General features: G+C 45.4%; 3 protein-coding genes across 7 annotated transcripts; 1 reads left to right on the forward strand and 2 right to left on the reverse strand.

Annotated features, from left to right (window-relative positions):
* Positions 1–2,356: 2,356 nt before the first annotated feature.
* ZYX (zyxin) lies at positions 2,357–14,604 on the forward strand. 2 transcript variants are annotated; one of them, XM_072879403.1, is made up of 10 exons: positions 2,357–2,445; positions 6,065–6,325; positions 9,473–9,657; positions 10,630–10,722; positions 11,019–11,525; positions 11,851–11,992; positions 12,075–12,244; positions 12,402–12,580; positions 12,862–12,982; positions 13,401–14,604. In XM_072879403.1, the coding sequence occupies exons 2-10, from the start codon at positions 6,076–6,078 to the stop codon at positions 13,509–13,511; spliced, it is 1,758 nt and encodes a 585-aa protein (XP_072735504.1). In that variant the 5' UTR covers positions 2,357–2,445; positions 6,065–6,075; the 3' UTR covers positions 13,512–14,604. The 2 variants fall into 2 exon arrangements, with proteins under 2 accessions (XP_072735504.1, XP_072735512.1); XM_072879411.1 differs by lacking the exon at positions 2,357–2,445 and adding an exon at positions 2,501–2,679.
* Positions 14,605–18,150: 3,546 nt separating this feature from the next.
* Positions 18,151–55,951, reverse strand: EPHA1 (EPH receptor A1). Of its 4 annotated transcripts, XM_072879443.1 has the most exons (19): positions 55,755–55,951; positions 52,147–52,214; positions 49,369–49,484; positions 40,463–40,738; positions 38,374–38,764; positions 32,992–33,147; positions 31,732–32,064; positions 30,370–30,494; positions 30,107–30,266; positions 27,441–27,537; positions 26,584–26,639; positions 26,185–26,307; positions 25,900–26,085; positions 25,393–25,454; positions 24,794–25,003; positions 21,395–21,544; positions 20,508–20,701; positions 20,036–20,191; positions 18,151–19,165 (listed from the first exon to the last, which is right to left on the reverse strand). In XM_072879443.1, exons 4-19 carry the CDS (start codon positions 40,718–40,720, stop codon positions 19,087–19,089), a joined length of 2,736 nt encoding a protein of 911 aa, XP_072735544.1. In that variant the 5' UTR covers positions 40,721–40,738; positions 49,369–49,484; positions 52,147–52,214; positions 55,755–55,951; the 3' UTR covers positions 18,151–19,086. The 4 variants fall into 4 exon arrangements, with proteins under 4 accessions (XP_072735544.1, XP_072735536.1, XP_072735525.1 ...); XM_072879435.1 differs by lacking the exon at positions 49,369–49,484 and having other exon boundaries at positions 55,755–55,950; XM_072879424.1 differs by lacking the exons at positions 49,369–49,484; positions 55,755–55,951 and adding an exon at positions 55,409–55,725.
* A 10,203-nt stretch (positions 55,952–66,154) lies between these two features.
* LOC140646758 (olfactory receptor 10AC1-like) lies at positions 66,155–67,165 on the reverse strand. Its single transcript, XM_072851124.1, has one exon. It carries the CDS (start codon positions 67,163–67,165, stop codon positions 66,155–66,157), a length of 1,011 nt encoding a protein of 336 aa, XP_072707225.1.
* Positions 67,166–70,470: the final 3,305 nt, after the last annotated feature.

Genomic DNA, 70,470 nt, shown 5'->3' on the forward strand with positions numbered 1-70,470 from the left:
AAAGGCACTAATTTCAACTTGCAGCAGAAAAATGTCTGCTCTTCCAAGCGAAGAATTGCATGAAGGAAGGTTACTGGCATAAGGAGATTCTTATTTTCTTTCCAGAGGAATCAGAAGTTAGGGAATTTAGTTCATCTTCATTACCAATTACAAAAGCACAAACTTTAAGTTTACTGTATGGCAAGCACAAAATCAGATTAAAGTTTTCCCCTGTGTATTCTGATGTATTCCATTTTGAGAATTCTAGCTTTTACATGTCCAACCTGCTAAACACTTCTCTGTTTCATACTTGTTTCCTCATAGTGAGGAGTTAATACAAAATGTCTAAGAGGGTCTGCTTTTCTTTTTCTTATTCCCGCTTTGTTTGATCTGCCTTCATGAGCTTTTAACATCACCACATTGGTGAAACAAACGTGCAAGCATCTGAATTTATGGGGATGTGACCAGAAAGTATGGGAGAGCAGATTTTTTTCATATTCTCTCAGCATTTTTTTAATCTCAGTCTGAGACATTCTTTGTTTTCTCTGGAGTCAGGGCTAGCCCAGGGAACAGCGGCAGAGTACTCTGAGGTCAGGCTGACTGTGTAAGGTGTGCTGTGAAGTTCCAGAATTTGGTTAGCAATTCCACAATTAAATCTTTTTAGCTCTGCACTGACATCTTTACGTGAACAAGAGGGAGAAAGATTGTCTGCACTAGAAAAGTGACAGCGTTAGAAGACCCAGCACAGCACAGCAATACCTTCCTTATCCTATATAATTACTTCGTGCATTAGTCATGGGAGGTAACGGGGCTGATCCTATGCCTACAAAAGCAGCAGTAACTTCGGGATTATTTAGCACCCATACAAGAGCTGTATTTCCCTAAGCAATTTACAGCTATAGATCAGCAGTTCAACAGCTGCAGCTATGTAAGGAGCGACACGCTCAGTGCTATGCATTGCTATAGGTGACATTTTCATATGGTATGTAAAAATGAAAAATCTCACAGAGGGCCCTATTTTTCCACCTGTGTCAGCTGGTTAAATAAAAGATGTTACCTCTTTGTACAAACCTTGCTTGTAAAATTAAATATTTGTTTACACTGGATTTCTTAAGCCTTGATGAACCTCTTTGCATAGCCCTCTGTGAACATTTTGCAGTAGTGCACACTGGGAGTCTAACTGGTGTGGTTTGTGGCTTACTCACCCACCTGTGAGTAAACTACCCGTACTGAAAGGTACCTATGTTGATAGGTAAGTCTTAGGAGCGGACAAGCCCCAGATCTCCTGAGCATTATCAAATACAGTAATTCTCCAGGGAATTTGCAACAGTAGGGGTATTAACCCCAATATTAAGGCCAAATTCCAAGGACAAAGTACATCGATTGCACAAAGCACATGAATTCTCTCTTTATTGGTATCCCTCCTCCCTGAGAGGCTTAGAAGCAAGGAGAAGAAAAGATTGGGGTTGAAAATTACATGCTCTGTTGTCCTGGGTCAGGCTGTCCCTGGTCTAGAGCAAGGCTGAACCCTCAGCCAGCACTGGGATAAAAATAAAACCAATGTGCAGCACAGGCAATCCAACAAAGCAAATCAAGTGGCTAGTGTTTGATATAAAACAGTTTAGTGTTTGCCTTGCAGCCAGTACAAGGAGAACAAGTCGCTTTTTTGCACGGTGGAGTCATCTGATGTTTGCTTTAATTTCTGGAAGACTGGGGAGCATTAGTCGGATGCTCTTGCAGCTGGTTCGTGCAAGGAAGAGGCCAGCAGGGATCCTGACTCACTAGAGCTGCTAAATTTCTTCCTAACGTCCAACTCAGCGACTGGAAGTGAAATCACGGGCTGGGGGCAGCTCTACAGTTAGGGAAGGCAGGAGGAGCAGGGCTCTGTGAGGCAGTGAGCCCGGCCCGGGGTGGGCGCCTGAGGGGGCCAGGCCGGGCGCTGGACGAGGGACCACGCTGCGAGGCCCCGGTAAGGCGGCGGAAGAGGATTGGGGAGAAACCCCAACAAACATTTCTTCTTCGTGACCACTGGCAGGTAGAGAAATAACCCCCCTTCCCCGTAAAGCTGGAGGGGGCGCACACAAGATGCCAGCCCAGGGCTCCCGCCGCCACTGCCCCAACAAGCCCCATCCCCCGGCGGTGCGCGCCTTCCCCCCTTACCTCATTGCCACATTCCCCAGCGAGTGAGCTCAGCTGTTCGCGCAGCCTCTCTCCTTTTATGGTCAAACAACTTTGCCTGGGCGAGGCTTTTTTCGCGAGTTGGTAGGAAGCATTTGGGCTCAGCAGCTCCCCTACCTTTCATTTCTGCTGCCTTTCCCGGCAAGCAGGCAGGCAGGCGGGCCGGCCAGTCGGCCGTGCGGGGGCAGAGGAGCCTAGCCCTAGCCCTAGCCCTAGCCCTAGCCCTAGCCCCAGGATCTCCAGTCCCGGGGGCGGCATTTCCCGCTCCCCCGAGCCCTGTGCCTAGAGGTGAGTCTCTTCTCTTGGCCTAGCGAAAAGCCTTTTTGTCTGCAGCAATGGGGCTGGTGTTGAGCCAGTAGGGGTGTGCGCCTGCGTCGGGGTGTGCGGATTTCCTGCCGCTCCCGCCGGGAGGGTTGCTCCCTTCGTACAAAGTCTTGGTCTCTTTGGGATTGACCTACGGTCGTGGCTCCTGGGGTTTTTTTGCCCTTCCGCAGAAGAGAGGTTCGCGTGTGTGTGAATCTGGTGAGTTTTATTCCCTCCCGGTGAAATGGAGGCAGCTAAACGCTCGTGTGTAGCTCCAGCAGCGGGGAAGAGGGAGGGGGTGTTGCCTGGTTTTACTCGGGACAAGCTCTCTTTTGTGTGCGTACGGATGAGTGAGACACCTATGGAGCCTTTTTCCAGATGTGCTTGAGAGAGAGGAATCTGGGGGTCTTTGTGTATGAAATGTGTTTAATTTATGAGTTTCTGTCTCTCTAGGGGTGCCCTGAGACAGTGAAGGCGCAAGTCTTGCAAAGTCGTAGAACTTCCTAACGTTTTAAATATGTTTGCATAGCTTTTTGGAGTTTTTATCTCCCCCGCACAGGGAGGAGGCAAGCCCAGCATGTGTGGGACAAGTTTGTAACTCTGAATGCCCCTCTCCCCCAGCCTGGTTGTTTTAAGGCTCTACCTTGCGGCTTGCATAGCTGATAGGACTTTGCTCTCTTTGAAGCTTTGTAACTTTGGGCCAGGCTGGGAGAACTTTCTGGAATTAGTCTGTATGAGAGGATGAAAATAAGCATAACTCCTAAATCTGTTTAATCTGTTCACTTCATATTCTGTATTTTGTGCTATAGTTCTCCTTCTGACCCCCCTCAGTTGGGAGGAAGTTGGCAAATAGGGGAAGTACAGATGGGGTGTGTCAGACCACAGTGCTGGGCTAGCTTTTATGGGGGCTCCCTGTGTAGCAGGAGGCAAACTGCTTTCTACCAACAGAGGTGAAAAATAACACTCTGCTCTCTGCTTTCTCAGGTTCCTCCTCCTTTAGCTACCCCAGGAAAGGAGCTGAGCTTTGGAAGGGGGTGTCTTAGGGTCAAAGAACTGAAAGCTGTCTGGGTGCATAAGAGGTGGCAGACCCACCATGGGACCTTCTGGGAGGTGACCCTGCTGCTGAAGGAGGTGTCACTTGGTTCTGTGCTCCTACTTCTCCTTGCTATCGTTAGAGGGAAACAGCGTATGAGGCAACTAAGTATCCTGACTGTGTCCTTTGGGGATGTCTTTCTTCATAGCTCCACTTGAGTCATCTTAAGTGCTGTTACAGTAGGCAGAAAAAATCTCTCCCCCCAGGGAAAATGTGAGGACAAGAAGGAGATGAGGTCTGCTGGTGCGATACTCCCTCTCCAATAGCTTTTACAAACAGTGCCACAGGACTCGCATAAGCTGTGTGTTTCTGGTAAGGCTTAGATGGTATGGGCAACGCTGCAGGGCTGGGGGGGACGACTCTCTCCGCAAGGCCAGCCTTTCTCAGCCTGTTTGGTCTGTGTGGGGGTGGATCAATAAACAGAAGTGAGGATGAGCAGGGGCAGCTTCTCGATGGAGACAGCTATGAGCAGAAAGGGCCTTAAGTGTGGCACAGGATATCGGGAAATGGGCTGCTTTGAGTTAAGGGAAATAGCAGCTGCTGGTAGCAAAGCCAGCACTTTTTTGTGAAGCAGCCGATGTCCCACGACTGCCTCTATGTGGACTGACCCCAGTATGAATCATGACCAGAAGTGACGCTGTCACTGTGGTGTTCTGCTCATAATGCTGTCAGTTCTGGTAGAACTACTGCCAAGTGGTTCATTACACTATAGTGAAACGGTGGAGCACAAGGCAGAAGTCTCTCAAGAAAGGCTGGAGGTCTTTTTAATAGCTTCTGTAGCTCGGTGGAAAGCTGCAGACTGGAAGGACTTGGTCAGTCCCTTCTGACTTGCAAGTCTGTTGATGCCTACAAGTCTGAGGGATTGAGGACAGACCTTGCTAATTACTCTTCTGCCTTGGCCCTTTCCCATGCTGGATCATGTGGGACATGTTCAGCACAGTTTTTTGGCTGCTGCTTACTATTGCAGCCTCTTCCTCCTTTTGAAAAGCCCAGAAGAGTTTGCCAAAGTGCATGCAACTCATCAGCTCTGCCCAAAGGGAACAAAAAGTGCAGCAGCACGGACTTTTGTCTGTGTTGTCATAAGCTTGTGACCTGGAGAAGCTGTTACAGGTTACTATATCTTGCCATGTTGCACTGACTCATGGGAGTGCTTAGAACAAGGCATGTAGGCCTTAGCAGCAGCCATGGGTGAATTAGTGGTGGGCGGATGTTTGTGGCACCAGGGCTGTCTGTTCCAGCAGCTGTTATTGTCCGTGTGAGAGAGGCCAGCAGCGTGGAGGGGCACTGATTTGAACATGCCAACTTGAAATGCTGGCACAGAGCCCCTGAGCTGGCGGAAGCACTATTGTGCTGGGATGTTAGGACTATAGGCATGCCAGGCTTTACAACAAAGCATCTGGCTTCATGGAGATTTCTAGCATGGGTGAGATTTCTGGCCTGGATTGCAGGACTTGGGGAATCCTAGAAATGCGGCTCTCGTCATGAGACCTGTGGTTCCTGAAACAGCCGACTTGGCGGGGCCCTCCTCTGGCTGTTCGAGTCTGGTGGTGGAAGGGAGTGAGGGGAGAGGGTTGGTACGCCCGCATGCTGCAAGCAGAGCGCTTGCCCCCCGCCCACCCCACAGGCTGTCCTTGGCGCAGAGCAGGACCGCGGCTGCACTGCCTGGGGGACGGGAGCCCCGGCGGCAGCGGTACTGGCTGCGCCTCTCGCAGCCCAAGGGGGGCGGCGGACCGGCGGCCGGCATCCGAGGAGCGCTTCCTGGCGGGGGCGGAGCGGGCGCCGGCCCAGCCGGTGAGGGGTGGCGGGAGCCGCTGTCACCCTCGCCGGGGACAGGAAGGAGAGAAAGCGGAGGCGAGATCCGGAGAGCAGGGGGCTCCGCCTGGGCATGTGACACCCGGAAAATCCTCACCCGCCCTGTTGTTCTGCCTCTGCCGCAGCTGCCTGCGCTCCTCCGGCATGCAGGGGTCTGGGGGTAAAGGATGGAAGATGCAGGGAGTGTGCCAGGGTTGGGGGGGTGAAGGGGGACGTTATTGGGGCTGTCACAGGCTGAGGTCAAGAGGAACTGGCTGGCGTTATTGGGTAAGTGGGGGAGAGGAAATGCTAATTCCAGTTCTGGGAGAGCATGTATGGGGGCACCCTCCTTAGGGCGTGTGGGGCTTGGTGGATAACACTCGTTCTGGTGCCCTGCTGCTGTCCTCTCCAGCATGCGTGCATGCAGGGTTCTCATGCAGCAAAGAGCTTGGTTTTCTCCATGGCAAGAACCCCTTTGCAGCTAATGCCATACTGAGTTGAGATGGTGAAGTGTGCTGGCTCATTTGAGCTCTCTGCAGTTTCTGTTCCTCCTTTTTCCTGTGCTGATCCTGGAAGTGTTCTGGGCTCTGCTCAGGCATCTCAGCCTCTGGCTGGACTTAAACTCCTTTATTCCTCTGTGTCACGTGTTCCTCTCTGTTAATTTCCACTCTGGCCCAAGGCTGACTTCATATAGGTTTCCTCCCTCTTGTCTCCTGCCAGGTACTGAGAAGATGGCCTCCCCAGGTGCCTCAGGGACCCGCATGACATCAACAGTCAGTATCAACATTTCTACCCCTTCCTTCTACAACCCACAGAAGAAGTTTGCACCTGTGGTCGCCCCTAAACCCAAGGTGAACCCCTTCAAGGCTGGGGGTGCATCAGAGTCGTCGCTGCCCCCGCCTCCTGGAGCTGGCGCCCAGCGTGCTCAGATGGGGAAGGTGGGGGAGATTCCATCAGCGTCCATGTCCCTGCTGGCAGAAGGTAGGTGAGGGCTGGCATGTCAGGTGTGAATTCTCAGCTGTGAATTCTCCCTGAGAATTTCTAAATTCTCAGGGTGTGAGGTCTGTAACTGGGGCTTATATGAGAACAGGCCCGTAACTGCTATAAGTGAAGGATCCTCTTGCTATAGAGGCTGGCAGGTTCAGAATGAAATAAAAAGATTTTAAAGGGATCTCAAAATATGTAGTATCTCCATTAGGAAAGGAGCCAGGAAGGCAATCCTTCATTGCACTGATGCTGGAGGAATGCAGTGGATTTTTCATAGTATACCCTGAGTGCATAATTGTGTAACTCCAGTCAGTTTCTGGCCAGCCTGTCTGAGAGCAAATATGTTGCAGGGAAGTTGACCCTGATGGTGATGAATCATGCTGTTCTCCTTACTGATTCATCTCAGCTCAGGCTGATTGTCTCTGTATAGAGATCCTTCTTGTGGACTCTGCAATTGCCATCTTTGCCACTGGAGATGGGGAGGAAGGAATAATTACATGAAAAAATGGTGGAAGCTATCATAAACAGGAAGTGAGACTTAGAGTTTGTATGGCTTGTAGAGTTTTTATACTTTTTCTTAGTGGTTTGAGATGGGTGTGTTTTCCTGTTTGCTTTAGTGTGGTTTTCTTTTTTGTTCTTTTTTTTAATTTTTTTTATTAATTTCCTGTGGTGGTGGGGTGGTTTTTTGTTTCATTTTTTGTTGGTTGGTTGTTTTTATGTCCTCTAAGAAGCAGAAGGTTCCTGGTTATGGGGCGCTTTAGTTGGAATTGATCAGCCTAGGGCCACCAGAAATTTCCCTAGGCACCTCTTGCTAATGCTTGATGCTGCATGTTACCCCAAGACTCTATCAGGGTGCACCTCAGTTGGGACACACATGTTCAGATAATGCTAACTGCTGTTTTAAATTTCATTCCTTTCACTGTCTAGCATAGACTGTGCAACACTGATGTTTTCTAGGTTAGCATGCTAAGTTAGTGGGCAGCTGACCTGGTGGTAGGAAGGCTGGTCCTGTGCTCAGAGGAGACAAGTTACGAAGCCATTTTTTCCATTTCTCAAGTCACAGGGGCCTCAGCATGTTGGTGCTTCTATCTCCTAGAATTGTACCAGCTAACTCTGGTGACCTTTTTCTCATGTATTGTTGGCTGGAATCTTGTGTCTGTAATCCAAGGTCCCATCTTAGGTGTCCTCGTTTCGGCTGGGATAGGCTTTATGCTTTATGATTTTCATTAGGCTTTATGATTTTCTGCTATAGTTGTGTGGATTAGGGATGTGTCTGTCAGAAGGTCTGTCAGAAGGTCTCAAACTGACACAAATACATTACCTGAAGTACAAAAGTAGACAGATGGATGTTAGAAATTATTTTTCAATATACAGTGTGAGTGGAGGATTGGGTGTTGTTTTCTCCACTTCTCCTTTCCTTATAAAGCTTATTATGGAGGAACTAACTTGACAGAAAGGTTAGCAAAAGAACCATTTGGCTTAAACTGCTGTGTTGCCATCAGGTAATGGCTGCCAGCAAGATATCTGAAGTATAGATGAACCACCAAAGTGGTGGTTCAACAACCACCTCTCAGTCACGAGAGATATGCATCTGATTTGATCCTTCTCTGATGCATCTCTTCAATCCTTCTCTCCCTTTCTTACACGATCCCCAAACAAAAAGTAGTGTAACATAAAGCCATAGCAGTTGGTCTCTTTGTCTTAAATGACAGCATGGCTAAGTTAGTATTGCTGTAGGAATGTTACATTTAGTATTGATCATTCTATAAATCTGGTACAGTAACTTTGTGGGGAACTTTTTTGTTTGTGTGACTAATTCATAAAACAGGCTTTTAGTGCATCTGAAACAATGTGACAGCAGATCAGGGCTTCGTTTCTGCAATATTCTTTATCATGTCAATAAATCAAAAGGCAAGTGTATACAAACTTGATCCCAAACTGTAGTTTCAAAGAAAAAATACCAGCCTAGTATTACTTTCCCGCACACCAAGGAGAATTTCTGTAGCACAAGAAGGCTTGAAAGAGGTGCTGCATACCAGTGCAGTTTATGCGTTCCACTGGCTAATAAGATTTTGGCTTTCATTTTCTGAAAGGGCAGTATCATCTCCCTTAGGTTACAGATGAGAAGTCCTTATAAAGTCTGTTGACAACAGCTGGATATAAAGATGAGACGATTCGTTTACTGCTGTTAGAAGTTGCACATGGAGTAGCATGAGAGAAAACCGTGGTCTTCTACCCTACAGCTGGTTGGGGCTAGCTAGGAAGAGAGGTGGCTGTCCAGAAGAAGGGATGTGGAAGTTATGTCTCCTTGTCTTCAGTGTTCTTTGCTGCTTGGATAAGAGGATGACTTCTCCCATACATGGTGAAGGGAAGAGGATTCACGTTTATATTTGACTGCATTGTAGTAGCAAATGTCTCTTTTTGCCTGTTCCACATCTTTGGCAAGTATGAATAGTTGGAAGCAATGGGGTTTTCTTCCAGGAGATTGAAGCAGTCTGGTGCTTTTCAGCCTGCTTAAAAGGATTCTGGAAAATTTCTCATGTCCTAATCTGTATTGGGTATGGGGACATTTTAGCCTCCAAAAGGAAAGCTTTTTTCATCTCCCAGAAAAATAAAGCAGTTTCAAAGATTCCTCATATGCATAAGGGGGAGTTGGTCCAACTGGCCTTTTTTTCCCCCCACTTGTTTCTTGTACTGCTTAACTAGCCAGCTGTGAGGTGCCGGCTTATTTTCCTGTAATAACGCAGGCTCTTCAGGGTCCTGGGTTGTCTGCTGGCATTCTTTCTAATGCTGCTCTGTATTCAGCAATCTGAGCTAGTTACTGGCGAGAGAAGCATATGCTAGGGACCGAAGAATGAGAGGAGAAGTGGGAAAGGGCATAGTAAGAAGTTTCCCAGTTATACAATAACTTTTCCTAGTGATTAATTGCAGTAGCTACTGAGGAAGGTTTATATGATGGCAAATAGCTTTGGACAAGGTGAAAGCCAGGCTGTGGAGTTCAGTTGTCCTTTATGGGTGCTGGGGTCTGCTGAGTACTGGGGAACTACTTGCTGTAATACCCTCAAGACCTCTCCTGGGGTTTGTACTGGCTAAGAGTAAGAAATAATCCCAAATTGCTTTTATTCTCATTCTTCCCCGTAGATCTGCCGCTGCCACCTCCTCCCCCACCTGGAGAAGAGGCAAGTTTCTCCTCAAACTGTGCTTTTCCCCCACCCCCACCACCCTTTGAAGAGCCTTTTCCACCAGCTCCAGAAGAAGTTTTTATTTCTCCTCCTCCTCCGCTGATGTTTGATGAAGGGCCTGTGAGCAAGGTACCTGCCCCACAGGTGAGTGAGGTCAAGGGAAGTATAGTTTCTTGTGATGCTCTGTGAGTTGGGACAGCTTCTCACTACCCTCTGAACTCAGCAGCAGGAAGCCATGAGATCTCGGAAAGCAGAAAATACTACCACTCCATGGACCAGCATAGGTTAGGGTCAGCTGGCTGGGTTACAGCTCTGCAGATGAAGGACCCGGGGTTCCTGGTGGACAGTGAGTTGAATGTGAGCCAGCAATGCACCCTTGTGGCAATAAAGGCCAACCACATGCTGGACTGCATTTGTGAGAGTGTAGTCAGCAGGACAAGGACAGTGATTATTTGTGTCTCTTTGGTGCTAGTGAGGCTGCATCTTGGAGGAATGTTTCCAGTTGGGCTCATTGGGGGTTGGGGCACGTGATGTGGGAGCTGGGTCTGTTCAGCCTGCAGAAGAGGAGGCCAAGGCAGGAATCTAACTGCAGTCTGCAATACCTAAAGGAGGGCTGGAGGGAAGACAGATTCTTCTTACTGGGGCACAACAAGAGACAATGGACACAAGTTTCTGCAAGGGAAATTCCTGTTGAACAGAAGAAAAACCTGTTCCCCTCCAGGGGTGGCTCAACACTGGCACAGGTGCCCAGAGAGGCTGGGGAATCTGCGTCCTTGGGGATGTTCAGAAATCACCTGGACAAGGCCCTGAGCAACCTGGTCTAGCTTGGGAGTTAGCCCTGCTGTGAGCAGGGTGTTGGTCTAGGGACCTCTAGATGTCTTTTCCTACTTAAGTCTGTCTGTGAGTTTCTTTGGGCTGTGCATTTTCCCACTGTTTGTAGACCTTGGAGACTATGCCCTGTTCATCCTTACCAACTTGCTATCCACTCAAAGCAAGGAGTAGATCTGTACCACAGTCCAAAGTGTCGCAATCTGCTATTGTAAGGGGATACACCCGGCTCTCTGGCTGTTCCTGTAACGTGCTCTGCTCCCTCTTTCCTCATGGATGGTGGTATAGGTACGTGGCAAGATGAGCAGCATTGATCTTGAGATTGACTCACTGTCCGTAATGTTGGATGACATGGAGAAGAATGACCCCTTCAGATCCCGGGTGAGTTCTCCAGAATGTTGCAGGTAGAAGGAGAGATGACTGGTTTGCTGAACAGAGCTAGTAAGAAGGGTGCTACTGAAGATTAAAATGGCTGGATAAACCATAGCAAGAAAGTGTACGTGAAGGACCAGAAGGCGTAGCTCTTGCAACCTGTCAGGACTGCTAAATATGTAACAGCGTGGGAACTCTTAGCATTGTGGGTCTGGGATAGCTGCTGACTTACTGCTATAGACAGTGTATTTTCTCTTCCACCTTGCTGATTACTGCCTGTTTCTCTCCATTGCTTCCCTTTACAGATATCTCCAGGATCCACAGGTTCTCTGGAGAAGCCATCGGCCCCAAAAGCCCATGTGGAAATACCATCTGCACCCAGAGATACTCCTCATTCCTTTCCTTCCAAGTTCATTCCAAAGCCAAGTGGAAGCTTATCTTTCAAGCCCCCTGGAGTGGATTTGAACCCTGCCCCAACCCCGTGGGCAGCCCCACAGCAACGCAAGGAGCCCCTAGCACCAGTCCCTCCACCTTCGTCTCTCCCTCCTGTTCAGACTACCCCTAAATTCACCCCACCCCCTGTTGCTGGCTCTCCTAAGTCTGGATCCAAATCAGATGCCAATGTTCCCATGGCTCCCTCAAACTCTGCAAGATATCCTACTTCCCTTCAGACTCAGTTCACAGCCCCTTCACCTTCAGGTCCCTCCTCTCGGCCACAGCCTCCCAATTTCACCTATGCCCAGCAGAGGGAAAGACCCCAAGTGCAGGAGAAGCCGCGTCCCACAGAACAACCTGCTGCTGCAAAAGACATGGTAAGGGATAGAGCCATGGGACCAGTGTCTCTAGACAGGCACAGCATCACTGGGGGTCAAGTTGGAGGATGAGGAGGGAGGGTCTGTCCCAGGCTAGGGGAAGCTGTTGTCTGCCTGAAAGAGAGATGTGACTAGAGACAGTGGTGGAGAGGGACAGGACTTCATGTAAAGGTGGAAAGAGGCAAGCACAGTGGATGGCAAATTATTCCCTAGAGGGAGACAGAGAGGAGAAGTAAAGGTGAGAGAAGTAGGTTTATTAGGGACAGGGTGGGAGGGAGTCTGTCTATATGTGTCCTCTGGGATTGAATGTTTCCTCTTCCTGCAGCATAGACCCACAGGCTCCAGTACAGATCCACCTAGGGGAAATTCCTGTCTGACCATGAAGGAGGTGGAAGAGCTGGAGATGTTGACCCAGAAACTAATGAAGGATATGGAGCATCCGCCTGCTGCAGAGGCTGCTACTTCTGGTGCGTTCCCTCACTGGACAGCAGTAGGACTAAGACTGGTGGATCTTCCTCTCTCCTAATCCCTTTCTTCTTCCACTGACAGAGCTCTGCGGCTTCTGCCGGAAGCCCCTATCACGAACCCAGCCAGCTGTGAGGGCCCTGGACCGCCTTTTCCATGTGGAATGCTTCACCTGCTTCAAATGTGAGAAGCAGCTGCAGGGGCAGCAGTTCTATAATGTGGATGAGAAACCCTTCTGTGAGGACTGCTATGCTGTGAGTCACTGGGATGAAAGCTGCTGGAGAGAGCTGAGCTTGCTGTGCTTGCTCTCTCTTTCTTTCCCTTCCTCCTTCCATCTTGCCTGTCTGTGGTGTAGCCTCCCAGGGGTGGGAGACTGGATTAATGTGTCTTACTTTTTTCCTTTGGGCTTAGGGGACCTTGGAAAAGTGTAGTGTCTGCAAACAGACCATCACAGACCGGATGCTGAAGGCCACTGGTAACTCATACCATCCCCAGTGCTTCACCTGCGTGATGTGCCATACCCCTCTTGAGGGGGCCTCTTTTATTGTGGACCAGGCCAACCAGCCTCACTGTGTGGATGACTACCACAGGTATGGAGAGAGCACGTGCATGTGGTGTCTGAAAGAAGGCAGATTCCCTCACACCTGTTTAATTTTGCTGCAGTATGGGGTTGGGTTGCCCATGTGATCTGTTGGACATGAAGTTAAAAATGAGTCAGCAATGTACCTTGTAGCAATTAAAGTCTTTTCCCACCTGAACTTATTTGTGATTTATTATTCCTCTGCTGCTAATACTATTGTACAGCAGTGAGGAACCTGCATTCAATGCCACTATGGTGGTCATGGTCTCCTCCATATTTTTGTGGTTGCAGGAAGTATGCTCCACGCTGCTCAGTCTGTAGTGAGCCTATCATGCCAGAGCCTGGAAAGGATGAGACGGTGCGTGTGGTGGCATTGGAGAAGAATTTCCACATGAAATGTTACAAGTGTGAGGTAAGCCTGGTGGCCCCACTGCTGTCATCTTTCCCGTTCCCATCACCAGCAACTGGGCACCTTTGTTGTCTATCCTGACCAAACACTAAGATTGTTTTTAATTGATCTGGAGCATTTTGAAGCAGGTTTAGAAAAAGATTGGACATGCACAGACCACAGGTCCATGAACAAGGACTATGCAGGGCTGTAGTCTCTAACATCCCTAATACAGCCTGTGTATACCAGAGGAACATGCTGGGATCACAGAAGGGGCTTGCTCTTCCCTCAAAATAGTATCCCGTATTAGCACCATCAGAGACAGAGCAGTGGGCTGTGAGCCATTATCCTGATCCAGTAGGGCATTTCTTACATCCTTGAATACATTTACCCTGCTGTTGACTGTCATTGAGCTCCCTCCCTCTTTTCTTTCACTGTTTAGGACTGTGGGAAGCCCTTGTCCATTGAAGCAGATGAGAATGGGTGCTTTCCACTGGATGGGCACGTGCTGTGTATGAAGTGTCACACTGTTCGTGCCAAAACGGCACGCTGAGGAGCTTGGAGTGGGCATACCCTCAAGACCCCTGCACTCAATACTCTTCCCCTCCCCACCATTGTCCTGTCCCTCTGCCTGACAAGGCAGATTGCTACCAACAGAGACTATGCCAGTGCAGTTCTTTACTCATGTAGGATTCACTGCTCCTAGACTTCACTCTGCACACCCACCAAGAAAGGACCTCTTCTCCTGTAGCCACTTCCTGGCCACACTGTATTCCAGGCTGGGGGCTATGATCAAGGCGAGTGCAAAATCTGTTCGCTTAAGGCTCTGGAGGAGAAAGACCAGACCTCTACCACCGCCTGGTGGAAGTAGCAAGAACAACCTGGTGGCAGGTGCTGGGAAGGCTGAGCATTCTTCTGTTCGATGGAGCCAAGAATGATGACTTGACCTTAGAAGGTGGAAGCCTCTATCTCGGCACTACTTCTGTCTTTGGGGGTTGTTTTTGGGTTTTTTTGTTTTCCTTGTGCCACCTCATTATCAGGATGTCTTCCCCTGCCCTCTCCCTCACTCCTGGGTTAGAGTGTGGAGGCAGAACATACTGGGAATCTCTGTTATGGTTGCTGGAAAGAGCTAACCTACTATAGCTTTTCTGTCTCTAATGGATTTTACTGGCTAACTGTCTTGTCACTTTTTTTTCCTTAGCCAGATTAAACTGGCAATGTTTGGAATCCTACTCTGTTCCTGAGTTTGGAAACTTTCTTTTAAAATCTTTTCCTCCCCAAAATGAATTGTTTCCCAGTATGGTTTCCGGACAGCAAGGCTGGGCACCAGAGTAGCAAAGCAGCCCAAAGAATGCATGTTTACAAATAAAGACCATCATAAGGATGGGCAGCACATGGTGAGGAGACATCTCAGTGCGTGGATGAGGATTCAGCAGACTGAGGAACGTCTCCCTGTTCCAGTAGGGATTCTTTCACTGCTGTCAGTGAAAGCTGCAGTGTAATTGCAATGTACTGTCTGGCTTTAAGTGTTACTGCACTGAGCCCCATTTCCTGGACTAGAAACTCTCAAACTGAACAAACCTTTTGAATAAGTACACTGTCCAACCACTGTTTGCATTCAATAAAATGTGGGGTTTTTCCATTAACATGTGTCTGCTGTATTTGTTCAACTACCCATGAGAATTCCTGTCTTAAGCAGTAGAGAATGTATGTATAGCTGCTATTCCACCTAGCCTCCAGCGATGATGAGTCTGAAAATGGCCTTTCCCTCTCCACCTCTTAAAGAAACTGTTTAGTTTCTTACTTTTCTGTGCATGAAGAGTAGCTCTTATTCAAAGCAGTGGAAGACTGCATTTCAGTACAGCAAGATTGTAGTCTGCTTCATGGTGTCTCTGGGGGGCAAGTTATTGCAATCCACTTGCATCAGACTGGAATAAAGTGGTCAATTTGCTTTACTTAACTATTGCTACTGAGAAAGTGTTTGTGCTTTGATGTTTATGGTTTTAAGCATGGTACTGTCTTGGTCACTGCAGGTGAAACTCCTCTTTTTGGTAAGCATCAATGCTTCTACACTTCAAAGCCATGAAACCTACTCTTGTTCTCTTGCCAGTTTTGGGGAAATCTTCAGTGACTCCTTGCAAATTGATCTAGTAAATGCATTGAAGTTTCTTATAGGATGAGCAAAGAAGAAACAAATCGTACATTTGTTTTCTTTTCTTATCTGAGTTCTTGCTGGTTTTGTAGGCATTGTTTTGAGTGATTGTTTCTAGACTATGTGATTAAAAGCTCATGCCCACAACCACCAAGGAGCACAGAGGAGAGAAACAATGACAGGGGCAGGCAGGGGGGAGAAAAGCACTCTAATCTAATCTAGCTCCTCCCAGAGATACCAGAGGACTATAGCCCTGGTGTCTGGCTATGAAACCTGTCCAACGGAGTCAATGGGAAGGGCTGTCTGGATCCCTTTGCAGATTAAGGGGAGGTTAGTCCCTCTGAGGGGCATGGGGTGCAGGGGAAGAGCATTTGGGGACTACAACACTTGTTATGGGATGTGTAGGGGCAGGATCAAAGGCAGGAAAAGGGAGTGATCAAGGGGAGGAAAGCAGCATGGGAAAACTGGGCAGGGGGGGAAGGGCACAGAAGGGGCTGGCTGCATGTACACAGTACACTTGTCTGGCTGTGTCCTGTATGTCATCAGTGCAGTCTGTCCTGTCTTCTTACTAAACTCTTTTTTATTTATTTATTTTCCTGTGTGAAGGGACTCTGTTCAGTGCACTGGAAATACCTAAGTGCATGCATATTGTGTGGGTGTGTATGTCCATGTGTAATCACTAGCAAAAATCAAGTCAGAATAGCTGGTGAGTGAGTAGGGTAAGAGACTTGAGAGCCATGAATTGGCATGGCTGTGAGTTTGGCCAGATGCTGGAACAACCAGTCATGACAGTCAGCTGCTAGAGCTCCCAAGAGGTCCAAGCCAGCTACTCTCAGGTCTGGAAGTCAGCTACTGTTAAGCCTGGACCAGCTACCACAGAACAGTTTGCATCTGTGTGTGAGGTGACTGGGAGATCAGGGAATCCTGGAGCCAGCTGCTGGGTAGAGCCAATGTCTGAGGCTGTTTACTGGAGTGCTCCTGTGTGTGTGTGCATGCACATGAGGAGTCTGAGTGTCCACCACTGGCATGGGGCTGCAGGCCTCAAGGACTCGTATGTCCTGGTGCCAGCAACTTCTCAGGTGCCAGCAACTTCTCAGCAACTGCTCAGGTGCCAGCAGCTTCCAGATCATGGAGCTAGCTACTGGATAGCTGGTCCTAGACACTAGAGGGATCCATAGTATGTATGTATATATTTCTTGCTAACAGGTTCATCCTGATCAGCCAGAGAGGGGAATAGGATTAGGCTGTTTGTGCTGTGCTTGCATGACTGCTGTGTTTTCTGCCTCAGGCCAGTCATGTACAGTGTGTGTACATATATATATGCACATATTATATACATGTATATTTTGTGTGCGTGAATGCCTATTGGGGATACATGCTCAGGCTTGCTACTGGCTGTACCGAGGACATGGAACTGAGCAGCCTCTTCTCTATCAGGCCAGCTGATTCAGCAGCTCCTCACAGTTGAAGTTGGAAAGGACCTCCCTGCTTGGAGCAGGGTCAACCAGAGCAGGTGGCTCAGGAACGTACCCCATCAGTTTTTTAATACCTCCAAGGATGAGAATTCCCTGGGTAACCTGTTCCAGTGTTTAACAACTCTCACAGTTAAGTTTTTTTCTTACCTTCAAATGGAATTTATTCTATTTTGATGTGTTCCCACAGCTGCTTCTCCTTTCACTGGATACCACTGAGGAGAGTCTGGCTCCCTCTTCTTCACTCCCTCCCATCAGGTATTTATACACAATGATAAGAGCCACCCAAACCTTCTCATCTCAAGGCTGAACAGTCCCAGCTCTCTCAGCCTCTTCCTCATATGTCAGATGCTCTAATCCCTTCAAAATCATAGTGGCCTTTCACTGATCTTGCTCCAGTAAGTCCATGTCCTTCTTTGTACTGGGGAGCCCAAAATTGGACACAATGCTCCAGATGTCTGACCAATGCTGAACAGAGGGGAAGAATCGCCTCCCTCCCGCTACTGGTGATGCATTTGCTAACGCAGCCCAGATACTGTTGGCCTCCTTTGCTACAAGGGCACATTACTGGCTCAAGTGCAACTTGCCGTTCACTATGACCTGCGAGTCCTTTCCTGCGAAGCTACTTTTCAGCCAGTCAGCACCCAGCATGTACTGGTGCATGGGGCTATTCCTCCCCAGTTGCAGGGCTCTGCATTTCCCTTTGTTCAACTTCATGAGTCTCCTCTCTTCCCATTTCTCCCATCTATTAAGGTCCCTCTGAATGGCAGCACAACTACCTGATGTATCAACTACTCCCAATTTTCTATCATCTGCAAGGATAGGCTAACGTTTACATATGCATGACACAAGCTCATGATCTTGTGTCAGCCTCATCAGGGCTTATCTTCTAGCCTGAATATCTGCCATGTAGCAACTTTATTTATTATCTATACTTCATGTTAAAGACACCTATTACTAAGATTGAACTTAGTGATATACTAAAAAGACTCACAGTAACAGCTTATCTTGTCAGCTGTACCTCTTACTATAGTTGCAGTGACTTGCGTTCCTGAGGTACACGTATACTATGGTTCCTTGTGTATACTCTGCTGCTTAGAAACCAGCCTTCTTGCTTTAAGCTGCAGTTCTGTAGATCTCTGCTTCTTAACCCTTCTGTCATTTATGGTTAAACAAGACCTTCCCAGGAGCAAGAGTGTTAATTTATAGCCTTAAGAATTTGGAGCATTTACAATTATGGAAACACTGATAGCTATGTACAGCAAGTAACTGATTGCTGAATGGCTAGCACTCACCTTCTTCAGCAACCTAGACTTAGCTCAAGCGCTGAAAAATAAATCTTGAGGTGACTACTCTGAAGTGACCAGACACATATGTATCCTTATTGATTTAATATGGAATGCAACTGCATCTCCATATTAAATCTGCAGTTAAATGGACAAAGAACATTGGCCAAAACAACTAAACATGGATGTAAGGACCCTGCTGGAACTTATAATATATCTGCTAAAGTAAAGGTCCCAATCGTATTTGAAATAAGCCAAAGAACTCCAACACAGCCTGCTCTGCCACAGGTTTATTTACAAAATATTATTTACAGTCTATAACTGTCTTGAGCTCTGATAAATAATATTTCCTCCACAGAGAAGGAATAAGACAGACCACCTACACATTTTTCTGTTACAAATACCGTATCCAGCCAAACAAGACTATTCTCCCTTTTAAAAAGGGGCAGAGAAAAAAACCTAAAGGGTTTTCTTCCATGGCACAAGTAAAGGTATTAAGCAGGTTGGAGAGATGTAAATCTCCCTGCTGAAGTGTGCATGTGCACAACAGCAACATGCTGAGGTTACAGCAGGGTGTGCTGCTGCTCCCAACTTCTCCTCCAAAGAAAGAAGTACACCATGAGTTGGCATTTAAGCCAAGAACAGCTGAATTAAAAAAATATATCCCTTACCAGCAGCCTTGTGAAAGACTGAATAGTTTGTTCCTGTTGTGAAATAAGGAAGACAGAAGGCTGCTGAAGTGAGAAGGGATGTATGCCAGGGAGTGAATGGGCCCAATCTCTACATGTCTGTGTCCTTGTGTGTGTTCCCTGAATGTCCCAGTCTATCTGAACTCTCATCTCCAATCTTAAAACATTATCCACCGCCCCCAACCCACTTTGTATGTATCCTTATGTTTCATGTGATATACTGAGGGTCTGAAACTCCAGTACGTGGATTACAGCGATTACTTAGTGCTGCACAGAACGGCCTACAGAAGACAGGGCTGACAACAGTTTCTAAGACCAGTGCTCTGAAATGTACTGATGGCTGCTGTAGAGCTAAAGCAAGGGGGAACAGAAATGAGAGCAGGTGGTGTTGCCTCATGAGCCTTTTCAGTTCTGGTTGTTTTGCTTCGCTTGTCCCAGTCACTCATTTGGAAGCAATTGCCATAGGAATGATTCCAAGTGATATCTGGTAAGAATGGGCATTTAGCAAGCTTAAGAGAACAACGACCGATCACTCCTTAAAGCCTTGGATGCTACACAGGATCCTCTTCTGGTGGCCTGGAAGTGACACTCCCATCTGTTTCAAGTCCCTGAAGGAAATTGGAAAAGAAAAAATGAATTGCTGTTCTTGTTCCTTGGGGACTGGGATGTGGGTAAGGGCAGAAACAGTTACCAAGCATTAGTTCAGAAAGCTTCCTTTCCCTCAGTGCCTCCTACTACACCTACCTTTTCTCTAGAGGGAAGAAACTTCTAGATGTTCCTGCCCTTCCCTGGCTACCGCTGCCCACCCAGTCAGCTGGCTTTTCCCACTTTGTGACTAGGCACGTGCTCCAATTAAATCAGGACTGTGTCCACGTCAGTTTGTGATACGGGCCATGTATCAACCCTTTAGCACGTCTGTCCCTCCACTATGCCTGCTCATTTGTTTTATGTAACTGCCCTTGTTGGAGCTGGCAATACGTCCCCGACCCTACAACAGAACATGTCTGTGTTAGTAAAACCTCTGACCCGAGTCCTTCTAAGGAGCCCAGACGGACTTTGCTCTATGATAGAACAGTGCCTGGCTGATGTGGGAGGAATATCACTAGCCCATCTGGAGTTCAAGGCAAGAATATTCTCTTATGAAGTCCTACAAGGGTGGGGAGATGGTCAGGTTAGAGAACTGCCTGCCATCTATTGTTTCCCCTTTCTGTTTGTGTCTGATGTGAGTTCAGAGCAGCTCAGGCCCCTGAAGAGCCTCAAGCATGGACAGTTAGGGAATTAGTCTCACAGTTTGGGCTGATCCCAATTTTTCTGGGCTGATAGGGCAAGATGCCAGTCCACTTCCATTCAGCTACGTAGAGAAGGATGGAGAGAAGCCTTCCAAGTAAATATGAGCGCCTGTTCAGATAGCACAGGGACAGACACAGCTATTTGTAGCACAGCCAGGGGTGCCTTGTGGGATCTTAGCCTGCCCTTACTCAGCAGTGAGCTCCAGAATGGACTCCATGGTGTCGAGGCCAGCAGTGCGAAAGTTGGAGATGTAGCGCTTCATGCGAATGGATTCCAGCCACTCAGGGATGGATCGATAGGGGATCCCATCAGATCCACTGCAGCTGGGGAGCCGGAGTGTTACCCTAAAGACAGATAAAACCCTCATTAGCCAGGCAACTACCTTGAATGTCCAGTACTATGAGATAGTAGCTAAAGGGCAAGCACCCTCTGCCAGAGCTAGGCCAACTTATCTGCTCTCTGCACAGTGAGATAAGACTACCCAGGCCAATGGATATGCCCTCTGTCACCATGAGAGAGAGATGATTACTATCTTCTGCACAGAGTACTCAAGGTGCCTCTTGCCAGCCTTCATTGCTAGCACTACCTCTCCTCCTGCTGGAGACAGGGAGGTGAAAATCTCCCAGTTAACCTCTCCTCCTCCAATGACAGCCTGCTCACCTGGGATCAAAGTCTGCAACAGGCCGGAGGAGCTGGGGACTTGAGATGAAATGTTGCAGCTGTGCCTGGATTTCCTGAAAATGAGGCCTCCTCATCCGATCATGTGACCAACAGCTCTTCATGAGCTCATAGAGGATAGATGGGCAGTCCACAGGTGGGGGGAGCCGGCACCCATCCTCTAAGCTTTTCATCACCTGCACAGAGGAGAGAAATCTGGCCAAGAGCAGAGAATGCAAAAGAGGACCCAGAGACCTCTGTGGGGCTGGGAGCAGGCAGTTCACCATTTTGCACAGTGTGCAGTCAGGGAGGGGTTGAAGCAGATTACATCTGTATAAAGTAGGGTTTGGGCAGCACAGCAAAGGATCGGGACACCTAAGGGGTGTCAAAAAGTGAAGTGGCATATGCAGGCACTCTCAATCCTTTACTAGCCTAGCTCCCATTTGCCATTCAGGGCACGTGTTCATGAGAAGTGAGGACCAAATGACCCTGGTACAGGCCCAGTGAGAAAAGGGGAACCAGACTCTGAGGAATAATTTCAACAGCATGTGCTAACCTCACAGATGTGCTGAACCTAGAATGAGTACCAGACCAGACATAATACTCCAGAGCCAGAGGAAGGAACAACAGAAAACATCTCCAGACCCAAAGGCCATGGCTGATTTAACCAGTCTTTAATTCGGCTCATTGCTGTTGACACCCAAACATGGTTCAGAGGCCCAAACGCTTACTGCCCTTGACTTGGTTGCATTGATTTTTAGCAAGGAGGGAGACACAGTAGTTATGCATTCAAAAGAACGTCAAGACCGCAGGCCAAAGGAGCTCTACAAAAGCTGGGCCTACATGCCTTGTTTATTTTTTAAAATCAGCACTTGAGCTCAGTGTGTTACCTCTTGATTGGTCATGTTCCCATATGGCTTGTCACCAAATGACAGCACCTCCCACATGACAATTCCAAAGCTCCAGACATCACTGGCTGAGGTGAAAATCCGATGAGCAATGGCCTCTGGGGCTGTCCATCGGATGGGAATCTTACCACCCTGTGAAAGAACAGAGACATAGCGTATCCAGCGTGTATCATTGAGTTGTATTTCTCCAGTTCTTTTATACAAGGAGCTTACAAAGTGGTTCAAAGACTGGGCCCACTTCACTTGAAGTGATGTGTAACCACCCCTGGGGAAATTTCTCAAAACGACAGGAACATTCTTGGAAACTGAATGAGTTTAAGCCCATTGTTCAGTTGAATGCTACACAAAACCACTGCTGTGGGAGTAAGAGCCTGACACCAGTCACAGCCCTACTTTGAATGACACCAGACATTAGAATCACTGGAACTTTCATTGAAAGGGACCTGCAGATGTCTCTAGTCCAAACCCCTGATCACAGCAGGGCTATCTTCAAAGCTAGATTTAGTTAATTGAGTCCAAAAGATCAGACCTCTTATTTTGCTTCTCATTGCAAAACCACAATCCCTCTGAATCTCTTAGCAAACAAAATCAACACGGACTCCAGACAGAAAAGCACCACCTCCTGAATCATCCACACTGTGACTTTGTCCTGGTTTCAGCTGAGATTGAGTTAATTTTCTTTAGAGTGGCTGGTATGGGGCTATGTTTTGGATTTGTGCTGAAAACAGTGTTGATAATACAGAGATGTTTTAGTTGTTGCTGCACTAGCCAAGGACTTTTCAGCTTCCCATGCTCTGCCAGGTGCAGAAGAAGCTGGGAGGGGACACAGCCAGGATAGTTGATCCAAACTGCCCAAAGGGCTATTCCATACCACATGACGTCATGCTCAGTATATAAAGCTGGGGAAGAAGAAGGAAGGGGGGGACATTTGGAGTGATGGCGTTTGTCTTCCCAAGTAACCATTACGCATGATGGAGCCCTGCTTTCCTGGAGATGGCTGAACACCTGCCTGCCCATGGGAAGTAGTGAAGGAATTCCTTGCTTTGCTTTGCTTGCGTGCGCGGCTTTTGCTTTCCCTATTAAACTGTCTTTATCTCAACCCTCGAGTTTTCTTACTTTTGCTCTTCCGATTCTCTCCCCCATCCCACCAGGGGGGAGTGAGCGAGCGGCTGCGTGGTGCTTAGTTGCTGGCTGGGGCTAAACCACGACAGTCCTTTTTGGTGCCCAACGTGGGGCTCTAAGGGTTTGAGATAATGACGGATTTGATTGGAATGTGCTAGATAAAATTTATAGCTGTTATTGCTGTTAAGCTATTAATCGGCAGGCTTCTGTGCTTGCCATAGGGCTTGCCTGCCTTACTGTATGTTAGAGTCTAGGGCTTGGTAGTGGCTGCTTTTTGCTTTCACTGCTTGCCGTGCTGCTGTACTGCTGATCATCTTACTCTGCTGTGCCTGGGAACATTTTGATAACAGCAATAGCCTTGCGCCTGGGCTGGCAGATGGCCAGGACATCACTGCTGTTTCTGTGCTGCTGTACTGGACAGGCTGGAACTCCGGTGTGAACTCGAGTCAAAGGGACTGTGACCTGTGGATGAATCCACGTGGGAGCAGGACACCCCAGAGCGTCTGTGCCCATGGATTAGTCCATGCCAGAGCAGGTATATCTTGAAACGTCTGTGGCCATGGTTATGTCTGTGCCACAGCAGGTATCCCTCTGAAGGGATTGTGGCCCAAGGATAAGTCCACGCTGGATAAGGTGCACCTCGAAGCATCTGTGGCTGTGGATGAAGTCCATGCTGCAGCAGGTACACCTCGAAGCATCTGTGGCTGTGGATAAAGTCCATGCTGCAGCAGGTACACCTCGAAGCATCTGTGGCTGTGGATGAAGTCCATGCTGCAGCAGGTACACCTTGAACCATCTGTGGCTGTGCATAAGGCCATGTTGGAGCAAGTTTACTTCTGAAGGTACTACATTCTGTGGATAAGTCCAAGCTGGAGCAGGGGCAAGGGGAGGACTTCATTGCAATGTTAAACCTGATGGTCTGTCCAAAGGGACCAGAGGTGGAGATTGTAATGGAAATACCTTTAAATTGTTGTATCCCGGGATTTGAGTTGCATGTTGTGGGAATTACTATAGCAGGAACCCCTTGTTGCTAGCCAGGCTAGGAGCAAGGGGAGGAGTTCATTGCAATGTTAAACCCTATATCCTGGTCCAAAGGGACCAGGGGTGGAGATTGTAATGGATATACCTTTAAATTGTTGTAACCCATGATTTGAGTTGCATGTTATAGGAATTACTACAGCCGGAACCACCTGAACCAATGGAGGAGAAGCCTTACAAGAAGCAGTGCAAGTGCAGCAGTGACCTGACCTGAGCTGGCTTTGGTGCCCAACAACTCCAAGCAACACACCACCTCTCCTGTCCTGAGTAACAACCATAAGAGATGAAGCCCAAAGTCATGGACTAAATGAACTCAGTGGACATTTTGTGGACATTTTACAAATATTTTGTAGGGGTGGTCCATAGACTAAGGGAATGATATGTGTGTATTATATCAAAGGATGGGAAGGGTGACGGTGGGTAATGAGAATGTATTGGATAGTGTGAGACCTGAGCATGACGTAAATGGTATGGAATAAGGGGTGGATACTGTCCTGGTTTCAGCTGAGATTGAGTTAATTTTCTTTAGAGTGGCTGGTATGGGGCTATGTTTTGGATTTGTGCTGAAAACAGTGTTGATAATACAGAGATGTTTTAGTTGTTGCTGCACTAGCCAAGGACTTTTCAGCTTCCCATGCTCTGCCAGGTGCAGAAGAAGCTGGGAGGGGACACAGCCAGGATAGTTGATCCAAACTGCCCAAAGGGCTATTCCATACCACATGACGTCATGCTCAGTATATAAAGCTGGGGAAGAAGAAGGAAGGGGGGGACATTTGGAGTGATGGCGTTTGTCTTCCCAAGTAACCATTACGCATGATGGAGCCCTGCTTTCCTGGAGATGGCTGAACACCTGCCTGCCCATGGGAAGTAGTGAAGGAATTCCTTGCTTTGCTTTGCTTGCGTGCACGGCTTTTGCTTTCCCTATTAAACTGTCTTTATCTCAACCCTCGAGTTTTCTTACTTTTGCTCTTCCGATTCTCTCCCCCATCCCACCAGGGGGGAGTGAGCGAGCGGCTGCGTGGTGCTTAGTTGCTGGCTGGGGCTAAACCACGACAGACTTGCAGTTTTATTATGGGTTTTCCTCAGAGATTTTCCATCCAAATCTTCCCCTGGCCTGGTGTTTCCTATTGTGAAGAAATTCTGCCATTCTTATCTGGCAGAATCCAAATCCCCCTGAGACTACAGTTCATTTACAAGACTGAGAGATTGTTTTTGCATTACCTTGGTTTCATAGGTTCCCTCTGCATCGTTCTCCAATATTCGGGAGAGACCGAAGTCAGACACCTTGCATTGAAGACTGCGTGTTACAAGGATGTTGCGAGCGGCCAGATCCCGGTGCACATAGTTGTGTTCTGAAAGGTAGGTCATGCCAGAGGCTATTCCCTGCAGCATGCTCACAAGCTGTACAGGGCTAAATTTTTCCTCATTCTCCTGCATGGAAGAAGAAGTGAGAGAAGATCCTGGTCAAGTGACATCAATCTGCTTGGTTTCTAGTGACTGGCCTTATCAACTTGCAAAAGTGGGCACTGATGAACAAGCAAAAAGGCAATGCTGCAGCCCAAAGGACCCAACAGGTTCTCACTAAGGGACTGGTGGTGGTCTCCAGAGTCACCATTAGGCACCTGCACTTCAACTACCAAAGACAGCACTCTTGACACTGAGCAAACTGGACGGCATCAAGCTTCAACTGCTGAGACTGGAAATGTTAGTGACCAGAAAGTAAGTGGATGTCTGGGTCTTATTTCTAGTCTTCTTTTAGGGTCCTAAATCCAGGTCAAGTGCAAGTTCCAGCAGTACGCAAGCCTACTGGAGTCTCTCACCCGGAGGAAGGTATCCAGTGCTCCATTCTCCATATACTCAGTGATGATCATCATTGGCCTCCCTTGAGGAAGAAAAGAAGGTGTCAGACTTTTTGCAATTCTCCTACTCCTGCCTTTCAATGCTCTCCACATTGCCCCAACTCAGAGAACCGTATCCAACCCCAGCCAACATCCCCACTGCACTGGCATAGCTGTCTGACCCTTCTCCTTAGGCATCCCCCAATGATTTTGTATTCCTCCTTGTGTCACACATATAACCTTACAGCATCCCTTACACTATCCCAACTTCTCATCCACTCACCGAACCAAGAAGAACTCTCCTAACACTGCCTCATGACTATTGGAAATCCATACCTCTCCTCCCTTCCTCATTCTCTACCATAGGCTAACATGACAATGCCTGTCTTCTCCCAGCACAGCCTCTCTGACAGCATCCTCTCTAAGAAAGGCCTGAGAAATGTGCCAGTTTCTGCTCTCATTCCAGGACTCTCTCCCACACACTCTTACTTTTGGTGACAACTCCTTCCAGACGCACAATGTTTGGGTGATTGAATTGCCCCATAATTGTTGCCTCGCGCAGGAAGTTCCACCACTGTGAGTCTGAATATGTCGGCTTCAGGGTCTTGATGGCAACCACGATACGTTCTTTCCCCGGGAGCCGCAGGGACCCACGATAGACCTCCCCAAACTCCCCTGAGGACAACCAGAGGCAAAAGGTCACAGATGAACTCAGGAATAGGCAGCAAAATAATAGTGTGGGGGAACTGAAAGATGGGGAGAGCAGCAACTCACCCTCTCCAATTACATTCTCCATAGTGACACAAGAGACATCCAGTTCCTTAGTGAATTCCAGCACCCCTCTGCTGGGATCATCATACGGTTGCAGGTCTACATAGGGCTTCAACCAGACTTTCTCTATGGTAAAGGGAAACAAAAGAGCAAATTAACCCATCAACTCTTTGGACAAGCTTTGTAGGGCAAAGCTACAGAAGCAGAGGGGAATCCATAGGATTCTGACAATGGCAGTAAACAAATCTACCAAACATACATTGAAGACTAGAGCTGTTATGGGAAGAGGCAAATTATATCAGAATATCCATGCCAGTGTCTGGTTTGAAACTACTGTTTCTTTTCATTCCTTCCAGCCCATTCTAGGTTTCTCCCTGGTTCTACTACCCCTTTGAAGCTCACCTCGATCAAAGCCTGAAGTATTGTAATCTGGCCGTGCTTGTCTCCGATGAGCCTGCCTGGAACATAAGAAGCAGTCATGAAAATAAAATGGTCAGCAGATAGCGAAGAATAAAGCAAGACTTCCAGGGTGTCTGCCCTAGTTGGTCAGGGACAGAGTTCAAGGTAGTGCAAAGCAAATAGGAACCAGACACTGCACCTACTTGGTAGAGCACAGCTAGCAAGAAAATGTGATGCTTCATTTACATTTAGAAATGGAGCTTTGTTTTCATGCAGGTAGTTTTGTTCATCCTTCTGCTTGCTGAATTACAGATTAATTTCTATTTATTTTATGTTTTCTGTACACTTTCAGTACAATACCTGATCTTCTTAAAACAAAACAATAGCAGCCTTATAGACATTTAGAAAGGAAGTAGAATTTTGTATCTGGGTAGAGGACCACTAAAGTAATGGTATATGGAAAATGGTTTGAAATGACTGGATACATGTATTGCCCACTTAATTGATCAGCAGCTATAGAAATGACTGTACCATAACAATATTTTTATTCATCTGTCATGATAACAGTATGATAGTGCTGGATTATAACAAAACTGAGAAATCACCATATTTTCCTTTGTCCTCAGCAGCAAGCCCTACCTTACAGACATATCAATTCCTCCAGTCCTGCTAATTGAAATTACTTACTGAGACTCATTCCATCTTGCTGCAGCATACCAGTCTTGCTCTTTCTTCTCTTAACTAACCTCTACCTATCCAATATCCTGTGAGAAATCAGGGCCTCCCTCCCTTTCTCAAGCTCCCGTAGCTCAGCTATTTTTACATCTAAACCTTTTTCAATACCAAAAATCCACACTTACTTTCGCCGAAAGATGAGAAGTCCCAGTAGCAGCCCAGTAAATAGTAGAACTCCGAAGATAATAGAGACTATGACTCCACCAGACAGAGCTCCCATGTCTGCAGAAACAAAGAGAAAGGCCATGTAATTTAAAAGACCAAGAACTGTTTGTCTGGAATGTAGCAACCAGCTTCTACCAGCCAATGGTATTAGGTAAGCTATGGCCATTTGTCTTCCAGGCAGGAGAGCCACCGGATTTGAGTCCTGTCGTATTCTTATTTATGTGCATGGAGCACCTTCTGGTGGGTATCTGGTTGACTTTTATCTACAGTCTTGGTCTTCTAGTTGAGTAATTTATCCCTATGCCCAGTTTCCCACATAAATTCCATGACACTTTCAAAAACGAAGAACAGCTGTTCTTTCCCTCCCACTCCTCTCTGACTACTCTTTCAGATCAGACCCTTCTTCCTGCTCAGTAGCTGATTTAGACTATGGAACAGCAAACACATGATTTTCCCCGGCAGTCTAATTTGACTCTCTTCTTGTTTATGAAATTAATTTCCCCCTCCCATTCCATCAACATCTGGGGTTGGTCCTTTGCCTAATTACCCTGACACTAAGGTAATTAGGCAAAGTCCTACGGAGAAGCCACTGTCTGCTTAGGACTTTTGAAACAAGCAGGTACTGACTTACGAACTTGCAGTCTAACATCATATTCCTGCGTTCTCAAAACTAAGCGTCAGGTGGTTTCATTTTGTGATTGGATATCATTCAGATAGCATTCACATAACACAGGTTGTCTTATTCCATTTAGATTCTCAAGCTAAAGCCATCCATTTCCATACAGTATATTTGACTTCATCAGAGGAAATGCTAAATGACTTCTGTTGGTGAAGTATGTGTTTTTAAACCTTATTTCCCGTAACTTAAAAAACTATTTTTAAAAATTAAAAGCACATGAATGAAAAATATTAATATCCATATCTAATAAGAATCTACACTTTTTAATATTTTCCCTAAAGAGATTCAGGAAAACATCCAGAAGAAAGAAAATTCCTAAAGAAATTGTTTCAATAAATGAGCAGATTTTAAAGTAAGGAACAGCTTGTGTGACACAGACAACTGTGTCTGGAAGTGTTTCCTAACATGCAGCCCAATGGTCAGCATCCGTAAAGCCTAATTAACACTTGTTATTCTTGCTCAATTTGATGCTGACTCATCCCACTAAAATTAGTAAAAATCACCAGCTTAGTTAAGCAGAAATCAAGAGGCAGAGCTAATGTTCTTTCTTGTTAAAATCAAAAAGGCAAGATTTGGAAGGTGAAATAATATCTTTTATTAATAAAATGGACAAGCTTTTAGGTACATAGCACTTCTGCAGGAAACTAAGGGATCTAAATTCTCAAGTTCAGATTAAAAAAAAAAGCCTCTCCCTGCAAAGTTTGTTCCACCAATATCCCTAGACCATTACAGCTAAACAATGCTTCTGGTATTATCAAAGAATAACTCACACCAAATGAAACTGTGCTGGCACTTCTTTTTAATCCCTTCCATACTCAAAATACCTTTGTCTTGGCATGATGAGGTGATCAACTTTTATTTTAAAAAAAAGCATTATCTTGATGAAAAGTATTTTCTAACATGTCCTTTTATAATCAGAACCACCTCAGGTACATTGTTAACTTACATATTTTCCACAGAACCTTTGTGGTACGGTATTCTATTGGTTAAAGATCATTGGTTAAAGTCGCACTGCGACTTCATGAAAATTTTACCAAAAGCTCCTGGTGCAAAAAAAAGCCCAATCTTTAAATAATATTCCAATCATGATATCACAACTCCTTATCAGCTTTTAAACAGTTAACTTAACTATCTAGTTACATTAAGCCTTTGCTTTCTTCCATGTCCTTATTTCATTACAATAAAACTAGCCTTTCAAAGGCATCATTTCAACAGATATATTTCTAAAATTATCCATAGGGTCAATAGGACAATCTGTGAATGTGTGGAATGAAGAGAGAGCAAACTCCATTATAGACCTTTTTTTATAAAGGGGAAGTCTCTGGGTAGCCCAGGGAAAGAGGAGGTTGGACGTGAGGTTGTATGAGATGTTCTTTGACATAGGAGAAAGGTCTTCCTTGTGGCCTCAATAGCTTGGCCTTCTACACTTTGTGCTTTAGTGGAAAACTTTCAGTGGCACATACCATCTTTTTGGGTAGAGTTACATTCAGGGGCTGTTACATACAGTGGAAATGATAAAGCTGGAAAAAATTAGTGGTGAGGTCCTTTGAGTTCTCCTTTTCACTAGTAACTTTCACACAAAAGGAGGCATATGGTAATCATTTTGCTAATATTCAAACTTAGAAACATTAGCCAGAATCAAAATGTCTTTCAGGAGAACTAAATGAAGAGCTGGTAAGTAATTTGCCAGTACAACACACAAACCTGACACTGATATTTCTGAATGGGAAACTACAAGTGGATTTTATATGACAGCAAGGAAACAGGATAAATGTCTCCTTGTTCTACATTTTTACAAAGCAACAGGCTTAGCCCTGGTAACAAGAAACTCAGGAGTGTGGTGTCTGTACCTTACAGCTAGCAGAAGAGATACGTGTACCATGTGAATATACAATCTGATGGCGAAGTGAGTTTCTCCCAAATGAGATACCAGTGGTTGTCCTTTACCTGGTGGAAGGGTGCGGAATTCCTGCTCTGGGGAGTAGGGCCCAGGCCCGAGGGGTGTGATGGATCTCACACGAAGCAGGTAGGCTGTGTCTGGCTGCAGGTCTGTCAGCGTGACATTTGGCTCAAGAAGGTGCTTCACTGTGTAACGTGCCTCCTCTCCCTGCAGAAATCAAACAGGGTCAAGTAACAAATACACATTGAACAAAGAGGACACTTCCACCCCTTTGGGTGAAAGGCAGAAGAACAAATAAGGCAGGCCTCACCTTCTCAAAGAACATGACCTCATACTCCACTGAGGTCTGGCTGCGCTGCCGTGGGGCAAGCCAAGAAACAGAAAGACTACTGTCATCTCTTTGTGTCAGAATAAACTGGGATACTGTCACTGGAGCTGCAGGGGAGAGAACAGAGAACATCAGGAAGAAATACAAACATAATGCAAACTAGGCCATCTCTCCATCAGAAGCTCTCTTTCCTTCTCTGGTCATACCATGCAACTGGAATTGACTCTCATTGCCACTGGCCCTCCCTCATCTTTCTCTTCTGTGGTGAAAGGGAAATTAGGTCTCTGGTTGTAATTAATTGCTTTCCATGAATAGTATGCTTCTACCCCAACAATGGAAGCATAACTTTGGCCCTCAAAATAAAATCAGTGTTCCAAGAAATTACATTTAATCCAGCACTGCACTGAAACTGTTTAATCTGAAATAGAAATGTTAGGATTTTATGCTCTTACAGCAGCAGTAACACAACTATCCTATGTGATTTATGAATGCAGCTCCATTTCATAAGGGTACAGTGAAATTCAATGCTCAAAATCTCTCAGCTAACTGCAAATGCATGCTGTTCATGAATAATAAGATAATTCTCAACAGTCTGCAAGGACTGAAGAGTCAAGCCTGGTTCTCTCCTTGTCCTTCATCGCCAGGAAGTGATGAGGCAAGCCACAAGTAGCTCTGCTTTTCCAGCTCAGAGTTGTGCTGCCCCCGCATAGCGCCAGGGAGAAAAGTTGTATTTTGTCACTAAATCAGAACCTGGGGAAAGCACCAAGGGCTGCTGAGCACTGTGATGTCACTTTTCTATAATCACATTTCACAGCGCTCTGGAAAGTATTCACAGGACAGCCAAACTAGCCAACTTGAAGCTAAACTACAGAAATGTGTCAAGAACTTGCATGTTTTGAACATCCTCGTTTCTCCATGCTTTCAAAGCTTTTTTTTTTTTTCAGTTACAGCAGGGTTTCTGTTATGTTTAGTCAGATTTTTTGCAATATCTGAGTCATGGGAAATATTTCATGCCACAGTCCCTGTTCTTCCTGTCACACAAGCAACAGTACTTAGGCTGGACTACACTAGTGTATGACAGCGAGGGCTTTATCCTCCTCACCTCTGTTAAATCCTTGCTGGATTCATAGCTCTTGGTGGGTAATGATTACTGCTGCTTTGACTTGCAAGGAATATGACTGATGGACTTTACATGCCAGAGGCAGAGGTACCTTAGACTCCTTATCATACCATACCAATACACGTGGCAGACAGGAGGAGAAGATGGAGAAAGCCTAAACATTCACAGAGATTCCTCTTCCTTTTCCTGATTAGCAGGAAGAACTTCTCTCTGCTTCTGCTAACCTGCATGTCCAACTGCGACCCAGAGAGCTGGAGCAGTTCTCTGTGGAGCAGGTCCCATTCCTGAGACACCATTACGGGCTTCCACAGCAAATGTGTAGTTGGTGTAAGCTTCTAGGCCATCCACGTCCACAGCAGGTTTAGTGAGACCAGAAGCACTGGGGGAGAATACCACACCAGCCTCACACGGCTCACATGACAGGAAATGACAGCGCTGACAGAAGACTGTGTAAGTCAGGTCCTTTCGCCCACCGTGGTCGCTGGGTGGCTGCCACCACAGACTCAGCTGCGTGCCAATAAGGGAGAAGGTGACATTGCGGGGAGCTGAGGGGGGGCCTACAAGAAGCATGAAAGAAAGTATTAGATCCAGCTGTTAATACCCAAAGTATTGTGGCAGTTTCCCATCTGCTGATGCATTTCGAATGGAGCCCTCCGCCCCCCAGCCTCTCCCTCTCTGATCTCTCATCCCCATTTCCCAATGCTTTGTTTCCTCCCATCTCCTTGTTCATAGAATCGCAGAATGATTTGGGTTGGAAGGGACCTTTAAAGATCATTTAGTCCAACCGCCCTGCCATGGGCAGGGACATCTTTCACTAGATCAGGTTGCTCAAAGCCCCATCCAACCTGACCTTGAACACTACCAAACACGGGGCATCCACAACTTCTCTAGGCAACCTGCTCCAGCGTCTCACCACCTTCATCGTAAAAAAGTTCTTCCATATGTCCCACCTAAATTTCCTCTCTTTCAGTTTAAAACCATTGCCCCTTGTCCTGTCACTACAAACCCTGGTAAAAAGTCTTTCTCCATCTTTCGTATATGCCCCCTTTATTTATTGAAAGGCCGCAATAAGATCTCCCAAAGCCTTCTGTTCTCCAGGCTGAGCAACCCCAACTCTCTCAGCCTTTCTTCATTAGGAGAGGTGTTCCAGCCCTCTGATCATTTTTGTGTCCCTCTTCTGGACTCACTTTAACAGGTCCATGTCTCTTTTGTACTGGGGATCCCAGAGCTGGATGCAGTACTCCAGGTGGGTTCTCACCAGAGCAGAGTAGAGAGAGAGAATCACCTCCCTTGACCTGCTGGCCATGCTTCTTCTTATGCAGCCCAGGATACAACTGGCTTTCTGGGGTGCAAGTACACATGGCCAGTTCATGTCCAATTTTTTGCCCACCAGTATCCCTAAGTTCTTCTCTGTAGGGCTGCTCTCAACAAGTTCATCCCCCAGTCTGTATAGATATTGTTCTTTCTTTCTATCTGCCACTTACGGGTGCAAGCAATGTTCTGGCCCTCTGAAGGTGCTCGGTAGAAGCCTGCATTGCAGGAACAAGATGTAGACCCTGACTCATTGGACAAGCTGTTGGGGGGGCACTTCAGGCATTGTTTAGTCTCCAGGGAGTGACGGTAGAATCCTCGCTGGCAGGCTGTGAAGAGACAAACAAGTCAACATAAGATCAACAATAAACCCAGATCAACAAGAAACCACCCGCTAGTTTTGTTCAGCTTCTTGAACACTCCTTTATCTGCTTGCTTTTCTTCCATTTGCTTAGCTCACAGAAATATTTAGGTTGGAAGAGACCCCTGGAGGTCACCTAGACCAATCATCTTCTCAGAGCAGACAGAGAGGAGATGTAAACTCAAGGTAGGATCAATGTTATGATAGGACTTGTAGACTGAAGAAGGAGAATCTCATTCCTCATGGATGCTGTCTGAAAACAGAAGCTGGTCAACCTCAGAGACTTCTTTCAACATTATGCTGAAAGACCCAGACTGGTCCCCACCTTGCCCTTCAAGCTTTCTACACCATAAAGAAGAGCTGTAAATACTAGCTGCAAGTCCTTGTACTCCTCAGAGTCCTCTGCTTGCTGACTTCATTTGGGAAAGACAGTGGGCTTTTTAGCAGAAGCATCTTTTCTGATTTCAAGTCTTGTACCAGAGCATCACCTAGCAGGGCCCTGGGGAATATCCACATAACTACCAGTTTGCCTCACGGCATTGAGCGTAACTGCCTATGGAGCCAACACAGACTGCAAGAGAATAGGTGCCACATGCTTTCTATTTCCAGGTCTACAAAAATAAGCAGCCACATCTTTCTCTAAGTATAACATCTGACACTCTGTTTTTGCTGCATTACTATTAGTCTGATCTACAGGAGCACTGGTCTGTCTACCAGTTATGTCAAGGTCAGTTCTTCACCTCTATAGGTGTGTAGCAAGAAGAAAATGAGTGAGGGAAGTTGAAGTAACCTGTGAATTTAATGGTTTACCAGCCTGTGCTAAATGAATTCATCAAATGTTCTTAAACTAAAGAAACAAACAACCTATCACTAATCAGATGGTTGAGGAATGCATACACTAATTTTCTGCCACAGCTACCACCTTGCGTTTAACTTGAGCATTGAGGGAATGAGCCTTTTCATATTGCACTATAAAAGCAACAATGTGCTGTGTAATCCCTCAGGAGATCCCAACGGAGAACACTCCAAAGCCATCTGCTCAGGAGCCTGACACAAATGGCTTACTGTGGTGGAGCATAACATAGGAAATGATCCTTTATCCAGAAGACAAAAAACAATCCAGCTATTCTTACTATGTGACACAGAGGAACACTTGAGGGACCTAAAAAAATTTCCACTAACAAAGTCCAAACAAGACTCCTCACCATTAGTCTCAGGAGGAGTCATTATCCTCACTGTACGTTGAGATCTCTCTCTAGATTGTCATCAGAGAAGTGGCTTCATCTCATTCCTATTGGTCCCCCTTCTTGTCCCTGGGATGGCAGGCAGACTGTCCTGTTAACACTGGATGATGTGAACTGGCCTACCAGTTGCATAGTAATACCATCACACAACCATTTGGGGATACTATGACAGTACACAGGCCAAAAGGATTTGCAGCAGTTAAGCCTAAAGAGCACAGAAAGGAGAAATAATCACATGAAGCAGGAGCAACCAGCACCTTCCAATTTTGGGAGATAACAGAACCACTCGGGAACAAGTCTGTCATTCTGAACTACAATCATACAGTTATGTGGACAATGATTGCAAAGGCTGTTGAAAGAATTACAAGGCTCAAGCACTGACTGTCACCAGCCCAAAGAGATTCCATTTATATTCAAGATCAAATAATCTTCTTCAGGAACAGGCAAGAAGAAGAAAAGTTACTTTTATCGCTAGGCTGCTCATGACTGAGAGCACTTCTACATGCTGGAGTGAGGATGAAATTTTTGTGGCCTCCTGCCATTTTGCTCCAGCATAAGATTTCAAAATTCCTGACACTGGATCAGTTTGGGTCAGGAGAGCTTTGACAGCCACAGACTTGTATAACACAGAGGTTCTGATGTTCCCTAGACAATACTACCTGCCATAAATATGGGATGACATACACACTCTCTTATTATCAGGCTGAGACATTCAGCAAGTAAATTAGGGAAATTTGGGTTTGGGGACCTTTGCAAGAACAGTTAGCTCCGACCCCAAGAGAAGCCTCTGTTAGGCCTCTGTTCCTCCAGGCCTAAGCTCCAGTGCTGCTCCAGCGCAGTCCACATCTGCTGCCTCGTCCAGTCTCCGCTTTACTCACCAGTGGTGCTGAGACCCTTCAAGCAGGAGAGCTGCCTGGCAGGGAGTCAGCACACCTCATAGGGAGAGAGAGTGCAGGCAGAGAACTGCACGGGGGGCATCTAGGCAAAGGGACAAACCCAGGAGGTAACCGGGCAGGCACCAGCTGGCCGAATCAGATCACATCACCTACGGCTGTGTCTAGGCCAATAAACTAAAGGGGGTCAAGAGGTGCAGGCAGGAGAGGAGGCACCCTGCTGCCTGCAGGACCCAGACACCAGCACGGTCCCAGCCCCGGGCCCGGTGGGAGGGACGGGGCGCAGCACAGCGCGAGGGCAGCTCGCATGAGGCCATCCAGTCTCGGGCCGGCGGGCCACACAAGGCCAGGCCAGCCCCAACCGGCACCCTGGGAGCGGCGCACACAGCACAGCTCCGCAGCCAGGGAGAGCCCTCGGGGCCCAAAAGGGAGCGGCCGTCGCGCCTCATGGCGGAGCCCCCGGCCCCGGCCGCCACGACCTGCCCCGCTGCTCCCGGGCCGCGGCCTGACGAGGCGCTGCGGTGGCGGCACCCGGCGCCTCGGCTCCCCCGCCTCGGCAACTAGAGACCACGCACTCGCCGTATCGGCACCGGCCGGCAGGTGGCTGCACAGCACCGGCGAGGCGCCCTGGTGCGAAGCCTCCCCCGGAGCGCCCCGCGGGTCCGGGGGTGGGGACACCGGCAGCAGACGCCGGCGGGCCGCGGCACGGGCCTGCCACATGACGGGGTGAGGAGGCGCAGCCCGGCGGGCGGTAGGCCGGGGAACCCGGCTCCCATCACCGCCTGCCTCCCTTCCCTGGGGGCCTTGGGCTCTCTGGGCAGAAGCAGATGAGCAGCTGCCCTCGGCTCCCCCAGGAGCGCACCCGGCGGGGGAGGTGCACAGCTCGCAGCCTCAGCTCCCGCCCAGCCCCTCTGGCCCCTGGCACCTGGTTTCCCTGGCCCTTGGGCACCCGCTCCAGGCGACAAGATGGGAAAAACAGGCCTGGGAAAGGGCCTGTTCAGCATTGCTCGCCAGGCACCAGGGGGCAGAGAGGATGGCTGGGGCCCTCCCTTCATTCCTTATTCCTACAGGTGCTAATCGGGAGACTGTCAGCAAGCACTGGGCAGCCTGCAGATGCCAGACCTGAGCTGACAGGCAGCTCGGCTCACCCACCACCCCGCGGAGCCCATCAAGGAACCAGAACACAGGCCAGGGGCACAGCCAGGCTTTGTCAATTACATACTTGAGGAAGTTAATCATGCAGCTCTGGGTTTATCGGCAGCAAAGTCTGCAACGCTATGAGAGGCTGAGATGTAATGCTCTGGGGCAGGCACAGTTGTTCTGGCATCATGGGATGGCTGAGCCATTATGTACCCAGCAGAGCTTTATACGGCTGGGAATTCACTGAGAGGATGAGTGAACTAGTTCAGTACCTTGACCTCTGGCTTTCTGTTGCCTTCTGTCCTGTAACAGAGGTCAGGTTCTCCTCCTTGTTATGAGGCAAGGGTTGTAGTTCAGCTTTCCTTTTTTTTTTGGTTCTTACTTAAGGCAAAAGTCAGAACCAGAAGACACTGCCAAAAGGTCTTCCTCCATCCTGCCCCCTTTTTCATGTTTGAAGGAAAAGTCCTTCATCTTCTGAGGACAAAGTAGAAGCTGTGACCTCAGTCTTTACCCTGACCTGGATTGTTCCCAGTCCTTTGCACAATGCCTGGTCTTTTCCATTGAGGGAGAGGACCCCAAGATATTGCCCAGCAGGCAACCTACATTCACCTTCTCTGATCCTCCAATAAGACACCACTCTGAACATGAAGTACATCTCTCTACCCCTGCTAGGTTCTCCCCTCTTCCCTTCCTCTCCTGGGAGACCTCCCCAGTCCCTACTGATCCTACAAAAGACACTTCTGGCTGCAGCTGTACTTGGGCAGAGTGGGATAAAGCACAGATGTAGAATGAACCTGTGCTGTGATAGCAGTCAGGGCTTGTCCAGACATGACAGCTTCCCTGCCCCTTCCCGGGGGAGTGCTCTCGGGAGGGCGGGGAGAGCTCTGTAGCACCTAAGTGGAAAAACTGGCTGAGCTATGCAAGGAGAGGGGATTGCTGGAGAAGGGAAAACGATCTTGTGCTTCAACCTTCACCAGCTCCCCAAGTGAAACGAGCAGCAAGCAGTGGGGATTCATAGAGGCACTAGATCCTTGTAGCGGAACAAAGGCAGAACAAAGCAGAGAGACAGGGCACCCACTAACCCTGAGCCATGCATGGATTCCTTTTTCTATATGTCTTAGCCTTGTGCCATATGGCTCTGACAACAAGAGCAGAGATGTGCTGTCTTTTACCTCTCTCCCTGCAGTAATACATATCCCCCAAAACACCACACATAGCCTCTTCCCTGACAAACACACAAAGTTGCCCTAAGAAGCTGGATCTTGTCCCTTCTGTGGCAAAGGGAGAGCCCTGCACTGCTTGCCTCAACAACCCTGGCTCGCCCTGTGGCTCCAGTACCCCAGTGACCCCTATGCCTGCTAACTGCTCTTCCTCAGAAATGAGCCGGGCACGGACAATATTGTGCAGTGTGCTTTACATGGTTTCCCATGGCAGAAGAGCCACCCCAGTCCAAGCAGAAGGGGACACAGAGGAGAAACTTGCCTCCCTCCAGCTCTCAGCTTTCTAGTCACGGAACAAATACACTGTTCCATGCATCTGACCCATCTGCCCTGAGAGAACAAGGCTGCCATTTAAGGGTTGGGAACCAGTTGTTGAGTGAGTCAGTGTCAATCACACAGTTACAGCTCGCAGAAACTAGCTCCAGAGCTGAAGGCTCCTGGATGAAGCCCAAGAGGGAGTGGAGAGGTGTGTGCAGGTCTTACACCTGACACATGAGGAGAAAAATCACAATTGAAAAAGAGAAGCTAAGGAGGGGAGGAAAGGTATAAGATACACCTGGCAGGCACAGAGGGCAGGCAAGAGAGAAGTAGACCACACTAACTCCCCTAATCCCACTTTATGCTTACAGATGCTCTGATCTCTAGCTCCCTGGAACCTCTCCCATGGCCTACAGCCAGTGTCTGTCTGCATACTCACCTACGCAGCTCCCATCAACTTCCTCAAATCCCACAGCACAAAGGCATCGGCCCATTGGTACCAGCCACTCCCCATCAGTGCTGCAGTGCATCCTGGGGGGAGAGCCCACTTCTTCAGCTGCATACTCCACACAGACCCCAGGCACTTCTGTCAGCCCCTCTGAACCTGCTAGCGTCTCTGGAAAATGGGCCAGGCCCCGCACTGCCTCCGGGCAAGTCTTGTAATACACTCGTACAGACACCATCGCTACACAAGCCCCAGAGTTCTGGAAAGCCAAGTAGAAGCCCCGGCGAGACAGCTTCCCAATGGAGCACACTTCTGTGTTCAGCTGCATGGCACCCAATTCAATGTCTCTGCTTGTGAAACTTCGATCTGCTGCCACAGTGTTGAGCTAAGCAAAAGAGAAAAAGACAACAGTGTTAACAGCTGAGCATGCAGCAGCAGCTGAGATACCCATGCCTCTCAAACTTCTTTTACACTAAGGCCTTTTAGAGGCTGTATGGTCAACTGTTTCTAATGCCAGTGCACTGCATGCTTTCTTTGCACATGGAGGAAGTGTTAACAACGGGATCCACATCCTTTCTTGCCTCCATGCTTTTCCAGCATCTCCTTTCAATTCCTTGGCAGTCATTCACTGGTCTTATACAGTACACTGTGTTCTGGGTCTCTGATCTCAGAGGTCTTTAGGAACTGCCCCTAAAAGAGCAAATCTCTCTTCTGTGATATTCTTCTTTGCAAATTGTATGCAGTAAAATCACAACAGTGCTTAGAGTTGTGTTTTTAAATTGACCACTGAATTACAGCCACCTGTTTCTAGGCTGTACTTGATGCAGATCAGATCACCTACTGTAAGGTGCTTCTCATGCAGCACTCGACATACTTCAGCACTGTAGATACTCGGGTGAAAAATGCTCCCATGCTCTTATATTCCCACTGCCTCAGCAAACAAAGGATGAGAGAGAGAGAGATGCTTTCAATGCTTGGGCAAATGGGAAAGGCCTCCATGACATCATGTGATACAGAAAAGCTGGACTGCAGGTGGGGTGGCCTTTCTTCTCAGAGAGCCTGATGGTGGGGTGGCCTTTCTTCTCAGAGAGAGCACCTGATAACTGATCCTCTCCACCGCAGGCCCCTCCCCATTACGTGACACCACCCACTCTGTGTAGCTGGATGGCAGATGAAAGGATCTGCACAGCAGCTGCATCTGGCAGAGGGGTCCTAAGGCAGCTTTAGGAGTTGTGGAGGTATCGCACAAATTCACCTGGTAGGTCCCAGCTGCAGGGGAGGTGGAGGAGCACTGAGGAGGAAGGGGAATCTGTTACCAGAGTTCTGCTCTGCCCGTGGTGGCCTTTACTGTTCTTTGTTTTCATCACATGGCATTTAAACTGCAGAGGAAAGGGCAGTCAAATAATTTAGGTCTCTGGCTTCTTTTAGGACAGAACTGGGTTACAGAAGTTCCTTGACAAAAACTCTGAGGTTCCCTGTTCTGCAATTCAAATAGTGCCCTCTTGCCATGGAAACATGTTGGGGGAAACAGCAGCTAAAATATAGCAAGTGCTAAATACTGTCACACAAGGGAGAATTTCATTATAGCAAGCCGTCACCTCCAGTTTTAGAAAAAAAAGACCCTGTAACTCATAACAATCAGAGTAAATGATCAGGAGCAGAGAGACCTGAACTGGATTCTGTTATTCACTTGGTCTAATCTTGCTTTGTTACCTAAGGCAAGTCAAATTCCTTTGGTCTCTGCTTCACTATTTCTAAAAATTGGTGTAACCATCTAGCACTGTTATAGCTCTTTAGAATCCTTACCTACGTGGTATCCAGCTAAATAAGTGCTTACGCAGAATGGAGGGCTGATCTCATTTGAAAACTCCTGTGCCTCCTGTGGCAAACACTGCTCTGAGCATCACAGAGGGCACTGGGGGCAAAGTTTATTCTAAGAACAACACTTACTATCTGTGCCCCTCCCCAGATGCTGGTTCTCCTGGCCTCCCCCAGCCAGCAAGACACACCTAGTTTAAGCTGAAAGATATGACTAGTTTAAGCAGAAAGATATGACTCAGTCTTCACTCCCAGCGCTACGGACCTTGATGAACAGCGGGCGGCGGAACTGGATCCCGACATCTTGTTCAGACTCCATGTAATAGAGATTGAAGGTCTCTTTGCAGGTCACCACTTCACCTTTGAAGCTCTTGCAGTCCCTCACAGTAAACTTTAGCTCCACATAAATGCGGGAGGCTGCCTCACCCCGATAAATCCAGTTGGTGCGAAGCCAGTGATCAGTGTCACCCTCAGAAAGCACACTGCAGTCCTGGTACATATAGACCGGGGTACCATTTATCATCTGCTGCACTTCATTCCACTGCTCCCAGCGTAGAAGAAAACACACATTGTTAGACAGATGTGAGAAACAAGTTTCGCTTCAAATATGACAAAATCTAGCCTAAAAGATCCATTCCCATATAGCATTCAGGGCTCAAAGCCTGGCTAGCTAAAAGGTGTCTTACACTGAGCAAAAGCTGCATCTGGTCTAGAGCCCCATATCTGCCTAAACTCTTTACATAGGGAGCAAAGAGGATACTGTAATTAGGATCTGACTTATGACAAATTGAAGGGAACAACAGTGCATGGACCCTTGCACATCCTCTTCATCCTACCTTGGTTCCAATCTATTTCTTTCATACACTGCCTTATCTTAGACTGAGAAAAAGACCCACTACTCCCATGTATTGGCCACTTCCCTCTGCCACCATTTACATTCAAAGTGTACAGTAGGACACACGAGATCAGGACTATTATCCGCCCCTGAAAATAATGCAAAGCACTTTGGGGTAAGAGAAAAGATCATCTGACACAATGGGAAGGTCAGTTGCAGAAGGACTGTGCTAAACCAAGCACTCATTAATTTGGAGTTCACACTTCTTTAAGTGTGATATTTTGCAAACCCTAGTTTAACTATTAAAACTCAGTTGATTCTCCTGACTTCATACTACGTTCTGCTTCTTCCCCAGGCAAACAATGGCTCAGAGGAGGACAGGGGCCCAGTTGGTTATATGACCTCACTGATATTATTTGTATGAATCCAGTAGAGTTTGATATGTATTTTAACACACACTTTTGCTGAATTTTATGTGGTTCTAGTTTTGTTTCCTCACCACAGGTCAGATACAAAATGCAAAGAATATTCACTTTTGAGTAAGTTGCACATGAGAACTGAAAACTTGGAAAGCAAGGTTTTGTCCACAGGGAAAATAACTTAGATCCTTTTTACACCCGTGCTAAGACTGCCTTTCTCATTATGCTTTAAATGTTTAATCAAATTAAATTGAAACAAGTGCCCACATAGGTATTGGCACAAGTTTAAGCATCTTGGTTTTAAATCACACCCCAGGTTAAGATGCAATTTAAACAAGGCCTCAGTCTCTGTATTACTCTAGGCTTGTCAAGTCTCATGGGCTGAGCGTGAGACTCACACATTTCTCCAGCACCACCACCTCCTGTCCTCACAGCACAGCACTGCAGCCTCTCTCCTAGCTTCTGATCCCACAGACCAGGTCACTCTGCTAGTGGAATATAAGATATGGACCCACAGAGTGCCAAAGGAGGCTCTGCTTTTATGCAATGACTTAGAGCATACCTCCTAGGTTAACAGTTGGACTTGATGATCTTAAAGGTCTTTTCCAACCTAAACGATTCTGTGATTCTATGATTCCTATGCAGCCCCACTCTGAAAACTATCAGAGTGCTTTCTCCATGCTAGCAAGCCCTGCTGGTAGCACAAGCTCATATCTGGCTTATTTCAGCCATTTGTGTAAGTGCATACTAGCAGTCTCCTCCCAGGAAGTCCTGTGGATGGTATCTATGTGTCCCTTCTTGTTTCCTTTTTCTCCATATAATTAATCTCCAGTGTTACCCCACCCTCTTAATCTGATCCAGCTGGCATATACCTGCACCACACAGGATTTACACTTACTTCACTTACTGGAGGTCAAAGGACTTAGGATAGCAAGAAAGAGAAACAGACTAATCAGTCTCAATTGATCAACCAGAAGGGGCAATCACTTCATCAACCCTTGCACTATTTCATTGAAAAACTTCTGGAAAATGCTACAGAACTGAATTTACAACACATCCTGAAGTATATTGAAATAGAAGAAAAGAAGTTAGAAAGGCGAATAAGAGCAAAGTAGCTTCATAAGAAACTGCCAATGTTAGGACTGGCTTTTAAAAGCATTTTTCCATGGGTATCTGTCTCCACCAAGCTGATGGGAAATGCATAATTGCATTTGAAGGCTGAGAGTTGGACAAGTTTCCATTAGCAGTTTATCCTAAGGCAATGCCACAGACATGTCTCACCAAAAGACATGAGGTGGTGTGATGCATGTCCTGAATATACCGTTTTCAAAACTTAAGTGATACAGGACCAAAATTTCATTTTTAATAGTGATAACTCTAGCAGAAAAATCTCCTTTAAACTCTACTGCTGGAAAAAATCCAACTGCTAACTCCTATATTTCTTAGCTCATCTCAGCCCAGCTTCTTCCAGACTGAGCTCTTCAGGGCAAAGATGCTTAGCACTGACTATTGCAGTTTCATATGCAGAGTGATGCAAAGAAATAACAAGGAAGCCAGACTTGGTTTTTCTAGACTCTACTGCTGATGGGTAAAGGAAGTAAAATGAGGATATTATTTATGCTAACAATACAGAACTATTGTTAAAAATGCTTGTGACTTCTTTTCATTATTCAGTGAAGCTTTTAAATTCAAAGTAGTAGAGAAAAACTGTTACACAGAACACTTAATGAAAGGGTGATGAGTCCAGAAGTTGCTAGACAACTGTCTCACATTCTCAAAGAATCTGCTGCAAAATCAAAATGTATGCCTCAGATTTTTAATGTAATGTTCTTAATGAATGTGTGTGGTAAAGTCTGGCTCAATCAATATGAATTACTTGGGTCTCCAGTTTGTCTGCCAATTACATTGAATCCACCTCCTTTCATATTATAACTTTCTACCCATTTCATTCCAGAACTGTATCCTTACTCCAGTCATCAGTTTGGCCACAGGATGGGAAACATTCTTCTAGGAGAAGTGGGGGTCAGTGGGAGTCAGGCTTCCTCATTTTAGCAGTGAGTGAACTGTGATTTTATAATGCTACATAAAACTTTCTCATGAGATTCAGAATCATAGAAAGACTTAGGTTGGAAAAAAACTCCTTTTAAACTTTTGTAAATTTAAATTCTTTTTTAAGTTTAAACTGTCTTTAAACTAGTCTTTAAACTTTTAAAACCTTTTAGAATTCTTAAAAAATTGCTAAGAAAACAAAAGCCAATGCATTCAGGAGAGGGCCATAAATTAGTAGCTTGACTTTCTAAAAAGTCTAAGGATGTAGCCATCGGGTTTGAGAACAAAAAGGTGTTCTGCACTTCGCAGGAACCCATATACTAACACAGGCACTTAGTTCCGGAGATTTGTTCCTGAAAGTCTTGGTCTGGTGGTATAATACAGAGCAAAACAATTCCAGCACAGCAATTAGTGTTAAGTGAATGAAAACCTCAAAGCAAAAGTACTATCTCAATAACCTCAGAGCACTGCAAGTTTAGGAAAAAGGAAGGCAACCTTCCTCCAATTGCTAGGTTGGACTCAATATAAAGAAAGCAGTGGTGGAGACGAGCTGTCTCCACCTGAATGAAGGTCATTCAGAATGACTTGAATGACAATTTGGAAGGGCACCAGTAGATATTTGTAATAAACAGTATCATTTTGGTCTGCCTTGTGAGTAAAGATCCAAAGATAAGATAAGGTACATGTCTTTTAATATCTGTCTTGATCGACTCTAAATTGATTATACAGTTTGAAGCTCTGAAGCCTAAGGAAGGCTTACTCTGCTTTTTCTATGAATGAGCCCCCTCTAGGTTAGGTCTGTGTCAAGGAGCCTATCTAGGACAACCTTTGATTCCTCCATCCATCTGTGGGCTACTCTTCCTAGGATCTGCCATAAGGTATAAGATGGAAACAAACTGAGGCAGTTCGTATGTCTTCTTGGAGCTGAGAACCTTCTCAGGTTCTGCAGGCATTAATAAAGTGGTCTCTTTTTCTTTTAGTCTTTTTTATGTGTAAGAAAAAAACCCAACAAACTTTTTATGATGACAAATACAAATTTCATTCTTGCTAATAAAGAAGTAGGCTACCAGTGACAGAGGCAGCAGACTGTGACAGTATGGCAAATCCTTAGGCTCAGACTGGAGTCAAAAGAGCTTGTGGCTCACAACCATAATGCTGTCTCCATCTCCAGCTTGCCAGGGACTTGCCCTGTCTCCTTTCAGATAAGAGCCTGCCTGCTGTGACCTATATTTCATTTGCCTTCACATTATCTTAGCATAGTGGCTTCCAATCTGTGGCCTGCAGACCCCTGGGGAAAGGCACAGTGATACTTTTAAGAGACTTACAGAAGGCAACAACAAGGCAAGCATCTTGCCAATAGGCTTCAAGTTACTAAACTAAGATGCGTATCTCCACTGGAAAAGATAGGAGTTCGCATACTGAAAACCAGTAACTTGTTTAACTTTGGGTTAGAGAGCTGGACTAAGATGAAGAGACCGGCTGAGTTAGTACAGCCAGCTACAGTGTACCTGTGCTTAGCAAGTGAATGTCTTTCCCACTGAATTTGCCACAGAATTCAGAGTGCTATTTTCATCCATGAAATCTCTTCCTGAAGAAAAATCACAGGGCCCCAAAACAGCAATCCTTTTCAGCAACAATACATCACTGGTGTCCCAAGCCTGACACCACCTAGCAGAACACGCACCACTGAATGATTTCTATCTCCTTCCCCTGGCAGCACTTTTGCCTATGGAGTCTCTTTGACTTTTGTATAGTAGCATTTGCATGCTACTGTGACCAAAAATCCTTCCTGGAATAGATTCAGAGTTGAAGGCAGTTGTACATTACAGGTTCGGCTGCACTACATTCTTAGCATAGTGCCTCAGAGGAAAGACACTGACAATAGAGACATCTTGCTGATACCTGCCATGATATGATGAAGAGCTTCTCTTCGGCTAAAATACATCTGACAAAAATCTGTCAGTAGGTAAAGCTAGACCAGCCCGTCAAAAATAGCAGCACCACAGTGGTGTTCTGACAATATTCCAGAATGAAGTCTCTGTGACCCTTCACTGAAAGTTTCTCAGTACTCTTGCAAGTTCTTTTGCTGCTGTGGAAGACAATTTAGATGATGATGAAAGAAGTGTGGTGACATCTAGACACTTAGCTTCATGAGTCCTATAACTTCAGATCTGAGAACAGCAAAGAGGCTGCTTTTATTTCTTTGATCTTTGGCAATGGTCAGGAAAGTTTTATTTCATCACATCATCATGGAGTCTTTGACACAACTGAACACAGAAGTGATGTTTACTTGTCTACAGTATCTTTCTGGGTGGGATGATATATTTTTTCCCCACAATGATCCATTGATTATTTGCAGGGAGGAGCAACTGCATTATGTAATTACTTGTCCTTTAGGGCACTAGCACACAGGTCTCCATCCCACCCATCTCCTTCCAATTTAACTTGTACTCAGGTTCTTATGGGAAGATAAGGGGCTCATGTGAGCACAGAGCTCCAGCGTATTGATTACAGAACCTGTTTATCAAACCCAGGTTCTGCTGTCTGCTCGTTCTCTGAACTGTCTGGCCACATTAAGGTCTTGCACGAAAACAGTTCTAGTCACAACAGATGCTACTAGGTGAGGGATAATGATACTCTAGTCCAACATTTCACCTAGGTATTTTAGAACACTTGTTTCATACATATGTATTTTGCTAACACCCACTAACAATATCAATAACTACAAAAAGGACAGGAGTGAAAAATCAGATGGTACATCTTAAGAGTTCAGAGTTCATGGCTAAAGTCATATTACCAATAAAGCAAATATTAGCTCGTTATTTTTGCAGTACATTGTACATTTAATAGGATCCACTGTAAATGGAAGTGATTTTTTTTTTCAAGGCAAAGGGCTTTGTATGGTGTGAGTTATGGTTTTGTATGGTGTGTCAAGCATACTTCCAGTATTTACAGAGAACCTGGGAAAAGAGTCTGATGGCAACGGGCAATATTGGCTCTGTTTGCATAGGTTCCTTTTAAAGATGAGCAACAGATCAGGTGGAATCCCACACAGGGACAGGGTAATTGTGCCTCTTCTTTGAGATGATCAAACCTGCCTGGAGAAAAGAAGCTGCAGGAGATGGCAGCATGAAAGTCACAGTGAGGAGCTGGCAGGCTTCCAGGAACTAGGCCTTAGAAGCAATAGAAATAACATTCCAAGAAATCAGAAGGAACAGGCACATTTTTCTGCAACTCTGCCTCTGAGATGGTATGAATCACATTTCAAAGCATGGGTCCATCCAGCAAGGACACAGCAGGCAACAAAAGATGTAAAGCTTTTCCTTTCTAACCTTCCTGCCTGCAAACTCACCAGTATTTTGCTTTGTATTATAACAGAAGTTGTTGTGTGTTTTACTTTAAATAGCCTGTTAGTCTTCTTGGAGGACCTTGCTATAGGCAGACTCATCTCAAAGCTCCAGCTGACATGTGCTTTTGTGTTGACGAAGTTCAGTGAACCTTGTCCACTCTCATTCAACTGCTATAAAAGGGTGAATCAGCTTCCTGAAGCTGCTAGGCAACAGTGCTGTCATCACTGTAATCCCTGAGCAGCCATGGTGATGCATGTCATGGTTGTACAGCATCTTCACTTTGGCTCAGAACGTGGTCTTTTCTGCCCTTCAGGTCACAACACTGAGTGCACTAGCTGAGATTGCTGCTTGGGTCTGTGGCAGTGAATTCATCCTAGGTTGGTGGCTGATGCAATCTGGCCTATGGTACAGTTATTAATTTACACTTTACTTGTCTCATCTCGCGTTTTTTACTCCCCCCTCTCACACCTCTAAGTAAAGTATATCTGGAAATGCATAACATTTTTTTCCTTCTCTCCCAAATCCACACAAAATAACTAGTTTTCACTTAACAGAATACCATCAACAAATATCTTCACGAGTTCGCATATCAACAGCAGCAGGGCATGTCAGAATATGACCCTGAAGTCAGAGCTGTTCCCATTTCCGGTTAGTTGTGGACTTTACTAGGCATTTGTCCCTTACTTCTATACAGATCCTGTTCCCTTGGAAGAGCTAATCCCCTATGCCTGATACTTAAACTGAGAGCAGGCTGAGGTATATATACTGCTACTCAATTCCAGGTTCAGAGGTGATGATATCCCTTTGAGTTAGATCTTAAAGAACATGCATTGTCAACAGTTGTGGGAAGAGATGCACACAATAGCATTTCTGATGGTTATTTTTCATACCATCTTCAGATGCTACAAAAAGCTGGCTGGTTGAGACTCATTCCAAGTCAGACTATCTAAGTAAGATACCAAGAAGTCTGATTAAAAGTGAACTGCCCTGGTTTAATGAAATAGGAGTGCTGTGCTGGAATAACTTGCAGGTTGAGGGCTGCGTGGCCCACAACACTATTTCCTTCATGATCAGGCCTATCTGTCTGAGCAGAAGTGGTGGAAACAGAAACCAGCCATCAGCTGTTATTATCATCTGGGACCTCTTAGTCCGGTGGAACACTGCCTTGCCTTGCTGGAACCTGAAGGCATGTAAACATTATCGTGTGGTCAGTGATATAAAAGTTGCTGACAGATCACAGGCACTTGATCTAGTCTATTACCTAAAGAAAATAATTGAGCAGTGTAGAATTTGTACTATGCCTGGGATTTAATAGGAAAATAACAGCGTCAAAAAAAAAATTCTGAGCACTGGCTTACTCATATTGCATTCACATAGCTTTGGCAGCTGCTATGTTCATAATCAGACCTCCTGTGAAACATGGGCTGCAGAACTGCACAAGAATTACATAATTTCCAAAGTTTTTCAAGTGTTTTTGGAGCCACAAGAGTTGCAGTTAGTGGCTATTTATGAACAGCCTCTGGGATACATTAGGTCACTGGGATTAAATGCACATCCTTAGTCCTGTGTGAAGGTAGACTTTGGAAAAGTTGAGCAGATCAGGTGCCATGCACACTGGGAGACCTGGGAGAAAGTTTGAAACCAATAGCAACACTTTGAAGTACGTGTGGAAGCAAGCAAGAGTATGGAATGGGCAGAAAAAAATTATGTCCTCCACCTCACCATACATAGCAGACCGAGAACAATGGCAGCCTAGAAAGGAAACTAAGAAAATAATCTGAAAACTTTAATAATACTATGATCAATGCAGGCATATCATTTGGGAGAAATAAGCTCCATAAACCACCTACCAGTTGAGAACTGAGCTGTAGTAAGTATGATACAATTTGGCAATTAGTGGCAGCAGCACAGTTCATGTGATTTCTGAAATAACAGATATCCAATTTCAAAACAAAGTTACTCTTTTACAAGCAGACAGCTGTAAAACTGGTGAAAGCATGCCTCCCAAGAAAATATACCAGCTAAAAAATAATAAAGTGTGTTTAATTTACAATCGATTCAACAGCATAGAGACAGACAGTCATATTGAGAGGCCCAGTATGCAGCATCCTACAGTATAAATGGCTAGGAACTTAAGTAGTCACATATACTCATGAAAGTATGCAAAAGTATGGATTATGCAAATACTATTCACACACACAAAAAATAATTTGGAAATAGCAGACAAAAGGAAAACTTCAAGATAGGCCCACAAGCTGGGGGTGAAATAATCATAGCAACTAAAGACAAGTATTGGATTGCCCAATACGTTGTATCATAGGCCTACATAAACTGATACAGAAAATCCATAGGAATAGGTATTACAAGAGCTCAAAACATTAAATCAGGTAGAACTGGGAGGGCCTTTTGTGCCTGGGCTAAAAACGCAAGCTTAGAATGCTAACAAATAAACAATGCAAAACTATCACATAAACACAAAAAGATTTAGGTGGAAAGGGACCTTTGGGTCTCAACTTACAGCAAGGCTAACTTGAAAGCCAGGTCGGGTTGCTCAGGTCCTTGTCTATTAAAATCAAAATGCAAGAGGGTAACATGCCTCCTCATCACCATCTGTTCAAAGCTGATGCAATTATACTTGAAAGCAAAACAGAGATAAATAACTTTTTATATTTTTATTTTACAAGCTGCCAAGAAGCAGTGCTGCTATGCCCAGTAACTGAATTTGTTACCTAAAATAAATGAAACCCTTTCTAAACAGCTATTACAAAGCAAACTAGCACAAACCTTTTAGCAAACAAACTTCTACAGACACTTTACTTAAAAGTACAGACACTTTCACTTAAAGACTACCTTTAAGCTTAGGCAAGATTTCACTGCCAGTTAATGTAATGTACTCTACACGTCCAGAAAAATGACCCATGCTGTCCAAAACTGCCTTGTATACAGCTCGGTGTTCTTAGGCTGAGCATGTGTTAACAGAAGCATTTTCTATACTGGCTACAGACCAAGTCTGACAATGAAAGAAACACACATGGCAAGCCACCTCATCCATTGTCAGTGGCTAAAAGTGAGGAGAAAACAAAGGTGTAATTCTGACTCCACAGATCATCCAACCTCTTCTGAGCTATGCCTCGGAGACCTTGTCCATATAAAGCATGAAAATTCCTCACAGCAAATTCCTCCTCTGTGTGATAAGCATATTGACACAAATCCAGCTCACAGATGGGAGATCTCTGGCATCTGAGGTTAGATACAAGTAGCAGCGTTACATGAAATATACCCTTCAACTCTGTATGCAATACAGCTCAGATGTTTCCAGCCTGTTACTAATAAAGCTAGTCAGGCTACTCAGTATTAATCTTAGCTCTTTTGTGTGAAAAAATGTTCTGAATTAATCTCAGTTCTCTTTCGAACATATTTACTTCTTCATTTTGGAAGAATGGTTTCAGAAACAGTTGTTCAAAGTTCTGATTCCAAGAGAATCGCCCATTGTTCCCTTTTTGCTTGTGGCAATTTGTCAGCCTTACACCTAACAGTTATTGGGAAATGATGTAATTAGACAAATCCCTGCAAAAGAGTTGCTCATCAGAAGTCAATAAATCTATTCTTCATCCTCTGTTAGTTTATCAGTCATCAGTAACCTGATGTATTAGTTTAGATTGCTCTCAGGCCATGTTTTCCAGCATCTTCTACAATTCCCAGTTACAACTACTATATTTTAAATACACGTATTTTAAAAAGCAAATGTAGCACAAGCAGAAGGGTATGCCAACTCCTAGCACTGCTGTGAACCTACTGTGCAAAAATCTGATGTTCTGTAACAAAGGTTTTGTATTCTTTTTATCAGATTATTTTTAGAATGCACTTTTCAGTGTTTTTTTCCAATCTCTTCAAGAGGTGGACTTCATCCTGAACATGCCTGGAGCCTAGTATTGCATTAAAATTACCAGACAGACAGTTGATGGGGACAACAAAGGGAACAATGGGCAAAACATGATCTATACGTGTGTCTCACTAGGGCACCTGTTTTGAGTAGGTTATAATAATAATAATAACAATAATAATAACCAAAACAGCTGTACTAATGAAACAAATGCAGTTATGCCAGTACAGGAGAACCTCACTGTCTGGCTCCAGTTCACCCAGAAAGACTACCACCAGGAGCAGGAGGAGGCTAGGGTGAATTTAAACCAGCCACAGCGCACTACAGAGGAAAGTTATGAAAATGAGTTAGGAACAGGCTGAACCCAGGCCTACTTTATAAGCAGCAAGCGTAAAGACTCTTTCTCCATAGAGGAGCTTGGGGCTTGCTAGAAAGGTAAGAGCATGGATGATGAACTGGAACTATGTATTAACATATGTCCTTCTAACTACTGCAGCATAGTCCCTGAATTCCCTTTTCTTTGTGCCTTCCTCCCACCACTCCCACAGTCCTGCTGTTACAAAGGAAACCATCTTCAGTAACGTAGGTTGTGACGCTAGAGGGACTGCTCAACTATACTTGATGCAAAATAGCTGTACTTGTACAAAAACAGCTGAGAGCTCAGCTGTCTTTTTGGGTCCAATTTTGCAGTGGTTTCGGAAGTGCTTCAAAATCTACTCCTATCAACTCAATTTTACAGTCACAAAGGGAAACGCCTCTCTCATTATTAGCTGTGTGGGCCAAACACAGCCTTAGGGCTGGGTGTAAAGTCCTAGGACCTTTCAGCCCACCCAGTAGGCGAGATTGCTGCCCCATGAGTTAACAGTTATTTCTTCAGTCAGCTGCTGATTTAAAAAATTTGTAACTGAATCACTCAGTTTAGTACGCAAGAGAAAAAAATAACAACCTTAAACAGACAAAGATTATAAACTCTTAAGACACTTGGAGACAGAAATACTTCTGCCATGGCTATTTGCCTGGAAAAGGAGACAGAAGATGCATTTGCAACATGTTAGGATGAAAACCTGGGTGATGACTTGGTTTTTCCCTTTTTCTCCATTAAGTTTTATTACTTCATGGAAACGATATTTTTCAAGGACGTGTTTAATCACTGAGAGCTACTGGAAGTCAAGAGGCATCAGAAGAGCTACTGGAAGTCAATGAGGCATCAGTCCTCAAACAGCTGGCTAGTGCGTAAGGCTGCAGAGGTGAAGGGGCTGCAACGGAGAGAGACTTACAAAGCATATAATGTCCAGGAGAGGGTGGAGCTGCAGAAGCCTGATTTGGGAGGCAGAGTGACATTTCAACTCGAATTATGCTTTTCCATCATTTGGTACTCCCAGTGGCTCCCCTTCATTGAATGTGTATACTCACCCCGACTTCTGGAGGGTCTGGAAGCCAGCCCAGTTCACCCTGCGCAGCGCTTGTGTTGAGTAGATCCACTGAACACCAGAAGAAGGGGGGAAAAAAAATCAGTAACCCAACTCGTATGGCCCTTGGACTGGCTTCATCCTCCTTTTGTCACAGAAGGCAAAGCCTGCACTTCCCCTCTCAGCCCCACATGCTTTGTGACCTTTTACCTTCAAAAAGCACAGCTAAGGGAAGGATGGGAAGATACAAGACAGTGCAGCTAGTCAGGAGTTAAAAGATTTTCCTCATACATAAGACCCCCCTCCCCTTCCACCCTCCTCTCAAGTAATACCCACATACATCCAAAAAATGCAACCCTGACAAATTTTTCTGCTTCCTAAAGCTGCCCCAAAAGGGGAGCAGGAGGTTGAAGCCTATTGACATGGGAACGCAGCATTAGCAGCTGAACACATCTTTCCTTGGAACAGGAAGGCAACAGACAAAATGGATGAAGAGGCAGGCGATCAAATAAATTACCAACACAAAAGATCAATCAGTGTTGCCTAGAGGTACTATTCAGTGCTTGAAACACTGTGGGAAAGTACAGAGGCAGTGTGAAGTTGTAGAAGGGACTTTCCACCATTACAGTACCCAAAAGCCATGAGATCCATCAGTTGCTCAGCCCTCTGAGCCCTCTACTTCTGACCCAGGCTGTTCCACCATCTGATGGTGGCCTAGAAATCGTTTTACTCTCTCCCCCCCATGACTGTTTTAGCCATGACAGTAAGAGAATAACAGCTCCCAGGCATAGCATTGACACCTCTTGCAGAATTGCACTGCATGGCTGTGTTGTTAAGCCTTGGCTCCTGGAGTCATATGACAAAGGAGAAATTCAGCACTATGTTCATTGTTAGCCCTCGAAGAAATCTGAAAATGTGATCAGAGTTTGCCCTCGAGTCTTGATTCAAAGAGAAATTAAAAATGTATCACTTCATAGGCAAACAGGGAGAAGGGAGAGGAGTTAGAATAAGTTGTACTGCTGGATGTGCAGCTTCATGCCTGCCTTTGGGTCCACCGGTGCTGCCAGAACAGACTACTGGTTTCGGTGCACCTATCGCAGCCCCAGCTTGGGAACACAGGAAACAGGAAAAATTCCTTGGATTCCCCTTTAGATTCCTGTGGGTGTATTCAGAGGGGTCATTTCTAAATATCTTAGAAAAGAATTTGGGGCTGAAAGGTAGGAGAGGGGAAATATTTAAATGGCATTTAAATAACCAGATTTCCCCCCCCTCATCTGACTGCTTTACAAATACTGCCTGCCAACTACAAGTAATAGAGTGTAAAGTGCAGATCAGCAAGAGTCCTGTGGAATGAGGAAGCAGGCTGTGGGCCCAGAATAAGAGATAAGAGGGATTGCACTGGTGTTCTCACCTCTGAAACACCCTTTCAGGATTGGGAGGAGGGAAAAGCAGGAATCCAGGTTTTGCAAGTTCGCAGCGTTCACAGCATGGTCATATGGCAAAACCTTCCTAGCCACAGACTCCCTGTCCAGACAAGGCTCCCCACTCACTTCCCTTCTGCTCTCAGTCTCTCTATTTGAGATACTATTCTTGTGTTGTTGTCTCCAAAACCTCTCAGGGTGAGGTAGCCTGTCCTTCCAGAACCATCACCCAGATAATATCTATCCCACGCACTTCAGGCCTGAAGCAGTGATGTGGAAGTGAGAGGGGCTGCATGGCAAGTTCTAGCAGAGCAAGGGAAAGGAACGAACTCAGAAGCAGCTGGGAAGGGAAACTGGCACAGCCCGTGTGCCGTGACACTGCACTGCCAGCAGCAGCTCCTTCAGCAGCTGAGTGCCCACTGGAGGGGGTGAAGTCCATTCTCAAAAAGTACCTCTCAAAGTGAAACCCACAACAGGGATTCTCCAAGGAAAGGAAGAATGAGTCAGCAAGACTACAAGAGCACAGGGAATACAAATACTCTGGGGCTACTAGCTCTTTCGTCCGCAGCCTCACTGCTAGGAATCTCACATGGCTGTCCACCCACATGGGAGGAGGTCTCCCGCAAAAGAAGAAAGACTTCAGATAAGAGAGGACGCCAGGGAAATGAGCTGTTCCCAGATAGACACGTTAAGGAAGAGTGGATCACAGACACAGCCCAAATGAGATGGTTCAGATAGGGGAGAAGCTGGCACGGAAGTCCCCGAGTGTTACTGCCAACTACTGGTCACACACTTACGGAAACCAGAGCCTGCGTGGTGCTACCTTATATTACTTCTCACCTAGGCTGGCCTTATCCACAATGTCTGCTAGCTGCATCCATGTAGCTGGATCATTAATAGAAACATGCTTGTCAAGAATGCTTTAAAAGAGCGCTCAGCACTTGCAGAGTCTGAGATGAGCCCATGGCTGAACTGCCAGTTATGACTAAGTCCTCTCGATCGAGAGCCTGGAGCAGCAAAGGAGAGGACTGTCCTTGGGATGGAAAAGCCCCAACACCTCTTGCTGTGCAAAACAGAGACTAGAAATCTCTGGCAGGAATTAACTGCAGGAGGAGGTAGGGAACAGAACAGAGATTTACTCTTCCTCACCTCTCTATTAAAATTCCCATTCCCCAGATGTTTCATAACCACTGTGCAACTGCCAAGATGGAAGAAAGATCACTACATCTAATAAAATGGACTAAGTTGAACAGAGAAGGGAAGCAAGGGAGTCTTAAAAGAAGAGGTGGAAGAAGAAATTGTAAAGCCCAGCTCTACCTCCCAACACTGGGGCAGGTGAAAGAGACTGTCTCACCTCCCAAGCCTCCCAAAAAATGACTGTCCTCTTGCTCACAAGGGTTAACTCCCAAGAGGGCTTCCTGAGGAACCTGCGGGGGTGTTGGCAAGGGGGGGAGAAGCCTTCTGAGTTTGTGTTTAAACTTGTTATCTGCAACGCTTGTGTTTAAAGCAAACAGAGGCAGAATTCTCTTGGATCACTGGATATGCCTAGGCATTTGTGCTTCAGCTGGGAGGGGGTGGAGAGGAAGAGGGGGAACATACTTGGGCTCAGTACACTGAGCCACCAAGAGCTGAACGGGGTTTGACCGTGGCCCTCGTCCTCCCACACCCACTTGCCCTCCCCAAACACCCCAGTCCCTCTCCAGTCCCTCCGGGTGTGCTGTGGTGTCCCTGGGGCCCCACGCGTGTTGGCCAGGCCCTGTTCCCTGCCCCTTGGAGAGGTCTCTATCTGCCTGCCTGCCCAAGCCCAACCCTCCAGGCAGAGGGACCAGCAGGTCCCACGCTTACCTTCTTTCCCAGGCACCTCGGGAGGAAGGAGAGCCCAGAAGAGAAGGAGCCGGAGGGAGAGCCTGATCCCGTTGCTCCAGATCCTTAGCTCCATGCTGGCTGGAGAGGGGGGCTGGCTCCCAGCCCCTGCCTCTCTCCCGGCTCAGGCCTCTGAGCCTTGGCTGCTGCTTGCAGTGCATGAACCTCTCCCGCAGGTTCCTGACTGGAGCGCACACATTGCACAACCTCCCTGCCTGGCCCACAGTTATGATGAAAGATCAAGGCGAGTGGGTGGAGAAGCCTTACTGCCTTTACCTGTTTTAAAGGGGCTGGTCAGACTTCCCATCTGGCAGGCAAATAAACCCACCTTAAAGGCAGCCACCTTTTTCTGGGATCCTCCTTCCACCTTTGCTCCAGTCCTGTCAGAGGCTCCCGATTGCCACCTCCTGGGCAGCCCTCGCCGCCATCCCCGCTCTTGCTCCGCCGCTGCCGCCGCCGTCCCCGGGCGGCTCTCCGGGCTCTGCCCCGGGGACGCTCGGCGGGGCGCCTGGCCAGGGCTGGCCGCCGCCCCTGCCCCCGGCCCCGCCCGAGGCGCGCTTGTGACCTGGCTTTCTCTTAGAGATGGAAAGAGGCGAGACACTGCGTTAGAGGCTGCTCGGTCCACTTCTCTCTGTGATAATGTGGCTAAAACCAGAGCCATCCTTGCAGTAGATGTTTAAGAAATCCATCTGCACACGGTGGCAGCGGCCCATTTTGTTCCCCAGGCTGTGACAGCATGTCACAGAGCAATAGCCATGCCACTTTGCCTGGCAGAATTACTGTTTTTCTTTTAGTAAGCTCCCTAGCATTGGTGGAAGGTGCCTGCTTTTCAATAAAAAAATCATGGGAGAGGAACTGAGCCAGAAGGATTCTCTCTCCATGTAGGAAGACGTCATGGGACTTTTAGTTTCCTTCCTGAGGGACATAAATATGCAATAACTTGCTTTTGTTGTATCTCTCCTGCCATTCATCAAGGATGTTACTCCCACTCATACACAGCTATTACACCCCTCCCCGTAAAATACAGATGGCATTATTCCTCCTGCTTTGTTCCTCCTCCTCCCCAAGGAGGGCCAAAGAAAGGACTTTGTCAGGTTGTCTAGAGAAGCTGGGGGATCTTCACCCTTGGAGATGTTCCAGATTCACCAGGACACACAGCCGTAAGCAACTTATCTGCAACCAGCCCTGCTGTGAGCAGGGGTTGGGACTACAGACCTCCTGAGGTCTCTTGCATCTAAATCTTTCAGTGAGTTCTGTGATTCTCTAACCATACATCTTGGAAAACCAAAATCTATCCCAAGAAGTTTAACACAGGCAAGAGAAATTTGAGAACAAATCGTTAAAATACTAAGCTTTAAATTTTACACAGCACATGAAGTAAAATATCAGTACAAATAATTCAAATGTTAATGTCATTCAGAGTAGTTATATCTTAAATTTATTCCAGTTTAATCCTGTCTAAAGTGCTCTTTCTCAGTCTGCAGTGCTAAGTCTCAGATTTTTATGCCCACCTTTCCCCCATATTTGAATGATTCCCATTGCAGCACCAGTATAAGGTTTCCTTGTCTACATCCTATACCTTGAGTTTGCACTAGTGCAGTGTATCTGTTTCAGTCTTCATTTGGACAATATTGTGCCTTCCTCAGTCTATGATGTAGCAGTGGGGCAGATGGACCCACGGCTAACTTGCCTTTTGTGACAGGACAACATAGGCGAGGCCTACATAGACATGAAATGGGAAAGAACCATTTGCAACTGGAGGGTAAGGCTCAGGAGCTCATATCCTTCCTAAGGCAAAAAAAATCAGTGCTGCAGCCTTACATTCAGTTCCTCAGGGCTACCTGAGTTTGCATCTGTAGAATCTCAGAAGTGCCAAAGCTCTGGGGTGAAGAACCTGGGGATGCTCTGTCTCTGTTTCATTAGTGGGCAGATACTCAGGACATTTGGAATAAGCTATTTGGAATAGGCAGGAACAGATTTACTAGGGCTTATTGGAGAAGAGGGCCTAAAAAAGATTTACTTTAATTTTCTCCCCCTTGTTAGTGTTGCCTGATGGGGGGCAGAAATTGGGGTATTCCAGATGATGGTCATCAGAAATTGTATGAACCACTTTGTTATTTTGTAGATTGAAGTTCACTTACTGTAGCTCCCGATCAGAATGCGTACAATGGTAGTCAAACAAAATACAATCTAATGTTACAGCAAGATCAAGATCTGCACCAAATCTATAAACAAGTGGAAGCATAAAAAAGTAGAAACCCTAAATGCCTGGAACTTTACTGATATCTGTAAAAACTCTGCTGCATTGCTTTGCCAATGTGTCCACCGAAATGCAGATCCAAAGGGAAAAAGAGGGAATCTACATAGAGGCTGTACCCTGGAGTACAGTGGAGTACTACATGTGAATTATTCATACAACTCTGCTGATTAATTCGTTGACAGGATCCTTTTGCTTGTGCATCACAAGGTTGGATTTTGTCTTTATAAACTGTTGGACAAAACTAATTCCCTGAGTGTCTAGTGCAAAAAAAAAAATCTGAAATTACTTAATTTCAAAAAATCTTTATCTTTAGAATCTTATTCTATGATTTACAGCTCCACAACTTTTTCACTGTCGTGGCTTCCCAGTGAGCTTCCCATCTCTGGCATGCTTTTTGATGGTAAGAAGATAACTGCATCTTTTAAACTCACTCTTAGCATGTCTTTGGGTTGAATCTCATCCTGCGTTTTGAGTCCCTCTTGAGTATTTCTGAATCGCAGAGCATATTTTTTCCTTCCATTTCCCAGTATCCTGTTTCATGAATCGCTGAGATTAGGTATCTAACTGGAAAATATCACTACACAACACACCTGGGCTTTCCTCCTACAGATATGTGGGCTTGTGGTGAGGGAAGTGAGGAGGAATGGTATGCACTAGGTCTTGTCTTGATGTACTGTTGGGACAGTCAAAGCGCACTCCCAAGACTGAGTTGGGACATGCTTCTTTTGAACTGCAGTTCAGACAGAGCTCTTTCATATGTTTCTTATAAATTGTTTACTGTGTGTTTCTTATAAATTGTTTACTGTGTTTGCTGCTCCTCACATTTTAGAAAGAGCTATGAGTTTCACCATTGTGCTGTTAAATTATTCATCTAGATGATGAATGAAACTGAACCTAGAAACAATCTCTGGAGTTCCTCACTTGATATTACTTCCCAAACTATCAAAGCATCACTTTGGTATTGAATCTGTGCATCTTGAACTGGCTTTCAGTAAGGTGTTACAGTAACATAGATGTATAGGGCTCCCAGGGGCCCCAATCACATTCTGCAACAAGTCCCACTTCAGTCTAAAGGAGGAACTTGCCCTTGTTCTGTGGCCTCTGATTCACTCCTTTTATCCACTATCTCTACAACTCTAAGAAAAATCTATGACAGCTCTGTAGAACATAGGGGATGCTCTGTTTTGATGTTTCATTCCCTGAGGAGAATTCGTGCTCTCTCTCTCTTATTCTCACCTCCATAACCACAGTTTAATATTCCAGTGTTTTCTTTTTTATCTTGGAAAGTTTTCTGGCTCTACTCCACCAGCAATTATCTTAGAATATTTCAAAAAACTGATTCTATTATCTGCAGATAATAGAATCCTACCATCTAGTGGTTTAAGCTGTTAAATTAGTTTTATACATGGACTTTTTAAATTCAGAAACTCAGACTTTATTTTAAACTCCTACAAAGGAGCACAAGTGACTCTTGATCACAAAGTGGTCACCCCTAGCTTAGGGACTTGGAGACTTGACAGCACAAGTATTCAAGCTGGTTATCTTTCTCCCCTGAGAAGACTAACAAGGGCAAGGGAACAAATGGAGCTGATAGAGACAGGGTGTAGATCTGGGTTTTCATTTTTATTGCTCATCCCAGTAGAAGCAGGGGACACTCCCTTACTCTTCCTCACATATCCAGAGAGGAACACCCTTGGAGATGTACAGGATTTGCCTGAACAAGGCCCTGAGCAACGTGACACAGCTTTGGTGTTAACCTTGCTGTGAGTAGGTATTTGTACTAGGTATTTGGGCTAAAGACCTCCAGTAGTCCCTTCCCACCTTAATCTTTTTCTGATTCTGTTCTTCACTAGTAGATGAACAATCATGTCTTCTTGCCACCAGGAACGTAGACAGGTCCTTACTTGGGCTCCAATCAAAATAGGAGGGCAGCTTCCCATATGTATTCTCCACCTAACGGAGACAACATACCAGTGGGAAGGACTAAACATGGACTAGAAGTCCAGTATCCCTGCATAAAACTCCACTTACTTGTTCATCAGCAACATACTCATAGGTGTTTCTCTATCCACTGGTGCCCTGGCTGGACACTTAATTAGGCACAGAAGCGTATTTCCATTGTTGGCTGAACTGCAGGCTTTCTGGCTTTTGTCTCTTCATAAGCTATCCTGCATATAGTCTGCTATGCTCTTATCGGGCTTGCAAAACAGGAGTAAATTATTGTACCATCCTGAAAATGAGGAGGAGGACCTTTCTTTTCCCAGGAATTACCTGAGAAAATTATCTTGCCTTCATATCCCAGTCCTGCTCCCCCTGGTGGTCCAGTGGATGTGGAGCCCGAGAGCTCCCGGCTGCCTGAAGGTGCTGTGGCAGGAGCAGAGAGCAGCCCACCCCACCCATCAGGACCACGCGTAGTTTAAGGTGATGCAATCAGTTTTGGCTGGTGATGGCTGGGATTTTGTTTCTCTCCAAGTTAACACTTTTGGTCAACAGTGAAGCCATGAGAGACTGAGGGACCTATTGCAAAAAGAAAAAAAATCTAAGCCAAACAGGGCTTCACTTATGTTAAGATGCGACATTTTGGATAGACAAGTGGGAAGCAACGCAAACCCAGCCATAATACAATCGCATTCATGTTCCCATTCATAAAACTGCCTTAAGTGGTAGAAGTCTGGGTCACAAGAGTTAGTTACTTTTTAATAGATATTATAGAACTTTATATACTTATAAATCCAAAAAGTGCAGTTTTACACTTACCATTCCTCTTCAAGAGCACATGCTTCCTGGGCACATTTGAACATATTTATTTATCTTGGTGGCATTAAGTTTTCACTTTTTTATTGCTTATATTACTGACCTCGGGGAAAAAAAGAAGAAAAAAAAAAGCTGAATTCAATTTCTCCTTGAGCATCACTAACACAACAGCATATGTACAATAAACATAAAATTTGATGCAGAGAAATTTGATTTCTAGATGCTCATGACTTCTTCAACTAAGTTGTAGAAAAATAGGATTATAATATTTTTAGCAATTGAATCACAGCTCAAAGTATAGCAATAGTAGTCTCTGCATGACAAGTACATACCTCTCTGTAATTTGTAATTTGTTCATATTTTCTAGCTGTTCTTTCCCACTCTTGGATTAATTATGCTTAAGTGTGAAAATACCTCACCAACATTGAAAAAAATCATTAGCATTAATAACATGCAGTAAGCAGCCATATCGCTAGTCACTTTGATAGTGTGATTTTAAAATCCTTTTTTCTACACTGACAGCTGAATGTGTGAGTTAATCAATCTTTTAATTTCTTAGTTTTTAATAGAACTTTTAAAACTTTTATGTCTGTTTCAAATCTGCAGTTATTTTATGGTCCTCTTCTTGACAAATTACAGTTGCCTCCACACTCTAAACACAGTAAGCTTGCCCTTATTTCTTGCTGTTGTAGCTTAATCTTGCTGTTGTAGTCTTGCTGTCCTGTGTGCAGAAATGAAATAGTTGCCACTGGTCACTGCGTTAACAACCTATGTTCATCCTGAGTGGTTTCAATGTTGACATCAAGAGAAGATAATTGAAACAAACACCTTGCTGTCTTGCAGGTGGAAAGAGGGCATTGATTGTGGTAACATCTTCCCAACTCACTGTCAACTCTATTCCCAGTTCAGCTTCCCACTTGATTTTTGAAACTTGAACTCTTAATTAAATCAAATCATGAAAACTAAAATGAATGCTGAGAGCAACTGTAGACCAAAAACACAATAAAATGCAACACAGATTTAGGAGACCTGATTTGCAGCAGTGACTAGGCTAGAGGCCATATGCTGCTGAACCATCTGGTCTTCCCTCAGCTTTACATACCAATTTGTAGAACTAGATGGTCTTATATCCTTACATACCAATTTGTAAAACCAGACTGTCTCATGTCTTTGCACTTACGCAGGTAAAGCCAGGGGTACACACTGGGTGGGTATTCACCTTCCCATTCTCACTTTTTCCTGGACTTGTCTAGAAGATAACTGAGCATGGCAGGATCTTTAGAGCCAAGAGCTTTAGGTTAGGGATACAATGCTGGAATTATTAATAGCACTTTCAGTCAGCTTTTTGATGTGGAGATGATTGCAGGGTGAAGTGAAACTGACTCTGAAACCAACCAGCTGGCATGGAGCTTCACCTCATTCCTCAACTCCACTTTGGTCTCCTGATTATTTCTTGTCCCACGTTCCTGGTTGCTTCCTGAGGCAGTCCCATTAAAGGGGACTTCAGGCCTGCACAACAACCCAGTTGAAAAATAGAAAGCTTTTAGAGTCTATAAATTTTTTATTCTGGAGGGGAAGGGTAGAATATTTAAGCATATTTGTTCCCCATTAGCCTGTTTATAGGGGTGTAGACTTTATTTTTTTATATCATATAGGATCCTATCATATTTTATATGCTGGATAAGTAATTTCATATAATGGCACAAAACAATCTCAGAAGGACTCATCTCCCTTCTTCTGTAAATCTTCTAACTATAAATATCTGCAAGAGAAACACCTATAGAATTCTAGTTTTTATCATAGTCAATATGGCTATTGCCCTTCGCATGCTGAATAATAAACATGGAAAACAGGGGCCTTTTCTCAATAAAGCAAATCACCATCTTTGACAGCTTTTCACCCTGATGATATTAAAGTCCGCTTTCTAGGTTTAATACTATACACACATCCATTTTCACTGGCTACAACTCCATTGTTGTAAATAGCTGTATTAATTTCACCTTGATGCTTTCCTTCTGCTTCAGATCAAAGGACAAAATAAGCTATGTGGGTAAATATAGGATTATCTGCTGGTTTTCTAAGCTTTTAAAGAATCCAAAAGAAAAGCAGCTTGTGGACTCACTTTCTATGTAAGCCAAAATAGATAGGCTGTGATAACATGCTTTTGTCAATGGGAGTTGAATACATTGGAACTTCTTCCATGTTCTTAAAATTGGGCTTCCATCAGAATTTCAACTTCCCTAACTCATAACAGAAACACATCCCTGTAGTAAACTTTTTGTATTTAGACTCCTAGGAAAGTAAGGAAATATTTTTAATGCAAGTGCATTTAATCCTTTTAGGAGATTGATTATTTATAGGAAAAATTTTTAGGAAATGTCTTACCTGGATTGCCAGCAAAACATGACAGTGTGAAAAAAAAAAGGAGCTTTCACTGGTTTCTCTACACTGAAAAGGAGATTTCACTGGTACCCTACCAGTATCAGTGGTACTGGTAGGTAGCACTCAAGATACCTCCTTGAAGTATTTCAAGGTCCTTGAGTGAAGGTACCTCTTTGAATGGTAAGTACCATTCAAGGTACTGGACCTTGAGTACCCTGAATGTTACTCAACGTCTCTGCCATCATCCTCCAAACCCTCTTCATTTTTGAGCACATGGACAGCTCTGATGAGATCTTACAGGCCTTACAGGTTGAGCTCTTAGAGGTTGAGCTCTGGTGCTCAGCCACTGATGAGATCTGTGTTCTCATCCACTGCCTTGCTCGGGGCAGCCTTAGACAAAATTAATTCCAAGGATGAATACTCTGTTTTTATGGCTGTGTAAACCATGAAGGGATTCTTAGAGATGTCTTAGCTGGTTTCATCAGAAAACCTCATGACGCCTGTGTTTGCCAGATCTCAGACCTCTGCAAATTTGGGGATGTAGGCATTCTCCTTCCAAGAAAGGACAGGACCATTTGTGGAATGCAGGTCCCCAACTCATACCCAGACAGTTGTGATGCCCATGGAAAGATCTTTGCCCTGTCTGTCTTTGATTGGAGGTGGAATATGCAGTTGTCTAACTGCACTGCCTGGCTGGATCCTGCTGTTGCCTGTGAAGTTCTGAAAAGGACTTAGAAATTCTTATATTTTTTTCTGTGCTTATGCCCTACATCAGGGATATTGCTGTCTTACTCACTTGGGCATTTTCCAGCTCACAAGTTACAGCATACTGGGTCAACAGGACTGAAACAGCCACTTGTAAAGGGAGGTGGTAGAAAAGGGACTTCAGGCAGCTCCTGGCAATTGAAAGATAACATTTAAAAAGGACGTGATTCTGACATCTCATATATGTTGTTGCTGCTCTTACATCATAAGCTTCCCCTTCCCACTCTCATCCCTGAGTCCTCTCTACAGATGTATACAGCAAAGCCCTGCACTCAACACAGCTGGACATAGGAGAGGGGCCGTGGGTGCTAGGAATATGTGTGGGAATCCTGATGGGGATAGGATGGGGGATAATCTTGGGCTCTGGGATATCTCCTCACTCCATCCATCTGCAAGGACATTGGGTGGAAACAGTGTCTTTGCAGAAAGCCTCCACTGCTTGTTGTGCTTCCCGCATGTATTTCAGAACTAAAGAGCTGGGAGTCTAGCCTGGCTGCTGTTTCAGTCATGTCATCCCTCCCAAAGGCATCATCCATATCCTTGCAGTGAGGACGGGTCTGCCAAGGTGCCCCCAGTCAGCAGTTGTTCATGAGGAACACCTCTAGTTCAGGACACAGCCCTGCTATCTTCTCACAGCTAGCAGAAGATGATAGTTATAGCTCTGCTATCCCATGCCCACAGGTGTCAGAAACACATGGGGGCCCCTCTACGAATGTTCTGATCAGTATTATGAATCTCAGTGTCTTTCTTTCCCTTAGTTTTATTGCCAGGTATTTGAGCATATCAATACCTCCTAGAAACCTCTGCTGTAGAATCCTACTAATCTCAGAAGGGCCCTCTGGAGGTGTCTAGTCCAGCCCACTGCTTGCAGTAGCATTAACTTCAAAGCTTGATTTGATTTGACAGGATTTGGAATTGATGCTTCAGTTTTGTCCTTTGCTCATTACAGTTATTTACTGTCTTTAAATCCTTTAATAGTGTTTGATTCAAAGTACTTCTCTAATGTACTTCTAAAGTATTTCTCTATTAGAAAGTAAAGTGCTTTTATTGGGACCCTCCCCTTCTCATTTTTGGAAGACCTGACAGGTGATTAAAATGTTCACTACAACTTTGATCATTTTAAATAATGCAGCTAAACCTTTGCTCACAGCAGTAATTAGGTATTCATTGACATGAGAGGCAATATTCTGTGTTAATATTTTAGCCTAGCTAGACTGTCAACTTGAAGACAGTTTTTAAGGTGAGTTTTAAATTCCACATTTCTCTTTTGTCAGATGGCTCCAAGTTAGCTTCCTTAGTTACAGTGCCAATTTTTTACATTAGTCAAATCCACTTACCATCATTTTTAATGATTGTAGCCCAGAGAAAGCAAATATTACTCTGCTCTCTCAATCTGCCAAGGGAGAGAGCTGAGGGCAGCTGAGGTGCTGAAATTCCTTTGGATTAGACAGAGAAACAAAAGCAAGCATTTTAATTTTTTCTCAACTATTTAATATGTAAGAGGTGGGTTCTGAATCATAGGGTCAGTTTGGGGCTTTAAAGGGCCATGGGGGAGGGAAGTATTAAATAAAATAATGAAGTTGCTTCTTTTCCCCCTCTTCCTGTCCAAAACTGATCTTCCCTAATTTGTCTGAATCATCCTGTTCCGCCTACATGTAGGAAACACACTAATAACACTGCTTTGCACCTTTCAGACTCTTATGTCTGCTGCAGTCCAGCATGTGCTGTAACTCTCACTGGTTTTGCTAAAGAAATTACAATAACTGTAGCAGTGGTATTATTAATCTTACGATGATAGATTTCAACACTCCTCAGGCATCCTATCATACATATATCTTTCCTGATAAAATTCACATTATAAGACCAGTATCTTAGCCTTTATGTTGCCATAGGAACAATAAAAGGAAAGATTGCTTCCTGCAAAACAGGCATAGGAAAGTCATACTCTTGTCAAATCGATGGCACTTTCATTTTCATTATCTGGAATAATTCAAAGTAAGTTGAGTTTACACTAATGATCTTTCCACTTGTGATGGGATGCTGGAATGCAGCCTTCTGCTAAATTTGGAGAAAACCACAGCTTAATTTCCATTTCTTTTCCAATAATGCTCTTTAGATTTTTTGTGCTGAAAAACTTACCAGTCTAAAACTTTTTATTGACTTCCCAGTTTCCAGTTTCTACTCTAATCTTGATAGAAAAATAATGAAACCAATACAGCGGTTTTAAATAATTTTGTGTTGATCTTTTGATTGTGCCGAGATGACCATCAATCTGAGTATGTATGTGTGAGACGACAAACTCACACAGAAGTGAGAGGACAAACTCAAACAGAAGTGAGACAACAAACTGATCAAAGCTCTTCTTCCTGAGAAGTTATTAAAGCATATCCCTTTTGGTATAGCGTTATGTTCAAGACCTTTTTTTTTTTTTTTTAGCAGAGATGTCATTTTGTCATAAATTGATGCACGTTGCATTCTGCCTGGATATTTGCCATAGTGAAGTCTATGGAGAACCTGGTCCTAACATGGTTATGGGGCTGTTTTCCAACAAGCACACATTTGTTCTACTAAAATTTACCACACACACACACCATAGCTCTGATAGTATCCCAGTTCAGCTGAGCTATTTTCTTCCTCCTCAACATTTTCCTGAGGACCCCTCTGATTTCCTTGTTCCTCAGGCTATAAATGAGGGGATACAGTAATGGAGTAATGTTGGTATAGACCAGAGACACTATCTTGTCTCGAGCTGGTGAGTAACTGGACTTGGGACGGATATACATGAAGGTAGCACATCCATAGTGTAGTAAGGTGATGGCCAAGTGTGAAATGCAGGTGGAAAAGGCCTTGCCCCTTCCCACGGAGGAGGTCACATGTAACAAAGCAGCAGCAATGCAAACATACGAAGTCAGGATTAGGAGGAAGGGGAGCAGCAGGAGGAGCACACAGGCAGCCAGCAAGGGCAGCTCAGGAGGGTAACTCTGTGTACAGGCCAGGTGCAGCACAGCAGGGACATCACAGAAAAAGTGGTTAATACGATGCGACTGACAGAAAGGTAAGTGGAAAACGGCTACTGTCAACCCCAGGGCAACAGCAAAACCTCCCAGACAGCATGCCACAGCCAGCCTGAGGCAGAGCCCCTCACTCATCACAGCTACATAGTGAAGTGGCTGACAGATAGCAACGTAACGGTCGTACGACATGGCTACCAGGAGGAAGCATTCAGCCCCACCGAGTGCCACAAAAAGGTGCATCTGTGCAGCACAGCCTATGAAAGAAATGGTGCTGCCATCCACCACTAGCAGGCTGAGGAGTGCCTTAGGGACAATGACTAAGGTATAGCAGAGCTCGATGACAGAGAGCTGACAGAGGAAGAAAAACATGGGAGGACGGGAAGGCTCCATAACCACTGCCATGAAGATCATCACATTCCCTGACAACGTGACCAAGTGGACAATGAGAAAGATAATGAAGAGGAGGACCCGCAGACAGAGCAGCTCGGAGAAGCCAAGCAGGAGAAACTCCATGGTTGCATCAGTGCTCTTATTGTCCCTCTCCATGCAGCGTTCACATGGCATCTACAGGGAGAGAAACAGAAGGGAGACAGTTGAATTTGACCTGATGCCTGGCAATCAATTCCATATAGGAAATAATGTTGCAGTACTGTAGAACCAGTGTAGTAAAGCTCATCATGTGGGGAGGAAGGTGATTTCATTTAAAAACAAAACTGATTTCACTCAGTCACATTCAACACACTCTCAGACCCATATTCTCACAACCACCAAGGTTCTTGTCCCCACATGGTCTGCCTGGGATTCTTTGCCATGACATTGATGATGAGGAATGTCAGCTGTTGGGTCTTCATCACTTCTCCTGAGTTGTTCTTAGGCTGGTGACCCTGTGCAGGTTTTGAACATGCGTTATGTACCCTTTAGGAGTTGACACTGTCTCTCTGTCCTGTCCTGCTTTTGAGAGTCATCATTGGACTCTCCCTCTTGATCTGAGTGTCCTAAGAAGCTGCAGGTGGATGTGTTGGGATCTTGATGACCATCAACACCTAAGTCTTGCAGACATTCTGCTACTGCTCCTTCTGGTGCTTCCACTCCCAGGCAGACCCATTCATTCTCTATTCACACCAATACAGCAGTTCTCTACATCTGTGCCAGAGATGTACAAGGACAACCAGACAGTGAGCTGGAGCTTCTGCTCTACAATCTGACTCAAATTAATGGGAATTTGAGGTGTTCACTGTCTGGCTTCTCCCTTCCCCACAATGGATCTGCCTCAAAGTTCATATGGAAACAGGGTTTCAGATGGAAGGGGTCAGTGATTAGACATGAGGATTACAAAATTAGTGCTGACATTTCGGCTGCTTACATCTTTATGCTTGGCTCAGCCCTATGGCATCAGAGTTAAAGTAAACAAACTTCCAAACTCAAAACCAAAGCTGTCCATGGCAACATACTCAGTATAACATTTTTTTAAGGAAAATACAAAGCTAATATCTTGGACCTAGAGAGAATGAGATCTTGCTTGTCACAGGGAGAATGGAAAGTTCCTAGGAATGTGGAGTGATGCAAAGCTATTTAAGTTGTAAAGATCTAGAAAAAATAAGGACATAGAGAGCTGTATAATAATAAATTTCATATACTGGTCACAGGTGAACAGTGCTCATTGCTCATATGTTCATCATGTAATGCAATGTTTACTACAAGGAATAATTCCAACCTTTTCCACACTTTACTGTAAACCAGGAATAAAAGCAAAGATTCCTTGAAGACTTCTGCTCACATAAAAAACCCAGCAATATTTAAGTATGAAAGAAGCTGGAAAATTACATGAAATATTCCAATGCCATCAAGAACAAATAGAAGGAATGGGAAGTTGATGGAAAAAATTACTCTTGGAGACAGGGATTTTCCTGGAAAGAAGACATCTCAAAAAAGCTCCAGAAAAAAATAACCAATGGAGTTGAAGAGGTGAATCTGATAAGCCTACATGCCGTTGCCTTTATTTTTGCCACTGCAATCTCTGGAACTTGCTGCTCCAAGGTTTCTTTGTGATCCAGTATCTCAGCAGGATTCAAAACATCTGGGGACACAGGTGAATAATGAGAACATCCACAATTATATTACCTCAGGTGCAAAACTAGGAATTAAATCTCTGTGCTTCAGAGCATAAGTCAGCAAAATGACTAAATTAGCAAGAAATTTTACCGTAAGCTCCAAGACAAAAAAAATGGACAGTCAGTGAAGACAAAGAAGGAGCTCTTCAGAGAATGTAGAGGGAGCAGTGATCCTGTAAAAGCAGGTAACTCAACAAGGACTACTTCTAGACACAGTTCCCAGTGGTTATAAAGCCATGGCTAACTCCCACATCCACCTTTTGCTGCTCCAGGACCTCCCCAACAGCTATTCTAAACAGTTTGGCTTTATAGCTTTCTTGATACTGTATGCAAGTAGTAGATCCACAAAAAACAGGAGTAATGGGTTGATACCTGATCTCAAGACTGTGGACTCAATCACTGGGGACCAGCTGGGGCTCCCCTCACTCCAAGTACTGAGCCTTTAAGAGGATTCTACTAAACACAACAAAGCTAAAGAGTGGGGAAGAAACAGGGGTTTCCCTTCCTTTTGTTTGAAGGTGATCACTTCAGTGACAACGTACCGTCTCTGAGTTAGAAGATAAGGTAAGGAAATAGAGACTTCTTCCTCTTGGTGATGTGCGTGGTTCAGTCTGGGCTGAGATTCTGTTTCTTGCCCAGTCTGGGGTCCCTCTGGCTGCGAGTGTCCCTAGAGCCAATGTTTTCTTTCAGCATTTCATAATCATCCTCTATTCTCTTCTGCAGGACCCAGTTCCTTATATACAATATGATGTAGAGGTCTTTCCTCTTTCCCGCTGCCTCTGCCCTCCCTGCATGAATGACAGGCAGTTCCAGTCCTCCCAAGAAAAGGGGGTTTGCAGTTTTTCTGTAAATCAAGCAACAGGAATTGCACCTTCAGAGGAAGGCAGTGTTGTAACACTCTCCTAGAGGGCTCTTGCTCCTTTCACTGAAGCAGTTGAAAGGAGCTGATTATTCATTGGGCTGGTTTGTACCGGAAATGGCAATGATTTAATTAACGGAATGCATTGCTATTCTTAAATAAAAATAAATCTGTGGGTCTTTAAGTAAGTTTAAACTAAACTCACACTTAAAGGCAAAGCAAAACAGATATAAAACCTTTAAACCCATCTGTAGAACTGTGTGTGGAATTTTCACCAGTTCAGATAATCCACTATTTCTTACTGACTCAGATGAAATCACTGTTCAGCAGTGGATAGGACTGAGATTATTCAGGCCCAATTTATTTTTATTACTATTGTTACATTCATTCCTAGCCACTTACATTGAAATCATTAAAGAGATCTGTAGGCTTATGTAAGTAGAAAAGAGAGGCAAAGTCAAGATTTTTGACTGCTAAAATGGAACTGCTTTCCATTAACCCAGCTTGGCAGAAACATTTAAGTACAGTACCTTAAGATTTTTCCCAGGACATGGTTTAGAGGAATTCTACCCTTCAAAATATTCTTCTATAATATTTTATGTGTATGGCATAGTCATTTTGGGACAAAACTACCCCATGCATCAGTACAGTCTGGGGACTAATTGTGTTGGGAGCAGATCTGCAGAGAAGAACCTGGCCTTCCAGTGGACAGCAAGATGAACATGAGCCAGGAAGAAGCAATGAAGACCAACCACATACTGGGCTGCAGTAGCAAGAATGTGGCCAGCAGGTGAAGGGAAGTGATTATTCCCCTTTATCTGGCACATATGAAGCCACTTATGGAACACTGTGTCCACTGTTGCAGTCCCCCATACAAGAGATGACAAGCTCAAAAGGAG

The sequence above is a fragment of the Ciconia boyciana genome, chromosome 1 (assembly GCF_034638445.1).
Source record: "Ciconia boyciana chromosome 1, ASM3463844v1, whole genome shotgun sequence".
NCBI classification, from domain to species: Eukaryota; Metazoa; Chordata; class Aves; order Ciconiiformes; family Ciconiidae; genus Ciconia; species Ciconia boyciana.

What these genes read in the sequence shown, in the direction of transcription:
- ZYX (XM_072879403.1), top strand. Translation starts at nt 6,076, where the DNA reads ATGGCCTCCCCAGGTGCCTCAGGGACCCGCATGACATCAACAGTCAGT. An exon ending in TCTGTGAGGACTGCTATGCT is followed by an intron (nt 12,245 to 12,401) that starts GTGAGTCACTGG and finishes CTTTGGGCTTAG; the next exon opens with GGGACCTTGGAAAAGTGTAG. An exon ending in TGTGTGGATGACTACCACAG is followed by an intron (nt 12,581 to 12,861) that starts GTATGGAGAGAG and finishes TTGTGGTTGCAG; the next exon opens with GAAGTATGCTCCACGCTGCT.
- EPHA1 (XM_072879424.1), bottom strand. Translation starts at nt 55,502, where the DNA reads ATGGAGCTAAGGATCTGGAGCAACGGGATCAGGCTCTCCCTCCGGCTC. An exon ending in GCCGCCCGCTGTTCATCAAG is followed by an intron (nt 38,765 to 40,462) that starts GTCCGTAGCGCT and finishes TCTTTTGCTTAG; the next exon opens with CTCAACACTGTGGCAGCAGA. An exon ending in GGAACATGACCAATCAAGAG is followed by an intron (nt 20,702 to 21,394) that starts GTAACACACTGA and finishes TCCTCTGTGCAG; the next exon opens with GTGATGAAAAGCTTAGAGGA.
- LOC140646758 (XM_072851124.1), bottom strand. Translation starts at nt 67,165, where the DNA reads ATGCCATGTGAACGCTGCATGGAGAGGGACAATAAGAGCACTGATGCA.